Raw genomic sequence first — 72,089 nt, 5'->3', positions numbered from 1 at the left:
TAGCTTTGAAGAACATCCAAGAGGGAAATGATCCAAAAACCTTCAAATCTGAGAATGCGTGTCCTTACCCATTTGACAGAGCCATTACTATGACTCCATTCCCCAAGCATTTTGAGACACCCAAGTTTGACAAATTTAGAGGAAAAGGAGACACTGTCACACATATCAAAGAATTTTACATGCACTGCCAAGAAGTAGCATACGATGACATCTTCCTCTTGCATCTCTTTCCCAAAAGCTTGGCCGGACCAGCTCTTGAATGGTTTTATAGAATACCATATGGCACAATTAAAAACTTTGCTGAATTGTCTGAGGCATTTGTAGCCCAATATGCCCATCTTGTTGAAACAGAGCTATTAGTAGTGGATCTTGTCCACACTAAACAAAAAGGTGGAGAAAGCCTTCCCGAATATTTGCAAAGATGGCAAACCCTTACCACCTACATATCTTGCACCTTGCCAGAGCGCCATTTGGTGAAAATGTTTATTGATAATGCCCATCCCAGCTTGGCTCACCACATGACCATGAACTGTTTGTAGACCTACAAAGATATCAAAGAAAAGAGAATGATCCTTGAGAAAGGACTCATTAAAGATGGTGTGGTCAAGATTTACAAAGAGGCCAACCAAAATCAATCACATTCCAATGACAAGTTTAGATATTGGAACAAAAACAAGCACGTTGCAACAGATGGGGTCACTGACACGAGACATGTGAATATTGTTGGTCCTTCTCAAAACCAGTCCAACCCACCTTATCAACCAAACAATCGACAAGCTATCAACTACCAATAGCAGAATCACCAAAGCTATCAAAACCACAATCCAAGACCCAACTTTCAAGGGTCCAACAATCAAGCTAATGCCATCAATGTAGCTGTAGGGACAAAGCCCATATTCCAACCTGCACCTAGAAATTATACACCCCTTGGTGAGCCATTGGATGTCATTTTTGAGAAATTAGTCAAGGAAAACCTCATCAAATTTCCTCCTACCTAAAAAATTGACCCAAGCCAATCCAAAGCTGCATGGTACAAAGATAATGAGTACTGTAAATTTCATAGGGTAAAAGGTCACACCACCCTCAGATGCATGAAACTGAAAGATTATGTGCAGGACCTCATTGATCGAAAAGAAATCACCGTTGGTGCCCAAACCTCTCCCAATGCAGGCTTACAAATCTATCAAAATGCTTTTCCTCCTCACAACAACCAAAATCTTGGAAAAGCACCTATCCAAACCAACAAAAACAACACCAACAACCACCAGCCAAAGCAACAGCATGGGAAGAACAATGAGCACACTTCATCCTATATAGATTATAGTAGCCTCATAGGTTGGATATCCGAGAAAGAGCCTTCTGTCAATGTTATCAATATCCAAGGACCAAACAATGAGTGTACAGTCACCACTCAAAGAGTGCAATTTAACATCGCAGGCCCACCAGTTTCACCAGCACCATCAGCTCCATAAAAAAGTGAGTACAATATCTTGGAACACCTTGGGAACATACTAGCCCAAATCTCCATTTTAAACCTTCTCCACACTAGTCCTGTGTACAAGAACATCCTTGACAGTGCTCTCATAGAATCTTGTGTCCCTTCCGATATCAACGCTACTGATTTTTGTAATCTTGTTGGACACCTTTCATCCTCATGTGCTCTATCATTCAAACCCACCGACATACCCGTGGTCGAGCCAGATCACACCCTTCCGCTCCGCATAGCCATTATGGTATCCAATTTTTTCGTAAAAAGAGTAATGATAGATAATGGATCAACCTTGTATATTTGTACCCTAAAATTCATAAAGCAAGTTGGGTATACTGAGGCAGATATCATCAGTGAGGTTATCACCATCAAAACTTATGACAACTTGGAAAAAACCACAAAAGGAACTATTTTGCTGCCAATCAAGGTTGGGCCAGTCATCCAAGAAACACTCTGCCATGTTATTTATCTAAACCTACCATTCAACATCCTCCTTGGTCGCCCATGGATTCATTCCATGAGAGCCGTTCCATCCACTTACCATCAGTATGTCAAATTTTTGCATCAGGGCACTGAGGTAACCATCTATGCTGATCCAGAACCCTTTTCTTACTGCAATGCAATTGAAGCCTCATATACAAACCATTTCCCTAGAATTGATATTGACACAACCATTGCCAACTCATCCCACACTTGTAATGACCCAAAAACCATCCTCGCCTCCGCCCTATCTACCGTGAAGATCAATAACAAAGGTTGTGGAGAGTATAGTCTGTTAGATGCATTTTTTGTCGGGGCACTCCCACTTGATCCACATGCTCATGGGTGACTAACATATCACAAAGCTAAGGAGATTCCACCTCCTCGTTACAAACAATTTGGCCCAACAACCTTTGTATCCTCAAAAATCCCTCTTCATGAGGAGCTCACTCCAGATATCAACAATTGGTTACATAAGGATGCACCTCCAAGAAATCAAGCATGCCTTGATCACTTCAGCCAAAAGTATCCCCAAGAACATAAGCTCATCACTGAAAAATTTAACTATCAAGGTGGTGGTCTAGGACTTGAAGAAAGAGGCATGCAGTTCCCCATCGAAGCACACTAGTAGGAAACGAAGTCAGGTCTTGGCTTTGGCATACCCATAACTGGGGGTACCAATGAAAATGGTCATGCTTTTTCGAACATTCATTGTGACCTTGTCGAAATCAAAGACATTCCTGAGGAAGTTGAAAAGAGAGCCTATGATGATATCCTAGACCAAATCTCCCTCAGAGACTCTGTTCTCCAAGAAATATCCATCCATTTCATTGACCTACCACTCGCCCATCCACAACTCATAAATTGGGACCAACCAAGCGTCATACACTTTGATGAGTTCACATTAGAGGAAGTGCTTCTGAGATTCATGGGAGCTGAAACAACTCATAAGAAAACAAAGCTAGATTCTGCCTATATCTATAAGCTAGATCCCAAGGGGTATTTTTGAGAAAATCCCCAACCTAGTTTTGATACACCCAAAACTGGAACTAAGGTGAATCCAAGACTAGCTAAGGTGGCAAAGAGAACCCCTCAGCAAGAAAATCCAGAGTCACATGCAGAACACGAGGATTTAGCATTGCCTCCTCAAGATAATCGACCAGAGGTGTCTTCTATTCTAATTAAGGATACTAGAGAAGTCAACATTGGTTCTTCAGAGATCCCCAGACTTGTTCACATTGCTGCATCCCTATCACAAGACTAAGCTGATCTCCTCTTTGAGGTCTTACGAGATAACATTGGCCGATTTGCATGGTCATATCAGGACATGCCAGGGCTAGATCCAAAGCTTGTAGTTCATCATCTTGTAGTCGATCCAAAGATCAAACCTGTCAGACAAAAGCTTAGAAAAATGCACCCCAAGGTGGCATTAATGGTTAAAGTTGAATTAGAAAGAATGTTAGCTGCTAAGGTTATCCGACCTATCGACTACTCAGAGTGGATCTCCAACATGGTCCCCATCACTAAACCTTCTGGTGACATCAGAATCTGCACTGATTTCAGAGATCTTAACAAAGCTTGTCCAAAAGATGATTTTCCCTTGCCCAACATAGATATGATTGTAGATCTTACAACTGGACATGAAATTTTGTCCCTCATGGATGAATTTTTTGGGTACAATCAAATCAAGATTGTAGAAGAGGATCAACATAAGACAACATTCACTACCCCTTGGGGAACCTTTTGTTACAACATGATGCCTTTTGGCCTAAAGAATGCTGGGGCTACCTATCAAAGAGCTATGACAGCCATTTTTCATGATCTCATTCATAACATTTTGGAGAATTATGTGGATGATATCTTGGTTAAATCTTACACCTTCATGGATCATCTTGCTGACCTGGAGAAAGTCTTTGATAGGTTAGCCAAATATCATCTCATGCTGAATCCCAAGAAATGTATTTTTGGGGTCACATCTGGCAAGCTTCTAGGCTTTATAGTTTCTAAATGAGGTATAGAGATCGACCCCAAGAAGGTCAAGGCTATCTTAGACATGCCTCCTCCCCAGACACTGTGACAGCTTTGCTCTCTTTAGGAAAGCTTCAATCCATCTGGCACTTCATCTCCCAGCTTGTAGATAAGTGTACACCATTTTCACATTTACTAAAGAAGGACGAAAACTTCAAGTGGGATCCTTTATGTCAATGCAGCTTTGATCAGCTCAAGCAGTATCTCACCAATCCCGCTATCTTGGTTCCACCAATTCTTGGTCGTCCCTTGATCTTGTACATATCAACAATGCCTACTGCTCTAGGGGCACTTCTAGCATAGCTCGATGACTACGACAGAGAAAGAGCCATCTACTACATCAGTAGAACCCTAGTTGGTTATGAACTCAATTATACTCCTATGGAAAAAGCTTGTTTGGCAGTTGTTTTCTCAACTCAAAAGCTTCACCACTACATGCTAAGTCATACCATCCAACTAGTCTCCAAGATAGACCCTCTCAAGTATATGCTCTCTAGAACAACACTTATAGGCCGTTTGGCCAAATGGGTTATGCTCCTTAGCGGATTTGACATCCAGTATGTGGACAAAAAGGCAATCAAAGGGAAAGCTATAGCAGATCACCTAGTTGATGCACCTCTAATAGATGCATATCCTTTGATCATAGAATTTCTAGATGAGCATATCTGCCTAATTGAAGAACATCCCCCATGGAAACTTTATTTTGATGGCTCATACACATCTTATGGATCAGGGGTAGGAATATTGTTGGTCACACCTCAGGGAGATTATATTCAAAAAGCCTTCAAGCTAAAATTCCCTAGCACCAACAATATAGCAGAGTACGAGGCTCTCATAGTAGGATTAAAGATAGCTGTAGAATGGAACATCACTGAGTTACAAATTTTTGGTGATTCTCAGCTCATCATCAAGCAAGCCCTAAATGAATATCAAACCAAAGATGAAAAACTATTATCCTACAAAGAGCTAGTTGATTAGCTAACCCAACATTTTACAAAACTTCAGTTTACACAAGTGCCTCAAATGCAGAACAAAGTAGCGAATGCTATGGCTACTATTGGCTCGCTCTTGGAAATTCCCCAAGTAGCTACATAGTATGATTTTTTAGTCGAACATCTCCTCACACCCGCTTATGCGAATGAGGATTCAAATCATGTTTGTATCTTGGTTGGTCCCTAATCCCCTTGGTACCATGAGATTCATGCTTACCTTAAAGATGGTATCATCTCCCCTCACCTCACACGTACCCAATGCCAAAACCTCATCCAAAAATCATTTCACTATGTTATCATAGCCAATACCCTATATCATCGAGGTTATCATGATACTCTCTCTCGATGTTTAGATGAAAATGAGGCCGCGATGGCATTAAAAGAAGTACACTCTAGACTTTGCGGTGCCGACACGAGTGGTATTGTCCTCGTGCGACAAATCCTTAGAGCAGGCTACTATTGGCCTACCATTGAAGAAGAATCCTGTGACTTTGTTAGAAAGTGTCTCCCATGTCAACAGCACGCATATCTTGTTCATGCTCCACCACAGGATCTACAGCCTATTGTACCACCTTGGCCTTTTGCTTGTTGGGGCCTTGATCTAGTTGGAACTATCACACCTCTCTCATCTGATGGACATAAATGGATAATAACAGCTACAAACTATTTCACTAAGTGGGTGGAAGCAGTCCCCCTAGTCTCAGCTAGAAGAGTTCAGGTCTCCAAGTTCATCTTGTACAACATTGTTTGCCGCTTCGACATCCCATCCACCATCTTCACCGACCACGGAGGTAACTTTGAAAATCTCAACATGGAAGAATTGTGTACTTCCCTCCACATCCATCACTGCTTTTCTAGCCCATATTTCCCACAAGGTAATGGCCAGGCAGAGGCAACTAATAAAACCCTCCTCAAAATCCTAAAGAAAGTTGTCAATGATTCTAGTTGCGATTGGCACCTACAGATTAATCTTGCCCTATGGGCTTATCGAACTTCCTTTCCTACATCCACAGGCACAACTCCATACTCCCTAGTCTATGGTGCCGAAGCGGTACTACCTATAGAGGTTGAACTTCCCTCCTTGCGCATATCTTTGCAAGGGCAAATATCAGATGAAGAATATAGAGTAGCCAGACTCACCCAGCTAGATCTCTTAGACGAGAAGCGACAACAAGCCTATGATCATCTCATAGTCTACCAAACTCATCTCAAAAGGAATTTCAACAAGAAAATACTTCCATGACACTTTCAGCTGGGCGACGTGGTCCTCAAAGAAAACATGAATGTCCAAGCAGATCGAGAAAAGAAAGGTAAGTTTGAACCTACATGGCTTGGTCCTTATGTTGTCACTGCCTCCTTTGGCTCCAGAGCCTATTAGCTATCTACACAAAAAGGAGAACTCTTGAATGATCCTACTAACATCATTCATCTCAAGAAGTTCTATGCTTGAAGATCCTTGGTATACCCAGCTTTTGAAAATACAATAAAATAAAATAAATAATAATAATAGTAAAGAGAAATAAGCGTCCAATGATGAAAACTTGGCAATTCAAGCACCTTGGATAGGTACCTTGGTGAAAACTTGGTAATTCAGGCGCCTTGTGTACTGACTAATCCATTATATATCACTATCCTATCCCTCGTCCATCCACTCACCATCCCATAAAACACTTGCTTGTTCCCTTGGTGTTCCAACCAAATATCCAACATCTAATGAAGCTTGTAAATACCTCTTGTACAGCTTGTAAATCTTGTACCTCAGCTTGTAAATCTTGTACCCCAGCTTGTAAATCTTGTATCATCCCTTGTATCATAGCTTGTATATCCAAATCTTGTCCAAAGCTTGTACCATATTCCAGCTTGTATTATATGCCAAAGCTTGTATCCTAGTTTGTATCCTATCACATACACACAAAGAACCTTATTTTCACTTAAGCTTTTCGCAAACCATCTACCTATCTGGCTATCAACTATTACAGACATCCCACCCTTCACCAACATTTCCATCTCACAAAACCAAAACATGAACAACCTTGTACATTTGTAACATATCTTGGTCTGTCAGCTTGTACATCCTTTTTAGCTTAGTACCATTGTATCTATCCAGCTTTTGTGTTAGTTCATCCTTGATCAACATCTTGCACACATCGCACAAATCTTGGTTAGCTATTCCAATGCATCCTTTAGCTAGATCTCCTGTCATCAAAGTGTTATCCTTCTTAGTTTAGCTTGCTAGACACATCACTCATCCAAATCCACCAGCTTAGGTGCTCTCTGATAGATCCTTGCAGGATATAGCTTTCCTCATGTCTGATCTTGGTCCGTTAGTACCTCGTCCTACCCATCTCATTGGCAAACGGTTTTTTTTTGAATTTTTGCTTTCTTTTGATTTGGAATCTTCCCTTTTGGGTCTTGAAGTATCTTTTCCAAACAATCTTTTTGTTCCCTCCTCAAGGTTGCCACGATCTTCCATATCATGGTATACTGTGAATGGGGCAATCTGGGCGTAAGGTCTTGATCAAGTCTTTTATTTGTATTTATTTTTTTCTTGTGGGTTACCCAGTGTCAGTTCCACGCTGCTTCCTCTGGGATTCATGTGTGATGCTAGGGCAATCCTTGCGTGTTTGTTTTGAGTCAGTCCATCAGTCCTCTGGATAGTTGGTGAAAAGGCCTTGATGTTCTTGGTAACCTTGGCAATTAACCAACAGTCCTATAGCAAATCTAGTGCTCAACTACATGGTGGTACTTCTCTTTGAAGTATCCCCCTACTAAAAAAAAAAGCTTCAATGGTTTTCCTTCATCTCCATTATCCCCCATCCATATCCAACATCTGTCTCTCCTACCCCAGCTTATGCATTAGTATCTCTTTGAATCAATCTTCACTTTTAGCTTTAGGGATCCACAATCCTAGTCTTAGGGATCCACCAATCCAATCAATCCACCAAGCCTCATCTTTCGAGCTCCATAATCCTAGTCCTAGGGATCTTTGAAACCCATCTTCCGCCAATTTGACTCTTTGAAATCCTGTTGCATCAGCTTTATCATCCCATCATCCATCTCCCTATCCTGGATTCCTTTTTATACCACTCCACTCCTTCATCCTCTCCAATCCCTAAGATCTTAAGCTTGCTTCCTCTTGTGCCTCTAATTCTCCCTTTATCATTCTACCGTAGTGAGAGTTTGAGTGAACTAAACCTCTTCTCTTAAGCCAATTTGAGTCTCCTTGCTCATCTTAGATTCTTGTACTTTTTAAGAAGCCGTTGAGCCTCACTTTCTCTCCCCGTCGCCTTCTTGAGGGGACATCTCGCAGTCTATTCTCTCCTCTTCTGGTCTAGCCTTGGGCATCTTATTTTCTTATCTTTGATGCCATGCCACTTGCGGCATCACATCAAAGAGGGGCAAAATGTAGACACCTAAATCCTTTAGAAAATAAAGTATTTTTATTTTTTGAAAAAATTCCTGATGACATCATCATTAATTAATTAATTAATTTATTTATTTTTATGCCATTAAATCCCTTTATCTTAATTAAAAATATTTAATTAAGAAATCCCTCCCAAAAGTGTTTAAATCTTATTTAAACATTATTTCCTTATTTATTAATTATTTAATTAATAAATTGACCAAAAAACTCAAAATAAATAAAAAATTTATTTTTTGCCCAAAAATTGATCAATTTCTTTAAGACCACTAACCTCTTCCAAAATCTTCTAATCCTTTTTTAATTTTGATTAAAGGCTAATGCCATCATTTCTTACCCCTAATCCCAACTCAAAATATTTAATTAAGATTAAATATTAATCCTCATGTTTATTAAAAAAGTTTTAATAAATATCTCCTCAACCCAAACCTTTGAAATAAATAAAACTTTATTTATTTCCTAAAATCTAATTTATCCTCATCCTAAGAAGTTCTAGACTCTTCTAGAAAGTCTTCATCCTCATCCTAGGAAGTTCTAGACTATTCTAGAAAGTCTTTATCCTCATCCAAAGTCTAGACTCTTCTAGAAGATGTCTTTAAACCTAATCCTAATCCCCTCCTAACCTTGTCACATTCCCTAAACATGGGTTAAGACTTACTAACCCAAGCCAAAGTTAACAAATATCTCCTCCTTCACGCACCCTCATTAAATGCCATCCACTTGCCTATCCCTAAGCTAATCCTAAACCATCCTAATCCATCCTCTAATCATTTGCACAATCCTAAGCAAGCTTAAAACCTTCCTAATCAAGCACAAGTTAAAATTACTCTCATCTCCCTCAAAATATCCCAACCATAAAACTTTATGAAGCCCACTAAGCCATAAATGACTCTTCCAAGCCCTTTCATTGCTCTTACAAGCTATTATGAGGGTCTTTATGAAGATTTTATCCCTTGAGCATCCTTTGTTGACTCATCCTTCCCCTTTCCTCCATCCTCTCACCCTGTGACATGTGTCATTCCTTGATTGGCTGTAAGGAAGCTCAATCCATATGCTCTCCTCTCATGCAATCTGAGCCCTCCATGAGCTTTTCCCCATCCTTGCATTGTAGCCCTCAATCCCTCAAGCCTCTTGCCTATAAATTGGATCCTTCCCCTTTGCAAAACAACACAATCCATGAAGTAAAGTCATAATGCCATTTTAAGAAGCCATTTTACATCAAAACCATACACTCACACCCAAATTTCAACTCCATTTGAAGCCCTTTTTGAAGCATAAGCTTGAGCACACATCCTATCTATTTAGACAAAGCCACTCAACAAGAGAGCTTCTTATTGAGAGAGCCCATTAATGGCTCATATTCTCAATTAAGAGCTCATCTTAGTCTATCTTGAAGTTTATGAATTTTGTTTAGTTTGTAGAAGCTTTATTTAAATTTGGTTTCTATTAGCATACTAACATTGCTCATATACACATACAATGCAAAAAATACAAGGAAACAATGATGTTGAAAGCAAAAAAAAGGGTCTTGACAACATGGCTTGATGAGGTACCCAACACAACCAAATCTCTGAAAATTGGAGAAATAGGGAAAACCACGTGGGAAAAAACTTACTCCAAAAAGAAATAGAAGACACTAAAAAGAAAGAGAAGAAGGAAGGAAGGACTCATCATTAAGATCCCCCAAGGACAACATCCTTTACCCCAAGCATAGAATGCAATTGAAGATGCCACAAGGATGCAAAAGGTTTAGTGAAGATGTCTACAAACTTCTTAGAAGTGGGAATGCACTCAAAGCTAAGAGAGCCATTCTGAATGAGATGTCTGATAAAGTGCATGTGAAGTTCAATGTGCTTGGTCCTTTGATGCTCAATTGGGTTGCAAGAAATGTGTATAGCACTCTGATTATCATACCAAAGAAAGGTGGAACTATCAAGAGGAAATCCAAACTCTGTCATCAATTATTGAAGCCATAAAACCTCTTGACTAGCTAGCACAATTGCCTGTACTATGCCTCTATAGATGATAATGCATGAGCATGTTGCTTCTTGCAAGACCATGTGATAGGACCATAACTAAGACAAAAAAAATCCATAAGTAGACTTTTGATCATCAATATCACCAGTTCAATTTGAGTATGTATAATCAATAATGTGAGGATCCCCTGATGTGTAGTGAATCTCATAACATGTAGTGCCTTAGATGTACCTCAAGATACATCTGAAAGATTTCCATTGACTCTCATGTCGATCATGTGAGAATATAGAGACAAGTCCAACCAAAAAGGAAATATCAAGATGTGTGTGTGTGTGTGTTTGTGTCAAGTACAACAAACTACTCACAAGCTATCTATATAAAGTGGATTATAGGAGTAGTGCAAGTGATAGATAGAAAACACCCGCTTGAAAAGGTGTGGGTATAGCCTTGTAATCAATCATGTTAAATCTATGAAGCATATCAAGAGCATACTTTTTTTGGAGTATGACTATCCCATCTAAAGGCAAAACAACCTATAGGCCCAAAAAGTAGTGTAGAAGTCCAAGGTCTATCATCTCAAAGCTTGCTGAACACTTTGAATCATAGAGTATGAGTTACCTGTAATGATGAGATCATTTACATATAGCACAAGTATCAATAAGTCAACCCCATGATGCTAAATGTACATTGTAGGATTAGAATGACATTGACTGAACTATGAAGCATGCAACAAGGAATCCATCTTCTCATACTAAGCCCAAGGGGCTTGTTTGAGACCATATAAAGACCTCTAAAGCCTGCATACCATAGAAGAGCCTTGCACAAAACCATGAGGTTGATCCATATAGATCTCCTCATTGGTCTCCATGCAAAAATACACTCTTCATGTCCATTTGAAATACTGTCCATCCCTGAGAAGTTGCAAGAGAAAGTACAAGGTGAATAGAATTCATCTTGGCAATAGGAGCAAGGGTCTCAGAGTAATCAATAGCCTCAACCTATGAAAAACCCTTCGTAACGAGACACACCTTGTAGTCATCTGCAACATACTTGGTACAGTAACCCACTGAAACTAAACCAACTTTCTTCCTTTTAGAAGAGGACAAAGATCCCATGTGTGGTTCTTCACCAAAGAAGAGTACTACTCATCCATAGCCCTATCCCACTCTAAGTGTCTTGTCACGTATGAAAAAATCTGTAGATCATCTAAAATGGCATAAATCAATAGTCCAATACTAGATGTCTGAACATGACTGTGATAAGAATCTGAATGATCTCCTACCATAGGTCTTGTTGCATTAATAGTATCTCGAGCCCACTTGGGAAATCACTAAACATCTAGTGGAGGTGGTGAAGGGGGATCAACATCAAGATCTTCCTTAGAGGATACATAATCCTATAGAGGAGAAGAGGAAGTAATAGGTAGTGAGGGAGAAGCTGGTGATGGAGGTTCCATCTGAAGATAATGCTTATCAAATTGGACATCTCACTAAAACAAAACCTCTATGGAATCATAATCAAACAACCTATACACCTTCACATTTCAAAATAGCCAAAAAAGATGAGTGGTCGACTCTTCCTCTCCATGGCTTTCCTCTAAGCATCTAAAATAAATTCCCAATTCACACTACCAAAAATGCGAAATGTAGGAACATTGGGCTTGACACGAGTCCAAACTTCCTTAGTAGTCAAACATTGCAATGCCTTGTGAGGCATTTGATTTTGAATATAGTTGGAATAATTGATAGCCTTAGCCAAAAATGAAGAACTCATAGCTTGAGACTATATCATACAATTGGTTATCTCTCATCATGTTATGTTCTTTCTCTTCACAATCCCATTTTGCTGAGGGGTATGGGGAATTGTGAACTAATATTGTAAACTATGCTCAGTGCAAAAATCTTTGAAAGACTGATTCACATATTCCCACCCATTTTTAGTGTGTATATGCCTGACATAAAGACTAGACTACTTCTCCAAAAATATCGTAAAGATTCAAAATGAATCAAAGACATCAAACTTGTACTTCAAAAAGTACACCCATGTGCATCTAGAGAAGTCATGTATGAAAGTAAGCACATATCAAGCACATAAAAAGGATGGAGTGGGGAATGACATAAGATCACTGTGTATCAACTCCAATGGTGCCTTAACACATGTGGATCTACCTACTAGAAATGAATCTTTGTGATGTTTTCCAAGTGCACAACCTTGACAAAAACCTTCAATATAAGAGGTCTAAGGTAACCCAATCACTACCTCCTATGTACTCATCTTTTGTAGATATTTGTAGTTGACATGGAAAAAATGATCATGCCAAATGTTTCTCATTGCATTTGCATGAGAAATAAGAGAAATACATATAGAATCAAATCTCTAAAAGACATCAAACTGATATAAGTGAGACTGAAGATCAACACTCCCAATAGAAACAACCAAGTTACGATCATGGAGATCTCAAATAGCCACATCATATAGTGAGAACTCAACTATCTTACCAGAGCTAGGATGACAAATTTGAAAGATAGAGAGGAGATTTATAGAAATGGTAGGAACCAAGAGAACCTCCTATAGTGAACCATCCTCTAAAGAGATAGTGCTTTAACCTAAAATTGAAACTTGTGTAGGGTCACCAACTACAATTTGTGTAGTAACACTTTTAGCAAGTGAGGTAACCAAATCAAGTGAGTGTGTCATATAGTGGGAAGCACTTGAATCAAGAATCCAAGTAGCTAAAGAAGATAAAACATGTGCAGAAAGTGCATGTCCTTTCCCTAAAGTAGGAGGAAGTGTTTTTAGGGAAGAAATAGTATGCTTCTGCATGGCCTCTAAAGCCTCAAGACATTTCCAACACCTGGAAATTGGATGTCCTTCCTTGCCACAAAAATTGCAAGGATCACCCATAAACTTCTTAGTCTTGGAGGAAGACTCACCATACTTAGAAGGTTTATCCTTCAAAGTGGACTTTTGAGTGTTTGATTTAGGATAAGGCTTGGAGGAACTCTCACTACCTACTATAACTAATTTGGGTTTCAATTTCTACTTCGACTTCCTTGTAGATGTCTAAGCAACCAATGCCTGGGTCTTTGGTCCTATGAGAAAGTCCAACTATGAAAGCTTGGCTTTCTCTCTTGTCAACCAATCAATAATAACTTGAAAGTGGGCATGGTAAATATAGTACCCAAAACATCCATAGTGGAATGGAAGGTAGAAGAGAAAATATAAAAGTTTCCTAGAAGCTTTGACATTATCAGATAAATACACTCCTTATCAGTATTCACTTTCCTACAACTCTATAGTAAAGATCCCTGTTGTTTAAACCTCATCAGAAAGTCCTCAATAGAGGGAAACACATATCGTACAAGTGATGAAATCTCTTCCTCAATCTAAAGTGTTTTTGAACTCATTGATGGTACCAAACAAGTCCTTAAACTTGGCCCACTTTTGTCGAGGGAAATTCAACCTATTAAGATGAAATTGCAAGTTGTCTGAAACATTTGAAGAAATTAAACCCATGGCCTCATTGATCTTATTCTTGTACTGGATTACCTCAAAAGGCCTTTGTAAAACTAGTTGTACTTTAGCTAAACAAGACCACAAACCCTTTGATTGAGAAGCTGTGTCATAGAAGATGTCCATGTATGATAGTAATGTGGGTTTAGAGGAACTAGACAAGAAGAGGTCTTGGCCATTATTTTAGAAGGTGTTTGATTGTTTTTTGAAAAATTTCTAGTTTATTGATGTAAATAACAAAAATAATAATATAAAACACCCCTCACAATGCAAAAAACCAAACCCTAGATGTCAAAAGGAATGTGTATACAAGAAAAGAGAAAAAAAAAATTCATTTGAGTATCACATATACTTGGAAACAAATACTGGTTAAATAACAGAGAATCTAGAAAGTTCTTGAGAAGATATTTTTGACACTTTTTTCGATCAAAAAATGGAGCTAAAATGAGAAAGTTATGCCCCCCAGAAGGTAGAAAGAATCATCTAACTTTGAGAAAAAAAAAAGGTACAAAAATGGAAACATTTCCAAAAAAATACCTTACAAACATGTCCATCTCTGATGATATTTTGTTTGCCCAAAAACTCCTCTGTATGCTCAAGTTAGAGCAAAAAAACCAACACAACCTCTAGAAATGAAAAAGAAATGCAAAGAAGGAACTTAGTCCCCCAAAAAATAACCCTTGGTCATGATGTTACTGTAGGCTAGGGCAAAGTAGCACAGGTGGTAGTGTGGTGGCACGTGGGCGGTGAAGCCAGGTGTTAGTGATGTGAGCAGCAAAGATACTGATGGAAGTGGCTAGAGGGCAGCGGTGTGCGAGCACCAAAAAATTTGAAATGCAACACTGGAAATGGAGAGGTGGCCATCGTGAAGAGCATTGCCAGTGGCAGTATGTAGTGGCCACAGTGGTGTTTTGATAAAATGTCGTGTGGTTAGAGAAAATTGTGATGATTATGGTAATCACTTGTGCTAAATTTAGTGTTTATTTATTTATTTTTAATTTATTTTTTCTGATTTTCAGCATTTTGGTCTCATTTTGCATGCCAAGGGCCATACAACCCTAGTAGGAAAATATTTTCTCTCTACTCAGAATGCAAATATGGCCAAAATAGACATATTTTATATGAAAATAAGGGTTTTAACATCCTTTGAATCCAATCGAGAGGCATTTTTGGTCTCAAAGTGCTCCAAAATTTAGAGAACCCCCTATTTTCACAAAAAATACCCCAAAATAGCCAAATGTGTTCTGTCAAACCCCCCTTCCTCTATTTCTCCAAATAAAAACTAGCTACAACAGATCCAACTCTGATACCATGAAGGATTTGAGCAATACAAATCCAAAAAACTTGAAGAACACCTACATGCAGGAACTTGTCACAGAGAAGAAAAGTCAAAGAGAAGGCATGGGTTTGACTTTGAAAATATCGAAGAATGTATTAGCAAAATGAAAGAATGAATTGAAAATACAATATATCAATCTTAACAAAGGAGATTGTAAAACCCTATTAGGAAAACCCTAAAAGGTAAATGAAATTTAATAATTAATATTTAATTATTAAATGGAAATTTGTGTGCATAAAGTGAAGTCTTAAGAAGTGAGTAAAGGTAATTTAATAAATTAAATGAAATTAATCCTTTACTCTAATGACATATCATATAAAATCATTGCTATGGCCTTAACAAGAAGGATATGAGATTTTCTAAATAAATTTATATCAGTTACACAAACATGATTCATCTAAGGTTGGTACATTTTTGAGAGAATAATCACCAGTTGGGAGGCTATGCACTGGGCCAAATATGATGAGAAAAATGTTGCTATGATTCTTTTGGACTCTAAGAAGATCCATGATAGAATAAAGTAGCCTTGACTATTGGTATGTTGCAGGCATTTGGATTTCCAAAATATTCTATTATTGGGTTGAAATTCTTTTCAAAGATACATATACTGTTATAGATGTAAATGGGGAACTTACTAATCCTATACCCTTACAAAGATCTATAAGATAGGGTTGCCCAATTGGACCTTCACTATTTATGATTGATGCTGATGCTCTTTTTTACATTCTTATATCTATTGATTTGGGTCCTCCCTTAGAAGGATTGAATCTCTCTAATAGAGAGGAACTTATTAACTTGTGGTTTGCTGATGACACTACTTTATTCCTTGAGATCTCATAACATAATTTCACAAATTCTTTGGATGAATTTTAATTTTTCCATCTTGCATAAGGGGCTAAAGTTACCCCCCTTAAGTCCTATGTATTTGGATGGTCAATGTTGGCTACATATTGAATTTTGGGTAATGGTTGACAATATGGTCCTAAATCTATTTTTATATACCTTGGCATCTCCTTATCTATACTCAAAATTTGTCCTTGGCAGGAAGAATTTAGGTAGTACAAAAAGTTTTATTCTCTCACCACATTTACTTTTTTTTCTTTTTCTTTTTCAGATTGGTCATTTTCCAACTACCACTTTGACAAGATAGAAAAAATCTTAAGGGATTTCCTTTGGTTAGATGATATCGGCAATAAAAAAAGACACTCTGTCAATTTGCATTGATATTGTTGTTGATAACAATTATTCAATCATATATTGTCATTGATGTTACACAACTGTTATACTCTAATCGAGCATCGCTAGTTGGAATCAAATTCAAAAGACTTCGGTATTAGCCAGGCATAAGTTTAGAAGAAGAAAAGTTCAAAGATTCCTCTGTAAACTAAGTTAGTTTAGTTACCAAAGGAGTTCAGTGTAAACTGAGTTAGATCAGTTACCAAGGAACTTAGTGGTAATTGAGTGACCTAGGTTTAGCTAACCTACTGAAGATTAGTTTTGTTTATTAGTTGGTTTATGCAAGATGACTTAGTGGATTTTATTTATTTATTTGAAAGGGTTTTCAACCTAACTTGACATTGATTTTCCTATATATGAAAGGTCAAAATGTGGATTGAATATATGAGAAAGTGGACAAGAAGATAAGATGCAAATAAAGAAGGATATCTAATTTAGAGAAGAGTATCTAATGAGTTGCAAATAATATTTTGATCAGGGAGGATCCAGAGGATAAGTCAGAATAGTGATTTGAATATGCAATTCAGTTGCTTCATCAATCAGGTCAATCATTATTACTCTCTAACAATTATAGGAGTGAAGAAATCTCTTAATAGAGTCGACTTAACAGTCATTTGTAAATCCTCTAACCAGGTGGCATTTCTAGATTGAAGTGTTGTAAGATCTCTAATAAGGCCACTGCTAATAGATTGATTTAAATCCTTTAATAGGGTAACACCTAACAGTGTGTTTTGTAACCTTTAATAGGGTTGGATCCTAACAAGGCTCACTTCAAAAGAGAAAAAAGTTGTAACTAGTTGCATTGGTGGTTTTCCCAAATTGGGTTTCCACATTAAATCTTGGTGTCTCATGTATTCATGTTATTTTCTTATTGCTTTATCTTTCTGCAACTAAGGTTAATACACATCATTATCTTAAAATTTCTTCATTAACTAAGCTACAATGAATATCTAATTCTAACCGAGCCGTGAGTCAAAAGAAAGTTTGTATTGACATCTAAGGGATTCAAAATTTTTTTGTGGTAATTGATTCGTCCCTCTCCTCTTAGTTACTCTTATATTTCCAACAATTGTTTTTAGAGCTCTTGGTGCTTGTAGAAAAGGTTTCAAGGACCTAAGCTAAAGACCAAGATGTCTTACAAAAGAGAGATTCCTAAGTTGAACATAGATAACTTCAAAGCATGGCAGGATCTCATGAAGCTGCATTCAGGAACCATGGATATACATGCCTAAAATTTTGAGAGAACTAGTATGTGTCACCTCCTAATCCTTTGACTATAGATGAGATGGTAGATAAAAAGAATCACAATACATTGATGATTGACATTGCTTTTGCTCTCAATTATGCTGAATTTGATAAAGTTAAAATTTTTCCTACCGCTCATGAAATGTGGAACAAGTTGCAAAAGATCTATGGAGGAGATGAAAATATGAGGAGAGCCAAAGCAAAAAGTCTAAGAGGCCAATTTGATCAGATGAACATGAGAGAAGATGAAAACATTGTAAAATATAGTGAGAGAACCAAAGAAAGTGTGAGTGCAATCAAAGCCTTAGGAGGAAAAATTGAAGATGAAACAATAGGTAACAAGGTATTAAGAACTCTTCTTCCTATTTATGCAATTAGAGTAGATCCCATAAGTGATAACTTTGGATGCACTAGTGGAAAGGTTAACAATTTTTGAGTTGGATAACTTTGATAAATATCTTCCAAGATATTGCAACATAGAATCAACATTCAAAGCCAAACTGACTCTTGGTAGAAAGGGAGGAAACTCAAAAGGAAAAAATTTTGACAATGAAGAAGAAGAAGAATCTAATGATGACCTTGAAACCATTGAAGCACTACTTGGAAGAAGGTTACCAAAAGGCAAAGGTAAATATAAAGGCAAAATTCCATTGTTTTGTTTTTCTTGTGAAGAAGTTGGTCACATTGCTACAAGGTGTCCAAACAATGAAAGTAAAGATGATAGAAAATCCAACAAGTTCAAAGGTAAGAAAGGTTTCAAGATCTACAAAGACTACAATGACAAAGGTAATAAATCTTGTTATACTGCTAAAGATTCTAATAGTGATAATGAAGATGAAATGGTATATATTTCTATTAAAGATGAATCAGATGATGAGGATAATGAAAAGATGACACTTATTTGTTATCTTAGCAAGAATGACACATGGATAATAGATAGTGGGTGTTCTCATCACATGACTGGAACACTTGGAGCACTATGATGGTGGAAGTGTTAAATTTGGAAATAATGAACCATGTTATTTATGTGAAGAAAAATTGTTACATTGCATTGACTGATGGAATCAAATGTGATAATGCCTACTAGGTTGAAGGATTGAGACATAATATTCTAAGTGTAGCACAACTAAACAACATTAGATTCAAGGTAGAATTCATGAATGGGAAGGCCGTGCTTGTAGTTGGAACTAGTAATCAGACAAGAGGTAATCTATTCTATCTAGACCTAACTAATAGTTCATGCTTTTTGGCACATGTAAAGGAAAGTTGGTTATGGCATAAAAGGATGTGTCATGTAAACTTTGATAATCTGGTTACTATAAGAAAGAACATAAGAGTAAGAGGTATTCCAAATATGAAGAAACCTAAAATGGCCATATGCAAACAATGTCAAATTGGAAAGATGGGTAAATCTAGCTTTAAAAGTAAAAATTTTAATACTGCAGAAATCCTGGAACTAGTTCATATAGATCTTTGTTGACCAATAGGTATAGAGAGCTAAACTGAAGAAAAATTCTTCATTTTATTTGTTGATGATTATTCTAGGATGATGGCAGTAATGTACTTAAAGGATAAATCTGAAGCTTTTCAAAAATTCAAGTGGTATCTGGCTCTAGTTACAAAAGAAACATGTAATAAATTAAAATGCCCAATATCAAATAAAGGAGGATAATTCATCTCTAATAAATTTAATGAATTTTGCAATGAGAGAGGAATCAAAAGATAGGTATCAACACTTGGTACACCTTAACCAAATAAGATAGAAGAAAGAAGAAATAGATCCATCATGGATTGTGCAAGAACAATAATTAAAGAGAAAAATGTTGCAACCAAATACTGGAAGGAAGCAATCAACACATCAGTTCATACCTTGAATAGAGTTCAACTAAAGAAAGGTTTCATATCAAACACCTTATCAATTATGGTATGGCTATAAACCTAATGTTTATTATTTCAAAGTATGTGGAAGCAAATTTTATATCTTGAAAGAGTCAAGGAAAGGAAAGTTTGATGTCAAAAGTGATGAAGACATTTTCATAGGATACTCCAACAAGAGAAAAGCATATAAATTTTTGAATCTTACTACTCACAAGGCTATAGAAAGTGAACATTTAAAAATTGATGAGTTTGTAGAAAAGAATGAAGAACAAAGAAAAAAGGAACTCAAGGATTACATAAACTTTGTTTACTTTGAGCTTGATACTTTACCCAACATTCAATAGATTACCCCACCCGAGTCACCCAAGTTTGGAGTGTCAACTGAGTTGTAGCCAATGCAACCTGAGTTGGAGACAATTCAAACCGAGTCTTAGATAGGGATACCCACATCACATTCTATGGGAACCAAGTCTCAAACAATAGAAATAGAGAAAAATTTGGAAATTGTTAGAACATTTGAGAATGGTGAACCAAGTCAATCCAATCCAGAATCTAGAAGTAAGATACCTATATTTGCTAGATATGTTAGAAGGCATCATTCACTTGAAAAAATACTTGTAGATTAGACAAGAGGCATAATGAAAAGGAAAAACTAAAAGGCACATGTTTTCTTACTAAATTTGAACCTAAAATTGCTAAAGATGATAATGAAAGTTGGATAGAGGCAACAAATGAAGAGATTGAGCAAATTAAAAGGAGTTCAATACTTGGACTCTTGTTCCTAGACCCAAGGACAAAAATGTAATTAGTACAAAGTGGGTCTTAAGAAATAAATTGAATGAAAATGGCAAAGTATCAAGGAATAAGGCAAGGCTAGTGTGCAAAGGCTGCACTCAAGAAGAAGGCATCGATTATGAAGAAACACTTTCTCCTATTGCTAGACTTGAAGGAGTCTGAACACTACTTGCATATGCTACATTTAAAGGATTAAAAGTGTATCAAATGGATGTAAAATTATCTTTCTTGAATGGAATTCTAGAAGAGGAAGCCTAAATTGATCAACCTAAAGGTTTCATTTATCCAAATAAAAGAGACATGGTCTACAAGTTACACAAAGATTTATATGGTTTGAAGCAAGCTCCTAGAGCATGGTTTTAGATACTTCATGAATATCTAGTAAAGATTGGTTTTCAAAGAACTAATGATAACAATAGTCCATATATTAAAAATGGACCACATAATTAGATTTTGTTAGCAAAAATATTTGTGGATGATATCCTATTTATAGGTCATGATGACTAATGCAAGTCATTCTCTGAAGAAATAATGAAATAATTTGAAATGTCAATATTTGGAGAAATAAAATTCTGTGTTGATTTACAAGTTCATCAAATGAAGGATGACATTTACATTAGCCTATCTACAATAGAAGTAGAATATGTTGTTGTAGTAGTTAATTGCTCTAACATAATATGGATCAAGAAGTTGTTATTAGGAATAAAGGAAGAAATCAAGGATCCAATGGTTATCTATTATGATAATACAAGTGCAATCAATATATCTAAAAATCCAGTGATGCACACCAAGACATAACACATTGCAATTAAGTATCATTTTATGAGAGAATTAGATCAAGATAAAGAGGCCAAATTAGAATATGTTAACACAAAGGAGAAGGTTGCTAGCATATTTACCAAACCATTACCTAAGGATGAATTTTTGTATCTAAGAGAAAAGCTAGGGGTCATTCCCCTATCTGATGCTCACTAGAGTACATATTACTAATGCATCAACCAAACTACTTTGAAGATCTATCAAGTTGATGTAAAGAAGACAAAGCTCATTGCATATGAATCAATACATTAGGTACATTGTAAAATCATCATATCAAGTCTTTGGCATTTGATGTCAAAGAGGGAGATAATTATGTCATATATTCATTAAGTTTGAGATTAATGTAATCAAAGAAGAATTAGAGGTAGTAATCTGCAAGAGGGAGAACTTGATCTGATGGAGTCTGAATAGAAGATGGAAAAGGGAGAATATCAGAGGGAGTTCTCATGGATGGATGGAGATTTAGAATGAAACTAAGGATATTATAAAATCTTACAAATAATCCTAATTGATTTAAGTTTTCTTTGCTTAATGACATGTTTTTTTTCCATCAATGCCAAAGAGGGAGATTTTTGATAACAATAATTCAATTGTATATTGTCATATAAATGTTACACAAATGTTATACTCTAACTGAGCACCGATAGTTCAAACTGAGTTCAAAAGACTCCAGTATCAACCGAGCATAATTTTAGAAGATGTAAATTTTAGAGATTCTTGTGTAAACTAAGTTAGGTCAGTTACTAAAGGAGTTTAATGTAAATTGAGTTAGCTCAGTTACCAAGGAACTTAGTGGTAACTGAGTAATCCAATTTTAGTTGGCCTACTACAGATTAGTTTTATCTATTAGTTGGTTAATGCAAGCTAACTTAGTGAGTGTTATTTGTTTATTTGAAAGGGTATTCAAGCTAACTTGACATTGGGTTTCATATATATGAAAGTTCAAGACGTGGATTGAATATATGAGAAAGTGGAGAAGAAGATAAGATGCTAATAAAGAAAGATATTTGATTTAGAGAAGAGTATCCAAGGAGTTGCAAAGAATATTATGATGAGGCAGGATCTAGAGGATAAGTCTGAATAGTGATATGAATTTTCAATTCAGTTGCTTCATTAATCGGGTCAATCATTATTACTCTCTAACAATTGTAGCATTAAAGAAATCTCTTAATAGAGTTGACTTAACAATCATTTTGTAAATCCTCTAACTAGGTGGCATTTCTAGATTGAAGTATCTTAAGACCTCTATCAAGGCCACTCCTAATAGGGTAGTTTAAATCCTTTAATAGGGTCACACTTAATAGTTGCCAATAGGGCTCACTTCAGAAGAGTGAAAAATTGTAACTAGTTGCATTGGTGGTTTTCCCAAATTGGGTTTTCAAGTTAAATATTCATGTCTCATGTGTTCATGTTATTTTCTTATTGCTTTATCTTTCTAAAACTAAGTTACTAAAGGTTAATACACATCATATCTTAAGATTTCTATATTAACTTAGCTACAATGAATATCTAGTTCTAATCGAGTTTTAAGTTAAAAGGAAGTTTGTATTGACATCTAAGGGATTTGGAATTGCTTTTGTGGTAACTGATTCACCCCTGCCCTCTTAGTTACTCCTCTTATATTTCCAAAAATTGTAAGGAAAAATATCTTGGTTGTTTAGGACTTAAAGATATTGAGCTGCATGGAATTTCTCATGCCTCTAAATGGATATTAAAAGATATATATGGTAATGGTCCATGGAAGGTACTAGTTAGAAAAAATATAGTATGATCTTCCATTTCTAGAGGAAAATAATGGAATGACATTTTAGTACATGATATTTTGTTGGGAGATTTTAAACTTAAAATCTTCGGATTTGAGGTTTTTTCTTCATTATGGAGGGCATAGTCTCATGGAAGGAAATTTATTTTAGTCAAAGGGGCTAGAGAACCCTACTTCTTTTATTAAATTATCAATAGTTCTATTTGGTGGGGACTTTACCTTAATGACAAGCCTTTGGCCTTGACTCAAATTTGGTCTAGAAAATACTAGAACATGTTTGGTATCTCAAAAAATAAAGGTTTGTTGAATAACAATGAATTAAGGTCTTGGGAGGAGATTAGAAATACATTTGGCATAATAGACTCCCAAAAGAAGATATACACTTTGACTACTAAAGAAATTAGTCATTCAAATATTAAGCAGTTACTTGACTTAGCATCTTATACTGAGAAAGTTAAGTGGGATGATGGCACTTGTTTATAGGATGTCACAAAAAAAGAATTTACAATGGGTTTTTTTGCATATCCCTCCATTACTCAACAAGTTGTCCAAGGTTGGGGCTTTAATTGTCCATTTTCTAATTGGTCCTTTTTTTTTTTTTTTGGAGGTCACATGTTGAACCTGAGAAATTATACTTTAAATTTTTGTTGTTGCTTCAAAATATTACCTTAGGATAAAATCTTGAGTCACTAGGTGTAAACAATATTTAAGTGTGGATTTTGGTCTAAGACTGAGGCTTTTGAACTTGTATTATTTGATTGTGAATTTTCCCTTAAACCTTGGTCAATCTTTATTGGTTATCCCATTTCATGAAAGAGGCTTCTTGGCCTTATTTGGAGTGATATTCTTGCTAGATATGTGAAGTCCTCAGGGTCTAATCTTAATGAATTTTCATTTTTTTAAACTATTGAAATTTTGTGGTTTCTATAGAAGGCTAGAAACGAGGAAGTGTTTCAAAAGAAGGCTAGGAGGCTTACTGAGTTTGATTTAAACATACATTTTCATATCATGTCTTACGTTGTTGATCCCTATAGTTTATTGTAAATTAGTGTCAAACTCATTTATTTGGCAGCATTGGTTGGTCATCATTGTGACCAAGGAATCCTAGTAAGGTTGGGCAATATATTTAGAATTTTTCATATTTCAGATAAGGCTGAGCAATTGTTATTGCCAAACAATTATATGGTCATTGAGTACTCCTATACATGCCAAATAAGATAGAAGTTAGTTTGTGTTGAGTAAGACAAAGTTAGTTCATGTCAAGCTATCCAGTGAATGCAAAGCATTTAGAAGTTGAGGGATAACATGAAGATCTAGTCATGACCAAGTGTTAGAGTGCTCATGTGCCGAGTGAACCAGTTTTTAACATATTTGTTTGGAATTGCACAAACACTAAGGTAAACAATATTTGGATGACTTATTGCATGTTTTAATGATCAAGGAGTAAATCAAGGAGTTGATTACCTCTTATGAGATGGATCATTAATCCCTATCCAAGGTGTTTAACCAATAAAAAAATGGAAGGATTAAGTGAAAAAAGGGAGAAATATAGATTGTTGATCTTGATCTAGAACCTTATATAGTTGGTAATATAAGGAGGATCTAAACCCTAATTCTAGAGTGAAGAGTGTAATGGTTAGAGTGTCTGCACAAAAAGAAAAGTTTGGATGCCCAAGAAAACTTTTAAGGTGAAGAAAGAGAGAGTGACTAAGCATAGAAGTGAAGTGCAGAACAAAGTTATATCAAATCAGAGAAGGATCGGATAGTGGAAAGAAGAGATCCATAATCAAGAATTATAGTGTTAACCAAATGATCAGGTACTGATACATGTTAGTAGAGTGAATCAGGGAAAATCTCTTAATAGAGTGGTCCTAACAAGCCTATGTAAATCTCCTAATAGATTGCTTACTTTTTTTGTAAGTTTTAAATCCTTGAATCAAGGTAGACTAAATTGTTGATCTCTAAGCCTTGTTGCCTATTAGTATCGAATAATTTGTCATTTTCTAGGCAACCTTGGTCGGTCATCACTATGATTGAGCCACCTAAAGTAGGTCAAGTTTCATGGACTTGTATATATTTAATTACAAGCTAAGCATGTCTAAGGTTACCAAATACTCTAGTATCAACCGAGTTACAATATATGCCAAGTAAAGATAAGGAAGTTGAGAAAAGAAGAGATAGTATATGCCAAATGAGTTAGTAACTACCCGGAATATAGAAGCCAAGGGACAACATGAATATTAGTTATGACTAAGAGTCAGAATATTCAATTTCCAAGAAAACCAGTTTTGACATATGTGTTTTTGATGGCAAAAACACTTATGTAGATAATTTGGATGAATCTATGTGAGATTTATGGATTGTAGGGACATCTAAGGAGATAATTACACTTTTTCTAGAATACATAAATCCCTAGGAAGCCATAGTAACCAATCAAGAAATTAGAATGACTAAGAAGAAAAAGGGAGAACTCTAGATTGTTGATCATGATCTATAACCTTCTATAGTTATCTATTTAAGAAGGAACCAAGCCCTAAATCATAAGGATGATTGTATATGAGAGAGAAGATCAAGGATCAAGTGAATAAAGGCTAAGTTTTATGATTAGAGACAAATATTAGACAGAGCAACCTAGCAATGAAGGGTAGAACAAAGTCTATCAGATAAGGAGATCAATTTAGACAAGGAAAGAGAATATCTATAATCTGGCATAAAGTGCTAACCAAGGGATCAGGTACTGAGACATTCTAACAAGTGGTTCAAGGTAAATCTCTTAATAAAGTGGTTCTAATAGACCTAGTCAAATCTCCTAATAGAGTGCTTACTTAGTTGTAAGTTTAAATCATTTAATCAAGGTAGATGTAATAGTCTTGTAAGATCCTAATATAGTAGACCCCTCACATGGTAGATCACCAAAAGTGATCAAATATTATAGCCTTAACAGGCACAATTTATTACCGTAGTAGTCATTATTTGTGGGTGTCATCTCCACCTAGATTTTACCTTCACCTTGAAGGGTTTCTGGGTAACCAAATCTTTGTGTTATGTATTTAAATTTATTTTTCATGTTGATGGATGTGATGCATTGTTAGATCTATTTTAGTTTCATAGTTTATGATGACATGATATATGATCTAAGATATGTGATGAATTAGGAGTGAATGCAATTAATCTATTATTTTGTTTCAAGGAGTTAAAAGTTTTATATATCCTAATTCACCTCCCCTCTCAATATATTACTTCCTAATTAGACTTCTAAAAATTGGTAACACATATTTTTTCTCTTAGAATAAGTCTAACAACTTGAGAGTTGAGATCTTGGAGATGGAGGTTTACAAATTGGGTAAGATCATTGATAATTAGATGCTTGAAATCCAAAATATACTACAATAGCTGGAAGTAGCAAGAGAGGAGTTAAGGAAATTATTAAAGAAAAGAAAAGACATGACCATTCAAAAATATGATACAATCTATAAAGAGGTGGATACCAAAGGAATTCTTGAAGATGTTAACTCTAGCGGAAGTGATGCAACAATAGCATACCTATTAGAAAAGAACAAATTTTTGAATGAACAATTCAAAGGATTGAAGAGAGAACATGAAATCTAATAAGTGAGGCTATGTGAAGTGACTGAACATAAAAAGAAAGTTGAAGAAGAGAAAGCCATGGAAAAAGAAGACAAAAGACAAATGGTTACCAAAGTTGATGAAAGATCATCTGATGTGCATAGGCTTACAAATAATCAACTAGACATGATGAACCAATTTCTACTTGTAAATTAAGAGCTGAACAAAAAGGACATAAAGATTACAAATATGAGATCACAAAGTGACCTACTAAGAAATGAGTTAAGATGTATGAAGGAACTATTGGAAAGGATAAAAAAACCTAGTGAAGCTATAAGATACTTTGAAGAATTGATGAGATTACCAAGTTCATCCAGTGACACTTTTGGTTTAGGATATATTAAGCACTCTTCATCTATTGAAGAAGGATAATCATCCAAGAGTGGAGAGAAAATAAATGCAAAACATAAAGGAAAACCTACATGCTATCATTGTGACAAATTGGGACACACAACAAGCATTTACAGAAGCAATATTGGTAAGAAAAATCCTAAACCTAAGTTTAATGGTAACTATTTTAATTGCAATAAACAAGGGCACCAAGAACATGAATTCAAGTCAAAGCTAAGAATACACCCATTTCAAGTAGCCTTGAATAAAATTGCTACAATTGTGAAAAATTTGGACATAGATCTCAAGATATTTAAAGGAAAATCCAACTAGACATTCGAAAAGAAAGAACATGCACCTAAGTAAGGAAATTCTTATAACTAAGACTACAACACATGATATTTTTGTCATTATTGTGAAGAATATTGTCACATCCCAAAAAATTGCATTAGAAAACATTTTAGAGGCAATTACAAGAAATGGTTAAATAGAAGCTTAGTTTCCTTTAATTGTCACAAGGTTGGACATGTCAATAATAAATGTAGGATCCAACCACCACCACAAAGAAATGAACAAATCAAGGGAAAACATAAAGTTAATGTAGATCAAAAAAGGAATGAGTTGAATCAAACCTAGAGAAAGAAGGTAGAAGATGGAAATATTGGATCGAGTAAAGCTGAGATCACACAATCTAATGTATCAGGTGATCACACCACTTCTAACTAAGAAAAGAAGGTATGTAAGGAATTGTACACTTGAATGATAAATTATATATCAGTTACTAACAAGATATATGATTAAAAATCCATGTCTACATGAATTAAGATGTACTTGGGCAGATATAAAAAAAGAATTGCACAAAATGATTCATAAGAATATAAATACATGCTGAGTATCAGTATTGTTGTCTAAAGTGATTGAGTATTGGTGTATGAGCCAAGCTTTCATATAGGAAAAAGTTGATATGTTGACCAATCTAAGCATGAAATGAAAATGAAGATAGAGAAATGAAAGGAAAGTAGTGTGAACAAAATTGTTTGTGAAGGTTGAGACAACTATAATGCCTAACACATCACAAAGCATTTATTGTAGACCTAATTCGACATATTGAAGGTTTATATAAATTTTTTAAAATTATTTTCATTTACTAGGAGATTTAGAGCATCTAGAGAGATTAAAGGAAATCAGAGAGTGATTTGAGAAAGAGTTTGAGTAGATCTATAGTCTGCCGCTGATAAACAAAAAAGTAAAGTAAGTAATACTTGAAGTATTAAGTTTAGTTGTTTTGGAAAGTTGTTGAAGTTAAATTAAAAAACCCTATTTTCAAAATGGAATTTTCCAAATTTTCATTTGGAAAGGAAATGTTGAAGGAGAGAAATGTGCAAATTGTGAGGAATGAGCAATGTCCTCCACCTAAATTTAAGGCATATCTTGACATTGCAATGATTGGAGACACATTAGGTACCCTATCATCTATTCCACCCAAAGTTTTGATGGTTCATGATGTTTGATCATGTTACATGTGTAAAGATGATAATAAGATTGTTGCTGAGAAAGGGCTTACTCATGCATTAGTCTTTCCAAAAGTTTTTAAAGTGGAATGTCAATTGATGGAATTGGGGATCCTATTGTTGAATTTGTAATGTGTGTAATTATACACAAGCTATATCAATCAAGCCATTTGAACAATTTTCTATGCATCAGAGTCAACTAGGTTACAAAATTGTAAAGAAAGACCATAGCTACAATTGGCTAAGCTACAATTGCAATAACTATGTAAAAATCTTGGAGAAATTAGAAAAGATGAGAATACATCTTGTAAGTTTGGATCTTTGTTAGTTTGTATATTTTTTTTATGTAGAAAATTTATTTCCTACTATTGGCACTATATGGGATAAAAATAGAGCCATAAGTAATAAAATCAATGATTTCATTGAAAAATTGGGTGAAAATTTTGAGACCATAATGCATGGTTAATTTGAGCAGTTTAAGGGTAAGATGAATAACATAATGAGAATCCCACAATTAGTGGTAGATAACTACTATGAAGATATTTATTTCATGGTGTACACAAATTTTACTTATGAATAAGAAACATTACCAAGGGTTGCTAGGGTAAGGCTAGTGCAATATAAAGTGAATGTGGATGAAGTCAGTGCAACAATTACTCCCCTATTATTTGAAGAAATTGATAAGAATGTCAAACCTTTTGGGAATTATGAGTTGACCAAGACCAAAATGATGATGTAGACTAAAGTGCCTAAGATGAACAAAAAGAAAAAAAAGATGATATTTGATCTTGAGGGAAAACTTGGAAAAGGACCTCTACAGATAAAAACAGGCAAGGGAGAAATGAGGAATCAAAAGAAGAAGAAGAGGAAGAGTCTAAGGGAAAACAACTAGTGGTTATCAAGCCCAAGGAAACAAAGAAAAAAGAAGATTGTTATAGTGGATCCCAAGGTGAAGAGGGAATTGAAGAGGAATGAATGTAAAGAAAATTGTTACCCTTCTTGCCCCTGAGCCTAAAATAAGAATAGTCACAAGGTAAGGATCCAAAGAAGCACCACCTCCAGCTACTAAACTAGATAAAAGTCTAGTGAAGAAAAGTTCACGAAAGAGAAAGAAAACCACAAAAGGGACTGAGTAGAGTTCAAAAAAGAGGCCAAGAAGGAAGAAATTCATCATGCCTGATGATGAGGAGGATGAGGGAGAGAGAACTGAGTTTGATGATTTGAGAAAACTTTAGATTATTCTTAGGAAATTTCCCATGGACATTGATTAGGTATGTGAAAACATAAAAAAATCAACTCGACTAGCAGGCTTTAAACATATTAAGTATGATTCTTTGAATAAGGAAGACTAGGATAAAATTGAAAAGGTCATGAAATATATGATGACAAATTTTAAATATATGCCTATAGAACTAGGTAAAGGCATTCCAAAAGACTTGTATAATAAATTGGATGCAAAGTAGAAATAGGAATTATCCACAGAAAGGCAAATAAGAGAGGATACATTAGCCTAGATAATGCCTAACTTAGGGAAGATACATATGTCTATTTCCCTAAGATATTTTTCTAAGAGGTTTGTACAAAAGACAAGAGATTACAAAATTTTGAGGAATAAAGAATATGAGGTTGTACAAGAAAGTATTTTGATATGAAAGAAAGATTTTGGAATGTTACTTCCATTAGTAGAAGAAGAGAAAGAAGAAGAATACAAAGATGAAATTGAGTTAGATAATCAAGAAGACTATGATGAGCCTGAGAGATTGGAAGAAAAAATAAGTAAAAGGAAGAAGAAAGTGAACAATACGATGTTCTCACTATAGAAGATATCCCTAAAGAGAAATATTAGAATCTAAATGCATTGACCGAGGAAGAACTAAAAAGTGTTGCACTTCAAGCCTCAAACATTCTTCTTCCTTGTACCCATCTAGTACTAATACAAATCCAAGATTACCCATGGGTTGACAATGCATCAACTATGAAAAACCTAACTGATAATTTTTAAATTACATCTGTCATAATTGGTGATAAGGGACAACAAGATGTAAGTGTTGAGGAGTAGGGAAAATAATTAATAGTGATTAAACATCTCCCTTCTATGGCTAATCTTGTTATCCACAATGATGGAGGAGACAAGAAAATTCAAGAAGATCAATTCACTCAAGATGCCTCAGGACCTCATGTTGAGGGAGCAAAGGAGGCTAATCAACCTAAGCATTTAGAGACCGAGAAGCCAAAGGAGCAAGATGCTATCTAGGCACTCATAAAGTTATTGAGTGTTGTTCATGTTAATAACAATACATAAAATGTTACACCTTTTCAATAGGTTAAACCTACTCAACAAGAGAGTACTTCCATAGGGAAACAAACACTTGGACTGGGTGCTAAAGGGAAAAAATTGCAAATTACACTGTTGAGTGTTAGCAACCCAAGGAAATAATTAGTTGAGTCACCTAAGACTCTAGTGAGCTTAGATGAGGTCATTATACTTGCTAAGTATGACTCTGACATAATTACACTTTAACAAATGCAAATCTTACAAGCATTGCTGAGCGAAAAGACAAAGCAAGAGTAACTCAAAAGGGAATTTAAGAAAAAATAGGTACTACATGATATAAAAGACATTCTTGTAAATGCACTTGAGATTCAAAATGTAAATGAGTAGGCACTAATTTTGGAACAATTGGTTTATATAGTTGAAAAGGTTAATAATGAGGATATAGAGACCAATGAGAAATTGATGAGATGGTTTGAGAAAAATTTTGAGCACAAAGTTTTGGAGAAAGTCTCAATACAAATTGCAATAAAATAGGTTGAGCTTTCAAACCTTATAAATCTATTAGAAGGCATTCTATAGAATATTCATTCTTTGTATATAAATCTTTGTGATGTTAAGTTCTTCACCATGGAGAACCAACACTTCATTGATAAGTTGCAATCAAATGTAAAGGCAAGTGCACATTCTTTGAGCAAGGACACAAGTTCAAGTTCTCATCTATTCAATAAATTGACTTTTTCTTAAGGTAGGTTAGCTCAGTTGATGGCTAAAGATAGAAACATAATTTTTTTTTTGATTTTTATTCAAACCATGTTGCTACGCCCATTTGGAGACTATGAAGACAATATTGTCAGCTAAAAAGGACTTAGTCAAGAGAGATCCATATCTCTCTATTGCAAATAGTTTAGTAGATGATCTAGCAACATAATTCAGGTTATGGAATTAGTTATATCTAGTTGGAATCATGTATTAGAGGTGATTCTATAGAATCACAAATAATTTTTGGATAAATAAAAATTGACCTCTATAAACCCTAAGCCATAAGTGACAAAATCAAGGGTGAGATAAGATATCATGACACAAAATACAAGGGGGAAATATGAGATATGAAAAGAAATATTAGATATCAAAGATCATATGTATGAATATTCTTATTCAATCATTTTGGAGAGACATGTACATATACTGTATATAGTGAAAGTTTTTCTTTTGGAGATTGAATTACAATCTAAGGGGACTGATATATTTTGTAATTTTGAATGCATTACTAAGTCATGACAAAGCATTTTTTCCACTAATGTCAAAGGGGGAGATTTTTGATCTCTAAGCCTTTTTTCCTATTAGTTTCTAACACTTCATCATTTTCAAGCCAATGTTGGTTGGTCATCACTACGACCAAGCCACCTAAAGTAGGCCTAGTTTCATGGACTTGTATATATTTCATTACAAGCCAAACAAGTCTATGGTTATCAAGCACTACAATATCAAATAAGTTACAATATATGTGAAGTAAAGATAATGAAGCTGAGAAAATCAAATATAGTATATGCCAAGTGATCCAGTTACTATCAAGCATATAAAAGTTGAGGGAGAACATGAATATTAGTTATGTTTGAGCATCAAGATATTAAATTGCAAAGTAAATTAGTTTTGAAATATGTGTTTGTGATGGTAGAAACACTTATGTAAATCATTTTATCCAACTTCTATGTGAGATTAATGGATTGTAGAAAAAACTAAGGAGATAATTACACATTTTGTTAGAGGATATCAATCCCTAAGAAGGCAGAGTAACCAATCAAAAAGTTAGAAAGACTAAGCAAAAAAGGTAGAAATTTGGATCATTGACAATGATATTTAACCTTCTACATTTTTATTTTTAAGAAGGCACCAAGCCATAAATCATAATGATGATTGTATATGTGAGAGAAGGTCAAGGATAGAGTGAAGGAAGGCTAAGTTTGATGATCAAAGACATAGATCAAATAGAGTAATTTAGTAGTGAAGGGAAGAACATAGTATATCAGATAAGGAAATCCATTTAGACAAGGAAAGAGAAGATCTATAATCTAGCATAAGTGCTAACCGAAGGATCATGTACTGAGACATTCTAACAAGTGGATCAAGGTAAATCTATTAAGAGAGTGGTTTTAATAGACCTAGTCAAATCTCCTAACATAGTGCTTACTTAGTTATAAGTTTAAATCCTTTAATTAAGGTAGACCTTACAATCTTGTAAGCTCCTAACAAGGTAGACCCCTCACAATGTAGATCACCATAAGCGATCAAAAATTGTAGCCTTAATAGGTACACTTTATTGCTACAATAGTGAAGATTTTTGGCCCCAACCTAGTTTTACCTTCACCTTGGAGGGTTTCTAGGTAACCAAATCTTTGTGTTATGTGTTTACATTTATTTTTCATTTTGATGGATGTGATGCATAGTTAGATCTATTTTAGTTTCATAGTTTATGATTACATTGTATATGATTTAAGATATGAGATGGATTAGGAGTGAATGTAGCTAATCGATTATTTTGTTTCAAGGAGTTAAATTTTCTATAGATCCTGATTCACCCCCACTCTTAGTATCTTTCATCCTAATTTTTAACATGAATAAGTCTTGTAAACTCTTAGTAGGGAAGACCTCTCATAGGGTAGACCATTATAAATGATGAAAATTATATCCATAATAAGAAAACTTTATTATTATTAAAGATTTGTGGGTCTCATCCCTAACCTAGTTTTACCTTCACCTTGGAGGGTTTCTGGGAAACAAATATTTTTGTTATGTGTTGATCATTCACTTTTATGTTTATGGTTGTGATTAGTAGATTAGATTTTTTATATCATTGCAATATATGTTTATGTGTTTTGTGATATTGACGAGATAAGGGTTATTGGTGAAAGATATCAGATTGATAATTGTTTAGAAGGTTAAAGTTTTATAGATCCTGATTCACCCCCCTCTTAGTATCCGACTTTCCCAATAGAATTCCAAAAATTGGTATAAAATATTTGTTCTCTTAGCAAAATTCTAACCAAAAGCTAAGATACAACTTATACTACAATACCTTGAATTAATAAGAAAAGAACTAAGGGAATTCCTCAAGAAAAGAAAAGATTTGACAATTATGTAGAGTGATACACAATATTAGCAAGACATTGAAGGTTTACTTGATGATGGAAACTCCAGTGAGAGTGACACAACAATAATAGATCTATTGGAAAAGATAAACACATTGAATTAATAATTAACAGAACTAAAGAGAGAACATGAAATCTAGTCAGTAAGATTGTGTGAAACAACTAAATAGAAAAAGAAAGTCAAAGAGGAAAAAATTCACATATCTATAAGACTTGATGATAAGAACAATGCAGTGCAAAGGATTACTCAAAATTAGTTTGATATGGCTCATAGGATGCTCCGTACAACTCAACAGTTCAATAGAAAGGATGTGGAGCTTGCTAATCTAAAATCTAAAAAAATGAATATGAAGAATGAACTAAAACATGAAAATAAATTCATTGAAAGGTTGAACAAACCTAAAAATTTGTAAGATATTATGAGGATCCAATGAGATCACAAAGAAGAACCCATGACACGTTTGGACTAGGATATACCAAGTACCTATCATCCTTTGAGGAAGGAGAATCATCAAAGAGTGGAGATCAAAGAAATGCAAAGCCAAAGATCAAACCTACATGGTATTATTATGGAAAGCTAGGACATAAAAAATCATAAGCAGAAGCAAGATTGGTAAGCAAAACCCTAATCCTATATTTATTGGTAATTCCTTTAATTACAAGAAGCAAGGATATCAAGAACATGAGTGTAGATCCAAAGCTAGAAATACACTAGTTACACTTAGATTTGAAGGACATTTCTACAATTGTGAGAAGTATGGACATAGAGATCAAGAATGTAGATCAAAGGCTAAACCTAACTAGACACCTAAGAAGAAAGAAAATGTACCTAAGCAAGGAAAAAAAAACCAATTGGGATTACAAAACATGGTACAATTTTCAGCTATGTGTTGAGTATGGTCATGTTGCACTAAATTTCATTAGAACATATTTCAAAGGTAAATCCAAGAGATGTATGAATGGATGTTTAGGTTGTTATAGTTGTAACAAGATTGGAAATTTGAGAAATAAATGAAGGACCTAAGCACTAGTACCTAGAAATGAAAAAACAAAGGAAAAGGAAAACTTGATATAGAATAGACAAGAAATGAGTTGAATCAAACATGGAGAAAGAAGGAAGAAGGAAACAACATTAGAAATAGTGATATTGAGATCAACCAATCGAATGGATCAAGTGATCACACTAACTTAAACTAAACAAAGAAGGTATGTGAGGGACTATATTTTAAATGATTTATCATACATTATCTCCTAACATGTGATGAGGTAAGTCCATATTTGTATGAGATAAGATGCATTAGGATAGTTATAAAGTGTGAATCAAGCAAATGTACATATATCAAGCTGAAGCACAATTGATGCCAAGCATCAATATTGATGTCTATAGTGATCAAGTCACAATGTTTACTGAGCTATGATTAAGAACTGAAATGAAGTTGAAACCAAGTTGGTATATCAATCGAGCTAGTGAATGAAGAATGAACATCAAGTTGTCTTTGGATGCCGAGATAATTGTCAAACTCTATGTGTATACCCACCATATGTACATAACAATAAATGTAAGGGTATTTTGACCATTTGAGGGTATATAATGAATTTTGTGTTCATTTATTCACTCACCTAGTGATTTAGAGTTTTCATAGTGATTCTAAGGTGATTCAGGGAAATTTTTGAGAAGTTTGCAAAGATCTTGTGCATATCATCAACAATAGTGAGAAGTAAGTAAAGTTTGCGAAGCATATTTAAATCGAGTTTGATTTCTTTGTGAAATTGTTTTTAAGTTTCAAAACCCTAGTTCAAAATGGAATTTTCTATGTTTGTAAGTTGAAAGAAGGCATTGAAGGATAGTAATGCCCAAATTGTGAGAAATGACACATCTCCCTTTCCTAAGTTCAAGGCTTATCCTGAGATTGCGATGGCTCGAGACACATCTAGTGCGTTGTCATCTATCCCTTTGTCTGCCATAATGGTACATGACATATGATCCTATTACATGTAAAAGATAGGAGAAATTAGAGATTTCAAATTGAGGAATGCTTATGACAAGATTTGTGAAAATAGACTTCTAAAGGAAGAGAACAAGGTAGTTGCCAAGAAATGACTTACCCATGCCCTAGCATTCCCAAAAGTTTTCAAGGTTGAATGGATAAAAATAGTTTTGAGAATAATTCATGAAATGAAGTTATGGCTGGAAAATAGGCTAGTGAAGATAAATAAATCAATTATTCAACAAGTCATTGGTTACCCTACTCTAGACCAAGTAAAGACCATGTGATTCCTAGCTAGGAATGTGATAGAGGAGCTTGCAAAGGATAAATGGAATGGATAAGGGATGTAAATTAATGGTATTGATGACTCTATGATAGAATTTTTAGTTAAATTTATTTCTCATAAATTCTATCAGTCAAGCTGACTAAACAATGTACCTAGCATAGTTGTTGATTTGGGTTACAAAATTGTCAAAAAGGACCACATCTATGATTTGGACAAGTTGTAGTTGATTCAAATGGAAGAGAATTTGGGAGCCATAAGGAAAGTTAAGAATAATTTATGTAAGTTTGGCTCACTTTTTTTGTGCATTTATTATTATGTACAAAATTTATTTCCCACTATTGGTGAAGTAGTATGAGATAAGACTAGGCATGTAATAGAGAATATTAATGGTTATTTTGATGAGTTTAAGATAAATATGAAGAACAATATGAGAATTTTTAAGTCAGTTGTGGATCAATATTATAATCACATTTGTTTCATGGTGGACACTAACTACACCTATGCTCAGAAAGTTATGCCGAGGTTTACATGGTTGAGGCCTATGCAATATGTTAATGTTGATAAATTTTTTACAACAATGAGAGAATTTTAGTAAGAAGAAATAGATAAGAATTCAAAGCCATTTGGTACCTATGAAACTACTAAAATAAAGATGATGATGTAGAAAAAGTTCCCCAAGTTGGACCGAAAGAAAAGGAAAAAGATTGAAGATTTAGAGGGAAAACTTGGTGAGGTACCCTTGCAAATCACATAAGGTAAAGGGGAAGAAAAAGAGAGTGAAGAAGGTAATGAATAAAATGAGTCTAACCGCAAAGAGTTGGTGGTTGGTGAGCCTTAGGAACGAAATGGAAAGAAGATAGTAATTATTGATCAAAAGGTCAAGAGAAGTTTGAACAAAGTGGTTATTCCACCTATTTCTCAAGGAGGAGTCACTAGAAAATGATCAAAGGAAACATCTCCTATAGCTTCCAAGCCCAAGAAAGGAACTATACATATTACCAAGCCAACAAAGGGAAATACTCCTAAGAAAAGGATACTAGAGGCAAAAGAGATCGAGCAAGGTCAAAGGAAGAGATTGGGGAGGATGTTGATTATAAAGCCTGATGATGAAGAGGAGGATGATGAAGGAGAAAGAATTTTTTTTGATGATTTGAGAAAGTTTTAGATTGTACCCAGGAAGACTCTTCAAGATATAGAAAAGGTATGTGAAAACATTCAAAGTGTAGCAGGCCTTTCTACATTTAAACATGTAAAATATGATTCTTTAGATAAAGGCAATAAGGAGAAAGTAGAACAAGTAGTTTTGGACATGATGATAAATTTTCAGTATACTTCCATAGAGTTAGGAAAAGCACTACTATAGGAGTTGTATGATAAAATGGATTCCAAATGGAAATGGGCATTTTCTACTAAGAGACAAATAAGAGAAACAATTCTAGCCCAAACAATGCTAGATTTAGGGAAGGCACATATGTCTATAACCTTAAGGGATTATGCAAATAAGTTTGTGCCCAAGATAAGGGATTAAAAAATTTTGAGAAATAATATTGAGGAAGTGGTTCAAGAGATTAAGTTGGTATGGAAGAAATTATTTGTTGCTGATATCAACTAAGAGGAAGATGAGAAAACAAAACTAGCTAATAAAAAAGATCTGTATAGTGATGCTGAACACTGAATAATTTGTAGAGACTTTAGAAAAGATGGCTCAAGACAAGGTACATTTGTTAGAACTAGTCACGATTGAAGATAAAACTTCTGAAGTGACTCTAGTGTCAGCTGAGCTAGAAAAGATAGTATCTGCTGAGTCAGAACAAGGAGACCAAGATCCAAAATCTATCAAAGACATTTTGATTCACACATCCAATCAGGTATTAGTATAAATTAAATAATATCCTAAGATTAGAGAGCAAGGAATGGAGCAACATGTAAATATAATAATTACTAAAACACCTATTGTTACTATTGACTTCAATAACCAATTAAGATGAATGGAAGAAAAGAATTTGGTCATAGATGTCGAGGAAAAAAATAGATCAACAATTGAAGAGAAGATGATGAGCCTACTAAGTGTTGGTGCTCAAAATTGCATTCCCATTTTAAGCGTCTATTTCAAATTTTGAATCACTTCGAGCTCCCTATAAATGCTTTTCATGCATATGTACCTGGTTGTACTTTTGAGGCCTAAGAGGTGTTCAATGTTTCTAACACCTTTTATTCAGTGTGTCTATGTGTTCCATGAAGTTAAATTGAGATTTTGAGTCATTTCATGAAGTCCTGTTTTGAGTATTTGTCAAATCTGCATTTTCACCTAAATGTCAAACATTGACATGAGTCTGTGTTTGCAATTGAATATCTCACACCCAGTGATGTTTCATGACTTTCCACTTTGGGAGTGTTTAGTGTCCATACCTGAGAGCCTATGTTTTATATTTTGATTCGTTTTGAATCCATTTGACTGGGTTTTGAATCCCTCAAAGTTGGTTGTTTATCAATGTTTTGCTGATGCAGTTTGTTCATAATTCTAGGAAGCCTGGTTTGACTTGTTATAACTTTGACCTAGTTGACCCAAATGATGAAATTCCTTTTGTGTTCCATTTTAGAGGTTAGATACATGTTATGTTTCAAGTTTGAGCTTATGAAGAATCCATTTGATATGTTTTTGAACACGATTCCAAATGCAATTTCTAGCTTTTTACTGGTGTCAGCATTTGCAAATTTGTCAGTACCCCTATTCATGATGTTATATCTTGAAATATGTGATAGTTGAGATTGAATGGATTGTACTAATATGTTGTACTCTTAAAATACTTTGAGTGTGCCAATTTTGAGGTTTTGACGAATCCGTCTACCCACTTTTCTAGGTCAATTCTATTTGCGAAAAACATTTTTCTACCATTGTTTCAATCTACAAATTCTGAGTAGCCTACTTTGACCACTCGCCATATGCACCCCGTGATTTTTCATGAGCCCAAATCACAGACTTATACTCTTTTTTTGACAGTGAATCAACACCCCAGTTTTCATCCTCCCAACTGTCAGTTTACCTAGTTTTTGAAGCCAAATCTGAATGCAATTTAGTGTTTTTTGACATGTTTGTCTGCAAGTGATTTTAAGAAGCAACTTCATTAGTCAATATCTTTTGACTGGATATTTTTCATGAGACAAGATTTGATAGGATACAAGAGTGCAGAATAGAGAATCGGTATGCCTACTTTCAGAGCCTGATCAGGTGTTTTGGTCAGTTTTCAAAGCTAGTCAAAGGACCTTTTGGCACCAATTTGACAGTTTGTAGAAAATGATAAAATGAAATTTTAATGATAAATTAATGCTCAAAATAAATTCTAGTGAATATTAAAAGGTTAATGGGCCAGTTTGAGGATCCAATTGTCCGAAAATGATTTTTTTTTAGTCGAACCCACTTTGGGGCCTGACTAATTCCACTAGACTGATAAGTTATTGGGAAATAAAGATGAACATAATTATTAAAAAGTTAGGTGAAATATTTTATGTGTCATCAACATTTGGAATTGGGAAAGTGTCAACTTTAATGAGGATAGTCAATGGCCAGATTCATAAGATAATGGCTATTACATCAACCTTTTTGTTTGTGCGATTAGCAAAGCATGGAAGTTGTTTTTTATAAACTGAGCACAAACTATATATGTTTCTCATAATAGTGGCTTGGATTATTATAACAAATGAAAGGAGTGACACAAATGATTATGAAGTAATCATCAAATCCTAAGTCCAGGCAGTTGTATGATAAACAAAATGTGGAAAAGCCACACATTCTCTCGAGACTTTCCTAAACTTTTGTTGGTGTCCTCAACATTTATTGTTTTCTTTTGCATGGAATATTAGCAATGATGCTACTCGCTAATCTTTCCAAGTTTTGGCTGTTACAATATCAGCTTGAGTAGGTCATGAGGGAACTATCCAAGTTTAAGATGCCATCAGTAGTAGGGTGTCCATATGTAAAGAGGAAACCTGCGAGTTAAAGATAAAGACCAGGCGACAGTAGAATGGAACAAGGTATGGCTCATGTGAGGAGCATTCATAGCACAAGGGACCACAATAGGGATGAGTTACATCCACCCACATTGAAAGCCGTAGTCTATACCAAGGACAACATATAAAATAGAGGAGGAAGTAGGGTGTGTAAAGAATGAGGGGGCGGCATGAAAACTAAAGGAGCTCATCACCACTAAGCTACAGAACATGCCAAGCCTTGGAATGGATAAGGAACAACCACCAGTCATAAAAAAGACCCCAAGCAAGATGTTATGCAAAATGACAAAGCAGAGCATGAATAAGAGCACACAACCAATTAAGGCCAAAGCTCACACATTAAAAAGAAGCCACAAGAACAGACAAAATAAGAAATCCATGCCATTCCAAGGTAGTCTATCATCATGATCTTAGGCTTAGGATGGAGAATATGCTAAGATGGAAGCTCTACACCCTGACTTAAGATCTCCTTCAGTCACAACTCAAGTCAATAGTAGGGACACTTGCTTACATTGCCCTAGAGGTTTTGTCAAGGAAAGAGTACAATGGGGAGACATTGCAGCAAGGGAGTTTCACAACTAAAGAGAGGCTACTAAAAACAAGGGAAGCTGCCAATTTTCAAGCTATAGGGGAGTTAGAAAAAGTGCACGTAAAGGGAGAGACAAAGTTGCCCACATTAAAGGGGGATTCCAACTGCCACAAGTGTGGGCATATTTGCAAAAGGTAGAGTTTGTAGAAGAAGTTGTAGCATATGAGAGGGTAGTCCACACAAAGAGGAGAGATCACTTGCAGCATCAGGTCAAAATAAATCATAGACAAAGAAGAAAAGTACAGTTAAAGGAAAATAGGTGCAAATCCATACAAGAGGAGTAAATCACTTCCCCACATAGAGTGAAGATAGCCACAATCCATGTTTGAAGGCAAGGAGTTCCACTCTATTGAAAGAGGGAGTAGTGATCTACGTGCAGTGATCTACATGCCTTTAGTTTCTTTTGACTTCCTCTAGATGCTATGCTTTGCAAAATGGAAGCATGGATTTAGGTTCTTAATCCCACATTTACGAAATTGGGGAGTTTTTCAAATGATTAAATATGTGAGCACACACATTGTCTACCAAGAAGCCATCCTCTGATGTTGGAACTAGAAGACAAGGTGTACCCTATTGTGCTGGATCTATCAGTATGGAAATATATGCATGTGGAATATGTTGATGTCATGACCTCTTACTGAAATTTTTGATAAAACCCCACATATTTGAATTTGTTGAAGCACTATCACTGGTGTCACTATTAGTTTTCACAATGTATGAAGTGCGGAGAGGATTAGAGGATAAGCTTGGTGACATTTTCTCAAAGTGTACATCCTTCTCCACAAAGATCTAACGTGTCTCAGGATCTATAAGTTTGTATGCCTTCACATCATCTTCATATCTAATGAAAGTACAAAGCCTAGGTGGTGGTACCTTGCATCCCTTGGAAGATATGTTTGTGCATGCTGGACAACTAAAGACTTTGAAGTGTGTCACAACTAGTTTTTGTTAGAAATGCTTTAGAACAATTGAGAGGGGGGATGAATTAGTTATTCAAGGTCCATCTTGTCTAATTCAAACTTTTTCACTAAGTGTAGTGAGACCATTCAACCATTTATTCATCCAAGCACTAACTTTCCTAATCAACAAGTTACTGTAAATCAACATGCAAGCATAACACATAAAAGATCAACACATAACACAGTGATTTACATGGAAACCCAATTTGGGGAAAACTACTAGTAACATGCTACTCAATTCTCATTCTTCTAAAGTGATGCCCTATGAAAGGCTTACAACACACTATTAAATGTGACCTTGTTAGAGGATTTAACCACCCTGTTAGAAGTGGGCCTAGTTAGAGGACTGTAGAACATTCACTTGGAATGCCACCCTATTAAAGGATTTACAAATGGTTGTTAAACCAACCTAAGTACATAGGATTTTCCTTCTATCCTAACTAATATAATTGCTAGAGAGTAACAATTAGGAGTTTTGACTTGATTGTAGAATAAAACTTAACTTGCAAATCTCAGATCACTTCTCAGCTCATACCATTACCTAGCCTTCAATCTCTGCAACTCTTGACAACTTGCCTTCTTTTCAAGCTTAGTCTCCTTGAGTCCTCATGCTCAATGTACCAGTGCAATCATATCTTCTTGACCACTTATAGAAGTAGAGCCTCTGTGCTCTTCCTTCTCCTAGATGTCTTCTCCTTGACATGCTTCTAACCACTTCACAATTTGGCTCTTTTATAGTAGCAACATCAGCAACATTTGCTTCTTGGTCTGTGACTCCTTAAATAGAAGTCTTGGAGTTCCTTTCCTACTTGATTCTTCCATTCTTTAATTTCAATTTGTATAGATTAGGTAGGATTCATTGTATCCAACCTATATTTTGTTTCCTCTAGAAACTTCTTGAATAATCCTTTTAAATTTGCCCAAAAATGGTTTACATAGAATTCTATGCCACCAACTCATCATCCTTATCCTCCAACTACTTCACTAAATTCAAGACAACAACTTTTTCAAATCAGATTTGGAAAATCTTCATCATTTAAAATAATGCAAAAGCTCGACACTATTGAGATACTGGTGCTTAGCACATATTGTGTTACTTGGCATCAACTATGTTTTTCTTGATGCTCAGCACCTGAAGTTCACTTAGCACCAACTAAGATTTTCTGATGCTCAACACTTGAACTTCACTCAACATATGAAGATCACTCAACCCACACTAGAATTTCCTATTGTTTAGCTCTGATTGAGAATTTTCTCGACTTCAACTAGCTTGCTCGGCACCCACTAATGAACTTAGTTTAAGCTTTGTAGTCAACCTTGTTACAACTTCTTCCTCCAATGTTTCTAAGTGTGACCAACCTCTGTATCTTTGAGTATGCTATCGATACATCATTTAACCATTGTCTTAACTAATCCTTGCACTTCATTATAACATCATAACTCAACCTTTCCCTTAGATGTTCTTGTTACATCTTGTTGATCAAATCCTCTTCATCAATCAACTAAGTGATAGTACTTGGATCTTATAAGAAAATGTCATTCCTACAAATAGTAGGTTTGACATAAATGACAAAAAAATGATTGAAAACATTCTTTTGACAACAAACTTCCTTCTTCGCAATAATCTCCCTCTTTGATCTTCAACAATAAGCTTTTCAATTAGATTTCCAACAATCTCCCTCTTTGGCATTGATGGAAAACCAAACTGATCAACCATCAGACTGAACTATTCAACCACAAGCTAAGTAGGTTAGAACAGTAAGTCAAATTCCAAAAAGAAATTTGTGTTAGCATTAGTTCTCATATCTTCCTCTACTATTTTGATTGCTTCATTTTTGCTTCTCCCTCTTAGCTGCTGTATCCTTGTTCTTTGTTTCTCTCCCTCTATATTGCTCATCTTTAGCTATTCTAATCAACTTCTTCATCTTCTCCTATCAAATTTTGATTATTTCTGTCTACTTCTCCCTCTATCTTCATTTGATCAGATTCTACATTTTCTTGACATTTCATTGTTGACATTTCTCCCTCATACTTTTGATTAACAACATTTGATCAATTTTTTGATATTTCTCCCTCTTTATTTATTCTTGATCTACTCAACAATTATTGATTAGTTTCCTTGACATTTCTCCCTCTTTCACAACAATGCCAAAGACATATTAGCATCTTACCATGTAAGTGTAGCATTTGCAGGCTCTTTCAATTTCTCCCTCTGTCACCTTGCTTGTGACTGATTTGGAACTTCAACACTTCAATTACTTCAGGCATGAATCCTAAAGTAGATATCTTTTGCATCAATGTGTAAAATCTTCAACAATCAGCTCATTTGATGTAGGACAGTCTCACTTTTTCTCAAGTAGCCTTGGCTAGGGGTATCACCCCTAACTTACCTCTAAGATACTCAAAAGCATCTTTAGGTAGTGATTTTGTGAAGATGTCAGCAATCTGTTCCTTTGAGCTAACATATTCTATCTTCACTTGTTTATCTTCCACCAATTCTCTTACATAATGATACTTGATTGCAATATGCTTGGTTTTACCATGTATTACAAGATTCTTTGATATGTTGATAGCACTTGTATTATCACAATAAAGTATCACAAACTCATTTACCTCTTCCTTCATACCTTGCAACAAATGTTTGATCCATACAATATTGGTGCAATTTATAATAGCTACAACATATTCAGCTTCTGCAGTGGACTGTGAGGTACGACTTTGTTTTTTGCTGGTCCATGTAATCAACCTTTTTCCCAAGAAGAGTGACCCTCCACTGGTGCTTTTTCTGTCATCAATATTACTTCCCCAATCTACATTAGTGTAGGCTCTTAGCTCAAAATTTTCACTCCTCTTGTAGTACAGACCAAAGTCATCAGTTCCTTTTAGGTACCTCAGTATTCTCTTTACTTCCATCAGGTGATTTTCTCTTGGATTTGCAAAAAATCTTGCCACTATTCCAATAGCTAATGCAATGTCTGGCCTACTATGTACAACATATTGCAACTTTCCAATCATTGATCTATACAATGTTTGATTTACTTCAGTTGATTCATCATTCTTGGATAGCTTATGTCTTATTGCCATTGGTGTCCTAACTAGTTTTGAGTCTTCTAACCCAAATTTCTTGAGTATCTCCTTGATATATTTGGATTGGGTCACAAATATGCCATGCTTCAATTGATGTACTTGCAAACCAACAAAGAACTTGATTTCTCCAAACATTGACATCTCAATCTCATGTATCATTTGATTAGAAAAATCTTTGCATAGAGCATCTTTTCCTCCAAATATTATATCAACAAAGATTTCAGATATCAAAATGTCTTTACCCTTTTTTAGCTTTGATATCCAGGTGGCTATTGTCATCTGTTCTCTCAAATCCTAGCTTCACAAGATATTTGTGCAATCTCTCAAACCACGCTCTAAGTGCTTGCTTCAAACCATAAAGTTCCTTATGTAGTTTACAGACCATGTCTTTGTTTTTATCATCAACAAATCCCTCTAGTTGTTCAATCTAGACTTCCTCTTCTAGTATACCATTTAGAAAAGTAGACTTCACATCCATTTGGTAGACTTTGAAACCTTTGTATGCAACATATTTAAATAATGTTCTTACTCCTTCCATTCTTGCAATAGAGGAAAATGTTTCCCCATAATCTAGTCCTTCTTCTTGTGCATTACCTTTGCAAACTAATCTAGCTTTGTTTATGTTTATCTCACCATTCTCATCAAGTTTATTTCTAAACACCCATTTGGTACCAATCAAATTCTTATCAACTAGTCTAGGAATTGGGGTTCAAGTTTTGTTCTTCTCAATCTGATCTATCTCCTCTGAAATAGCTTTATACTAGTCATCATCTTGTAGTGTATCTTTCACTATTTTGGGCTCAACCTTGCTCAACAAACATGATTCATTCCTGAGCCTATTCCTTGTCATTGGTTTGGCATCATTGTCACCAATGATTTGATCAATAGGGTGATGTCTTCTTACATATTTGGCTAACCTTGTCCTTCTTCCCATGTTTGATCCTTTAGCTTTAGAGTCATCTTGATCTTCTCCATCTGATCTCTTTCATGTGTACTAATTTTAGAGTTAGAATGTGCATTTTCTACATTTTGCAACTTGGCTTTTGAATGTAGCTTGATATTCACTGCTGTGACTCGGCTGATACTGAAATTTGTTGCTAATTTCCAACTTGATTTGCAAAATTGTCTTCAATAGTCATTCCTTCATAGAAGTATATGAATGATCTATAATCCTCTAATTTCTTAGTTCCATCAACCTAAACTTCTGCATGCTCATCAAAATATACATTTGCACTTTCTACTATCTTGTTAGTGTTAGTATTCAAACACTTATATGCTTTGCTTCTAGTCGAGTATCCAAGGAATATGCCTTCATCACTTTTTGCATCAAACTTACCATTTCTAGTGTCTTTAAGAATATAAAATTTACAACCAAAGACTTTGAAGTGTTTTACATTAGGTGAGTGACCATACCATAGTTCAAAAGGTGTTGCATTTGTATCTTTCTTGACTTGGACTCTATTCAGGGTGTAAACAATAGTGCTTACAGCTTCTCTCTATTACTTTAGTGCAACATTTTTCTCCATCATCAAGGTTCTAACACAACCTATCACTGATATATTCCTTCTTTCAGCAATACCATTCTGTGGTGGAGTTCTTGGTGCTAATGTCTACCTTTTGATACATTTGTCATTGCAGAATATTTCAAATTGTTTTGATGTAAACTCACCTCCTCTGTCTGACCTTAGGCACTTTAGACTCCTTCGTATTTGATTCTCAACTCTAGCCAAATACCACTTGAACATTTGAAATGCATCAGATTTTTGTTTCAAAAACATAGTAGTCATCATCTTGGAATAGTCATCTACAAATAGCATTATGTGTCTATCTCCTAGATGGCTTTGCACTTGTATTGGACCACATAAGTCTGTATGGACTAACTCTAGTACTTCTTTGGAAGTGTATGTTTTGATTTTGAAACTAGATTTAGTCATCTGTCCTAGTTGACATTGTTTGCACATTGTGTTTTTAGGTTTCTTCAATTTAAGCAACCCTCTGACCTTATTCTTTTTGCTGATACTAACTAGATGATCAAAGTTGACATGACACAATATTTTATGCCACAACCACACATAATCAAATCTAACAACAGGACAAGTTGCATCTTACATATCTAGATAAAATAAGTTACTTCTAGTTTGTTCACCTTTTTTGATTAGATTTCAATCAGTGTCCTAGATCTTGGCAGTTTTGTTATCAAACTTATCTTTGCAACCTACATTGCCTAACTATGATACACTCAACAAGTCGTAGTTCATTCCTTCAACATAGTATGCATTATCACATGAAATTTTCTCTATGAATTTAATGGAACCTTTTCCTTTGATTTAACATGGAGCATCATTACCAAATCTAACATTATTTCCATCATATTGAGTAAAGATAATGAACTTACTTTTATCTCCTATCATGTGATGTGAGCATCTACTGTCTATGATCCACTTGCCATTCTTGTTCACATAGGTTACCAATGTTGTTGCTTCATCTTCATCTTTATCTGATTCATCCTACATGGCCACATAGACTACTTCATCATCGTTCTCATTAGAGTCTTCTTCAACAATGTAGCATCTTTTTCCTTTTTCCTTGTAATCTTTGCTATCATCTTCTCTCTTATTCTTGTACTTGTTTCCTTCTTTGTAGTTCTTCTTTTGTGTACACCTTGTAGCAATATGAACTACTTCATTACAATTAAAACATATGATAGGGATCTTACCTTTGAATTTACCTTTGCCTCTATGGAATGTCCTAGCTAGTAATGCTTCTAACTATTCCACATCTTCCTCATCTATGCTACCATCACTAGATGCATGCTTTCCTTTTCTTCTCTTCTTTCTTGGTGTCTACTCTTCAGTATCTTTTATTGTCATCTTGGCCTTGAAATTAGATTCAAGGTTCTCAGGTCTGTAGTTATCAAAATTGGACAATTCAAATGCAGTAAGTCTTCCCACTATACCTTCAAAGGTTAGTGTGTTTCCTTGTACACACCTTAGCTCTTGGATGGATGAGAAAGTCTTCCCACTATACCTTCAAAGGTTAGTGTGTTTCCTTGTACACACCTTAGCTCTTGGATGGATGAAACTCTAATAGCATAAATAGGGAACAAAGTTCTTAAATATTTGCTGATGATAGTTTCTTCTTCTGATTGACCACCTAGACTTCTTATTGCACTTACCACTTCTTTTATTCTAGCAGCATAGTGAGGAACATTTTCTCCTTCCTCCATTTTCATGTCATCAAACTTCCCTTTAAGGATTTTTTTCTTTTCTATCTAGACATTCTAATCTCCTCCATAGATATCTGTTAGGGCTTTCCACATCTTGAATGCAGTATCACAATCTTTGATATCATCATATTCTACATAGCTGAGTGCATAGGCAATCTCCAACATTGCTTGAGTGTGCTCCTTCCTTTTGCTCAAATCATCTGCAATAAGAGGTCTAGCTAAATTTACATGTTTTATTCCAATTGAGGTTTGTGCATAGTAATCTATTGATCCAAGGTGCAATTTCATCAGACTCTAACATGCAACAAAGTTATCTTTGTTGAGCTTGGGAACTTCTCTCTTGGACATCTTGATCTTCCTACTTCTAGTACCTTGAAACTAAATTAGCAAATGGATTTGATACCAATTTTTAGAAAAGCTTTAGAATAGCTAAGGGAGGGGCGGGGGGGGGGGGGGGGGGGGGTGTGAATTAGTTATTCATGGTCCAACTTGTCCAATTCAAACTTTTTCACTAAGTGTAGTGAGACCATTCAACTATTCATTCATCCAAGCATTAACTTTCCTAATCAACAAGTTACTGTATATCAACATGCAAGAATAACACACAAAATATCAACACATAACATAGTGATTTATGTGGAAACCTAATTTGGAAAACACCACCAGTAACATGCTGCTCAATTCTCACTCTTTTAAAGTGATGCCCTATGAAAGGCCTGCGCTATTAAAGGCTTACAACACACTGTTAAATGTGACCTTGTTAGAGGATTTAACCACCTTGTTAGAAGTGGGCCTGGTTAGAGGACTTTAGAACATTCACTTGGAATGCCACCTTGTTAATGAATTTACAAATGACTGTTAAACCAACCTAAGTCCATAAGATTTTTCCTCTATCCTAACTGATACAATTGCTAGAGAGTAACAATTAGGGATTTTGTTTATCGCTGTCTTTTGGCTTTTTGTTATGGCTTTAGGCTATGGCTTTGCTTGTTTCCTTTTCTTGGTATTTTCTCATAACTCTTTCCTTTGGCTGGGCTTAATGCTTATTATCAACCTTTGAACTTATACTTTTTTGGCTGGGCTATCATGCTTACTATCAGCCTTCTTTTGTACTAACTATCGGGTTTCAGGTTCCCTGTAAAACCTGTTTATCTAATAAAAAATAATTAGGGATTTTGACCTAATTACAAATACAACTTGTAGATCTCAAATCACTTCTCATCTCATGCCATTTCCTGGCCTTCAATCTTTGCAACTCTTGACAAATTTCCCTCCTTTCAAGCTTAGTCTCCTTGAGCCTCCATGCTCAATGTACCAGTGCAATCATCTCTTCTTGACCACTTGTAGAAGTAGAGCTTCTGTGCTCTTCCTTCTCCTAGATGTCTTCTCCTTAACACCTTCTAACCACTTCGCAATTTGGCTCTTTCGTAGTAGCATCATCAACAACATTTGCTTCTTGGTCTATGACTCCTTGAATAGAAGTCTTGGAGTTCCTTTGCCACTTGATTCTTCCATTCTTTAATTTCAATTTGTATGGATTAGGTAGGATTCATTGTATCTAACCTATATTTTTTTCCCTCTAGAAACTTCTTGAATAATCCTTTTGAATTCTCCCAAAAATAATTTACATAGAATTTTGTGCCACCAACTCATCATCCTTATCGTTCAACTAGTTCACAAAATTCAAGACAACAACTTGTTGGCTTAGATTTGGTGAATCTTCATCATTTAAAATAATCCAACAACTTGACACTATTGAGATATTGATGCTCAACACATATTTAGTTACTCAGCATCAACTATGTTTTCCTCACGCTCAACACTTGAAGTTCACTTGGCACCAACTAAGATTTTTTGATGCTCGACACTTGAACTTGACTCAGCATATGAAGACACTAGAATTTCCTATTGCTTGGCTCCAACTAACAATTTTCTTGGCTTCAACTAGCTTGCTCGACACCCACTAATGAACTTAGTTTAAGCTTTGTAGTCAACCTTGTTACAACTTCTTCCTCCAATGTTTCTAAGTGTGACCAACCTCTGTATCTTTGAGTATGTTATCAATACATCATGTAACCATTGTCTTAACTGATCCTTGCATTTCATTACAACATCATAACTCAACCTTTCTGTTAGGTGTTCTTGTTACATCTTGCTGATCAAATCCTCTTCATCAATCAACTAGTGATAGTACTTGGATCTTATAAGAAAATGTCATTCCTACAAATAGCTGGTTTGACATCAATGACAAAACAATGATTGAAAACATTCTTTTAACAACAAACTTCCTTCTTTGCAACAATCTCCCTCTTTGATCTTCAACAATGAACTTTTCAATTAGATTTCCAACAGTTTTTTGCCACAACATGCCTCAAAAGGAGTCTTTCCATCTAAGGAAAGATGAGGAGACCTATTAAGTATGTGAATGGCACTTGTGATTTCTTTGACTTTAGGTGATGGATCAAGAGACTTGGCGTGTATCATGCAACTTGCCATGGACTTAAGAGTTCATATCCTCAGTGTTGCAACATCTACCTTGTGTGGGCTGAATGCTAGTGGATTCTAAAGATCAATTTCCTCAAGTTTGCAAAAGTCTTTAATTCATTTGTTCACATATCTGCTTTCATTATCCATCCTTACAACTTTGATGGCTTTCCTTGATTTCTATTCAACATGAGCCTTGAAGGATAGAAACTTGTCCAACACTTCATTCTTGTGATGAAGAAAGTAGACCCAAGTGTAGCATGAAAAGTTATTAATGAAAGTAAGTATGTAGCTACCCTGGCTGACTAATGTCATTGCAAAAGGACCTGCTAGTACCATGTGAACCAACTGAAGAACAACTGTTGCTCTTGAAAATTTCCCTTTATGTAACTTCTCCTCAAGATGCATATCCACTGAACCTGTTTAACATTCAGCATGGGAAAATTTGATTGGAGGTAGACCTTTGACCATTTTGTTTGAGCAAGTTGCTGAAGATAGTAAAAGGCAATATTTTCATACTACCGATGCCATAATTTGGTTTGCGAATTGGATTGAGTCAACAAGTCTTATGAAGGAGACTTGGGCACAAAGTGGGAGACATAATACAACCTTTTGTCATAATTAAATTTCCCCACTACAACCACTGAATCATCTTTTAGACTGCCTACCTTTATTGAGTTAGGAAAGAACTCAACTTTGTGGCCATCTCCAAGGTGAGTGATTTGGTAAATTGAGAGGAGATTAGAACTTAGATTTGGAACATAGATAACATCTTTGAACTCTCCATTTTCCATCTCCACATTTCCTTTCCCTTCAACTTCTATTTTTGTATCATCTCCCACAAAGATGTGTGGTACCTTTGACTGCTTCGATGAAGAAAAATCTCCGTTTGAAGAGCCCATATGAAATGAGGCACCTGAGTCAAGAATCCATTCCTTGGAAGAACTTGAATTTTACATGAGTGCTTTCCCTTTTCCCTTTGAATATAAAGAATATCCTTTCTCTTTGTAAGCATTAGGTAGTGGAACATTATGTTTCTTCATGATGTTCATCAATTCATCAATCTTTTTATGATAACACTTATGTTCTTCATGACCCAATTTCTTGAAATAGGCACACTTTTTCTTATCCTTATTATTATCTCACTTCTTATTTGAATTTGAGGAAGACTTTCCTTGTTGATTTGATTGTGGTGTTATCTTTTTTGCATCCTCTAATTTTTTATTCTTCCACTTCTTATTCTTTCCCTTTCCTTTATTTGAAGATTGACTAGCTAAATTTTGAGAACCATCATTATTTGCAACCAATGCCTTAGACTTAGGTGAATTGAGAATCCCCATTGATTTCAACTTCTTTTCTTCTTTATCCAACAATTCAACATAGTGATCAAAAGAGAATTTTTGATAGGCAGACCTTAATGTAGTCTTTGAGGTGTTATATGTAGAAACAAATGTGGAGTACTCAGATGGTAGCTTATTATGAATGAGATAGATTAACCTATCATATTTAATAGGAATCCCACAATCATCAAGCTTCATTCTTAATTCATTCACCTTTATTATAAAATTTTGTATGGAATTAAATGCCTTTGGATATAAGGAGACAAGCTCATCTTCAATTTTGAAAACATCTTCCTCAGACACTTTACCATATAGGTTTTGGAGGGTATCCCAAGCTTCCTTAGATGTGTGAGACTTCTGAATCTAATATATGATCTTGTCTTGAACCCCCAAACAAATATCACCTAGGGCTTTCTTATCCATTGTTTGCCAATCAATGATTTCAATAGCAGATACTTGATCACCTATTGGTTTAGGAAGGGTACCATCTACATATTGAGAAACTCCTTTATGCCCTTTTACAACCTCCTTTTGGAGTTCAAAAATGAAACATTAAAATGTATCTTAGATATACAACAATTTTTGAAGATATATCAAAGTATTACAATGCAGAAAAGGACCTAATTTTAAAAGTGACAGTTTTGTCCATACAACCCTATAATCTGATTGCAGATCTGGAAATTAGACAAAAAATATGCACTTAAAAAAAAATAGAACTTGATTATGTGTCCAGATGAGAATGTATGGAGCATTTGCAGTGACAAGAATTAGGATTTATGAATTGCAACAAAATTCAGGAACAAAGATCTCAAACCACCTGTAGATAGATTAGCCAAGCTAGTGGCTAATGATGGAATAATAAGGGCTAATATTGTCTCTATTTAGATAATATTGTTACCTCATTTAAAGGTTAGTTAGAGAGAGCTTATAACAACCAAGGAAGTAGCACAAAGATATCCAAATCTCTTAATGATTGAAATTTTAATTGATCTAGATGCTACACTAGAGATCAAGATTCAATTTATTGAATCAATTAGAAATGGTTGGGAATATGCACTCTCCATCATAATCAAACTTCACAAACCATTTGTGGACAAGTATGGTTTGACCCCTGCACCCTAGCAACCATAAGTGACAAAAAAGGGGAAAATATGTCATGAAGGGGACATGAACATAGAATAATACATGTATTATTATTTTGGGGGAAATATATGTATGGGAATATGAGAACATGTATTAATCCTTGAATTTTTTTGTAGATAGAGTATGTAAAAGTCATGTATATATGTTTTACATAGTAAAGTCTTTATGGAGACAGAGTCATAGTCAAAGGGGGAGTACTATTTTTGAGTTTTGGGATGTAATGTTGAATAATGATAGTGTTTTTGCCACTAATGTCAAAGGGGGAGATTGTTGATCCCTATAGTTTTTTTTCTATTAGTGTCAAACACTTAGTCATTTATTTGGTAATGTTGGTTGGTCATCACTGCAACTGAGCCATCCTACTAAGACCAAGAAATGTATTTAGAATTGTTCATATTGTAGAAAAGGTCGAGAAATTATTATTTTTGAATAATTTTATGGTTAGCAAGTCCTCCCATACATGTAAAGTAACACAAAAGTCATTTTGTGCTAAGTAAGACAAAGTTCATGCAGAGTTATCTAGTGAATGCTGAGCATTCAAAAGCTAAGGGACAACATGAAGAACTGGTTATGGCTAAGTTATAGAGTGTTCATGTGCTAAGTGAACCAATTTTCAGCATACTTGTTTGGAATTGCACAAACACTAAGGTAAATAGTTTTTGGCCAAGTTATTGTATGTTTTAATGACTGAGGAGTAATTTAAGGAGTTGATAACATGTTATGAGATGGATCATTAATCCATATGCAAGGTGTTTAACCAATTAGAAAAATGGAAGGTTTAAGTGACAAAAGGGAAAAATTTGGATCATTGATCTTAATTTAGAACCTTTTCTACTTGGTTATATAAGGAGGATATAAACCCTAATTTTAGAATGAAGAGTTTAATTGTCAGAGTGTATGCACACAAAGTGATGTTTTTTTAGATGCCTAAGAAAAGTTTGAAGGTGAAGCAAGGGAGAGTGACCAAGTAGAGCATTAAAAGTGAAGAAAAAAGTTATATCAAATCAAATAGTGGAAAGAGGAGATCCTTAATCAAGCATTACACTACTAACCAAAGGATTAGGTACTTATACATTTAGTAGAGTGAATCAAGGTAAATATTTTAATAGAGTGGTCCTAACATGCCTATGTAAAGCTCATATTAGAGTTCTTACTTTGTTGTAAGTTTTGAATCCTTTAATCAAGATAGAACAAATAGGTCTTGTAAGCTCTTAGCAGGGAAAACCCCTCATAGGGTAGATCATAATAAGTGAACAAAATTGTAGCCCTAATAGACAAAGTTTGTTATTACAATAGTGAATATTTTTGGGTGTCATCCCCACCCCATTTTTACCTTCACCTTGGAGGGTTTTTGGGTAACCAAATCTTTGTGTTATGTGTTGATCATTATGGTTGTGATTAGTAGATTAGATTTGTTAAATCATTGAAATATATGTTTATGTGTTTTGTGATATTGATGAGATAAGGGTTAGTGGTGAAAGATATTAGATTGATAATTGTTGAGAAGGTTAAAGCTTTCTAGATCCCGATTCACCCCCCTCTTAGTATCTCACTTTCCCAATGGACTTCCAACATCTTTTTCCTTATAGATCCCAATAAGCCACTTCATGAAGCTTGTTAAAGAAGGTTTAGTTCTTATTTACAAAGACAATGTCAAAGATGTTATGTGTTGATCATTTACTTTTATATTTATGGTTGTGATTATTAGATTAGATCTGTTACATCATTAAAATATATGTTTATGTGTTTTTTGATATTGATGAGATAAGGGTTAGTGGTGAAAGATATGAAATCGATAATTGTTGAGAAGGTTGATGAGACATATTAATGTCTTAATTTTTATATAGTTTTTATAGTTTGGACTTACTCTTTGTGCTTTGTCAAAAACACTTCCAAAACATTTGTGTAAATATCTTGTGAACTTATGCCAAAGATAACTAGAACTTACTAAACCTGTGGGTAGTGTGTATGACATACTTTTCTTAATATTATACATAGAATGAAATATTTCATATAAATATTTTAAGCTATGTTCTAATATTTGAATAAGACTAGGAATGTTATCTTGCATATGTGTTCTGGATGTTTCTAACTTTTAAGAAATGAAGAGCGATGCAAAGGGTGGTGATTACTGCATTAAAAGAAGAGGAATGATGGAGACTAATCATGGAAAGGAAAGCATAGTTTAGTTCCTATGGATAAGCTATGCCTACAAAGGAGTTACTATTCCAAAAAATCTAGGAAGACCCGACTTGCTATATTTCCTGCAAGTTGTTATTTTGTTTCTTAGTAATAAATGTACTATGTGATGGTTGATCTTCTGCCTTCTTTTTTGGCGATGTTTTTTCAAGAATTTTATGTCATGTTTTTAATAAGTATAAAATACTCTATATAATGGATTTGGGATTGTTTTAGTAAGTTATTAATGAGAAACTAGACAATGCTGGTTTAAGATTCAGAAGTTACTCTTTTCTATTCTTCATGAATTATTCAATCGATGTAATCAAAGAAGGATTTTAATGAAAGAGTGATTTTAGAATACTTGTTGTGCTCTTAGTTGGTTGAAACCAACCAAGGGGACCCACTTGGGAGGTGGAATAGATTTAGGTAGAGTAGATTCATTCCTTGAAATTTCCTATTTTCAAGATAGATTTACTGTATTAGTCCTGTAACACTGTTATTATGAAAGTTCTTAGAACACTTGCAAAAAATGATCATGGTGGATGTTTTGAGTTGTTAACTAGTTTAGATTTGTTTTCCAAAGCTTTCTATAGTTATCCATTATTAGTCCAAGTGTTTTTACTATTTTTTTATAGTAGCATAGATTCCTTTCATGCATTTTACTTTCCTACAACATAGATGTTAAGACTCCTAAAGGAACTTAGTGCACATACTGTGCTGACCCATTTCAAGTCCTACATCCCTGGGTTGACAATTAAAGTGCATTTCATGATGGAATAGGTAGTTGTTATAACATATATAGTATCCTTGAGAAAGAAAATGGTGTGATTATCTTCATCTATTATGAAATCATACATTTTTGGCATTGTTGCCGAGGAATGGTGTCAAACTAGGAACCTTCATGAGTCCTTTATTTTCAGATTAGTTTGTTAACTAAAAACCAAAAAATTGTGGGCTTGATTAAGAAGTCACTAATTCAATTGCATGCATTGAAGAGGAAGACAAAAAGATGAATATGGTAAATTTCTTCCATGGGAGTTTGTTAATTTGAACAAAGAAATTGAAGAAGAAGTTGAGTTGCCTTTTGAGGATGCAAGCCCTGATTTTCCTGTAGGATCTTCCTCTAGAGTAGAACCCTTGGACACAAGTGGTCTTTAGCCTTTTGTTGAAATTTTGGCTAGCTTTCTTGATAGTTCTAGTCCAAATCCACCTATTGTTAACAATCCCATAGCCAACACTCCTTTTCAATAGAAACCCCATAATCAAATACCTTCCAGTAATGGCACAACCTACTTTTCTCCCAAGCATCATAAACAATGCTAATATCAAAAATATACCTATTGCTACTCTTCCAAAGTTTTATGGCCTTGAAATTGAGGATCCTAATACTTTCTTGCTTGAGTTTGACATACTCTATCATTTCTTTGACTATAAAATTGATTCTCATAAGCTCAAGTTGTTTCCAGCAACACTAAAAGAATCAACCTTATGATGGTTCATGGGCTTAGGAGCCAATGCAACAGGTACTTGGGATGAAATGCAAACTCTACTTCTAGATAAATACAAAGAGTATTGCAAGGGGAATGATCCAAAATGAGACAATATCTTTAGAATATCACAAAAGAAGTATGAAACATTGGAATACTATGTTTCACGTTTCTTGTATACACTGTAGAAGAATCCTTGGCATGTACTAGCTGAGGACTCATAGAAACTAGTATTCTTGAGAGGGGTAAATGATAATTGTCTGGAAGCACTAGACCTAATGGTTGGTGGTGATGTATATCAATCTTCTTGGGATGACCTCAAGAAAATCTGTCTTAACTACTCAAGGTCCACTATGAAGAAAGGTAGAGGACACCAATCCACAATCACTAAAGGGATTAGTCAACGTATTTCAAAGCTTGAGATATCTAATCTGCTCTCTGATTTCAAGTAGGATGTCATAAATGATTTCGCTACACATCTTGACACAATGAATGCAAAGGATGAGGTGTAGTTAGTTGAGTATTTTGCACACTGCTGGAAGCAGAAGAGAGTTTGTCAATGCAAATTGGTTGCTAGCATGGAGAACCAACATCTTCCAACTGAGTACAACAAGATAGAAGGAGAGGATGAGCAAGTATTCTTCATTGCTCAATGTTGGCCATGGACCACACATCAAGGTATGCCTCAAGACCTTTTACAAAATTCAAATCCATATGGTAATCAATGGAAAAACTATATTGCCCAAGGTCCTCCACAATATAGTTAACCTAATTGGAATAGTGCTTGGAAAAATAATCCACAATAACCTCAATGGCCTTAGTACTCCCAACCTTCCCTACCAAACCATAAAAATAATCAGTGGTCTAACCAACAAAATAACTAGTGGCCTAACTAGCAAAATTAGTAGAACTAATGGCAACCACCCCAAGGGAATTGGTCATCTAGAAACCAATGGACAGGACCTCAACAATGGCCTAACCAAAATCCTAGTATCCAAAACTACCACCTCCAGTCTAAAAATCTATACTAATGCCACCACCTACAAGTTCTAGGCCCCAAAAGTAGACTCAGTTGCTTGCACAACCTTAGCCAAATCCAAATAACCAACAACCACAACAACCAATGTATTCTATTGATGCTCAAAAATACCCTGCTTATGCTCTAAATGTTGTAGATATACATTTGGGATCTATTACAACCCTACCAGTGCCTAAAGCACCTCTCATAACTGAAATACCAAATACTCCTATAGCATTAGAACCAACTTCTCTGCCACAAATGGTTGATCCAACCAATGTAACCAACTCAACTCAAACCCAAGCAATAGTTGTACCTCCTTTTCCATAAAAGCTCACAGAAAATAAAACTACACAAATAGAGGAATAATCTTTTGACATTATTGATTAGCTAAAGAACATGCATATCCAAATTCCTTTATTCCAAGCTATTAAAGATGTTCCTATTTATGGAAAAGCCATCAGAGAAGCTTGTCTAAAAAAGCCTGGGAGAAAGAAAAAGGACCTAACCACAATCCATGTTATAGGATAATTGGCTGATATTATGTTAGGAAAGTTGGTTATTCCTAAATATTCTGATCTAGGAAGTCCAATTGTGAATGTGATTATAAATGGTCAGTCTATTAAAAATGCTTTGATTGATCTTGGTGCTGCTATAAATATTATAACTAACGATACTATGAAAAAGATGAATATAGAAGGACTAAGGGCTACACCAACAATTTTGCAACTTGCAAATAGTTCTACTATCACTTCTAATGGGATGATAGAAGACATAGTAGTAACCCTAGATTCTCTAGAGTAATCAATAGATTTCATGATTCTATCCCCAAAAGTCAACTTATCTTGTTACCCTATCATTTTAGGATGACCATGGTTAGCTACAATTGATGTAAATATAAGTTATAGGTTAGGAAGTATGACCATATTAGATGGATAGGAAACAAAGAAATTTGATCTATATCCTCTAGCACAACCCCAACCAGATTTAAACACATCCGTATGGCCAGATTTAGGGGATGGAGATGAAGAGTTAAACTCTATAGCACAACTTATGATTTTACATAGACAATTTTTTCTAAAGCCACAAGAGGAGGATTGAATAATCCAGAGTATTCTTAATAATATTTGTGTGGTAGCAAAAGATGTATCTGATAGTTCTGTGTTGGAACTAACTACATATGAGGAATTTAATGAGAATTGTTTTTTGTCCAAGGAGCCAGACATTATCCATCAGATTTTACCATTTGAACTAGATACAAGTCCAATATCTGAAGTTACTATGGTTGATCTCACAACTATTATTGAGTTGTCCAAAGGTCATAATCTCCATCTTAATCATAAATTGCCTCCCAAATAGATGAAATAGTTAACAAAGCTTCTTCAAAAACATGAAAATACTTTTGCATGGGACTATGGTGATATGAAAGGATTAAGTCCTACATTATGCAATCATATAATATATATCAATGAAGGGTCTTGCTACTCTGTCAACCCTAGAGAAGGATTAATCTAGTACTAAGAGAAATAGTTAAAATTGAATTGCAAAAGTTGCTTGATGCTGGTTTTATATACCCTATAGTTGATAGTAGATGGGTCTCACCTATGGTTGTAGTACCTAAAAAGGGAGGGAAATGGTGGATTTTTGTAGATTACAAAGAATTGAATAAGGCAACCAAGAAGGCATTTTCCTTTATCCTTTATTGATCAAGTTCTAGACACTTTGGCTGACAAGAAATATTTTTCTTTTCTCGATGGGTACAGTGGTTATAATTAGATAAGTATAGCTCCAAAATATTTGGATAAAACCACATTTACATGCCCATGGTGTACTTTTGTATATCCTATCTTTCCATTTGGTCTGTGTAATGCTCCCGTGACATTTCAAAGAGTTGTAATCAATATTTTTGCTGATATATCGCATGACTACATGGAAATATACATGGATGATTTCATAGTGTTTTGAGTCATCTTTGAGGAAGCCTTGAAGAATCTTGAAAAGGTTCTTGTCTGATGCAAAGAACATAATCCATCACTCAATAGTGAGAAATATTTCACGCTCATGTAGGAAGGAGTTGTGCTTGGTCATTTTATATTAGCTACAGGGATACAAGTGGACCCAGCTAAAATAGAGGTAATTCTAACATTTCCCATACCTACAAAGCCAAAGGATGTAAGATTTTTTTTAGGTCATGCTAGCTATTATAGTCATTTCATAATAGATTTTAGTAAAATAGCCAGTCCTTTACATAAATTGTTGACTAAAGAAGCTGAATTCATTTGGACACTTGAATGTAATGAAGCCTTCCTGCAACTTAAGAAACTCTTCACCATAACACCAGTTCTAAAGGGACTAGATTAGTCAATTCCATTTCATATCCATATTGATGCATCCGACTATGTTGTAGGTGCTGTATTAGGACAAAAGCCCGCTGACCTTGAAAATGCAATCTACTATATTAGTAAAAGCTTCCATGGTCCTGAAATAAACTATATAGTAACTAAGAAAGAAATTTTAGCTGTAGTTTATGCACTAAACAAATTCAGACATTATGTAACTAGATATCCTATTTTTGTTCATACTAACAACTCAGCTATAAAGTACTTAATGAACAAACTTGCTGTAACTAGTAGATTAGCAAGATGGCTCTTATTGTTGTAGGAGTTTGATATTACCATTATTGATAAGCTAGGCAAGTCCAACATAGTTTCTAATTATTTATCTAGATTGCACATTGCTGATGAAGATCCAACCCTAATTGAAGATACCTTTCTAGATGAGCACTTGTTCCACATAGCAACTCATACACCATGGTATGCAGAAATAGAAAACTATCTTGCTACAAATAGAATGCCTCGATATCTTTCTCACAAAGACAAGAGGAAGCTAGTAGAGAAAAGTTTTCATTATTCATGGATAGATAAAAATCTCTTCTATATTGGACTAGATCAGGTCATGAGGAGATGTGTTAGGGAGGATTAGATATATGATATACTATATGCCTATCATGAAAAACCATGTGGAGGCCATTTTTTAGGAAAAAGAACAACACTAAAGGTACTTATAATTAGATATTATTGGCCAACATTACATAAGGATGTAGCAAATTATACAACCAAGTGTGATAAATGCCAGAAGATGGGCTGACCAACCAAGTCAGATGAGATACCACTCAATCCATAGATTATTGTAACACCCTTTGATAGGTTGGGTATGGACTTCATAGGTCCAATTGAATCACCATCAAATGGAAAATCCTACATCTTAGTATGCATGGATTATTTAACTAAACGGGTGGAAGTTTGGGCAATGAAAAATGCAAGAGATGAGAAAGTAGCTAAATTATTATATGAGGAAATATTCACACACTACAGAGTTCCCAGAGAACTTGTCATAGATAAAGGCACCCAATTCACATCAAACTTGATCATTGAAGTTATGAAAGAATACAACATAAGACATTGGAAATCCAATCCTTATCACCCTTAGGAAAATGGGCAAGCAGAAGTCACCAAAAGAGAAATTGAGGCCATTCTAACCAAGATAGTGCAAATACACAGGAAGGATTAGAGCATTAGGTTAACTAAGGCTGATTAGGCATACTAAACTACATGGAAGACAACAAATGAATTCACTCCATTTGAAATTGTGTATGGAAAAGAAATAATTTTGCCCATTGAATTTGAACATAAAACTCTGTGCACTACTTTGGAATTGAACATTAGTCTTCTTGTAGCATAAGAAGAGAGACTTCTCCACTTGAGCTCACTTGATTAAATGACAAAGAAAACTTGGAAAGAATAGAGATCATTCAACAGAAGCAAAAGAAGTGGCATGACACACATATCAATAATAAACAATTCCAAGTGGGAGATTAGGCTTTCCTATATGATTCTCATTTCAAAATGAAACGAGGAAAGTTTCAAACTTGGTGGCTAGGGCCTTATGAAATTCAATATGTATTTAACAATGGAGCAGTCTAGCTAACAACCATTAATCCTGTCTAGTTCAAATTACTTGTAAATGGACATAGGCTGCACCTCTATTAGAAACCATAGACCAAAGATGCGTTCCTATAACAGTTCCAACTAAAGAGTTTACCAGCTCCTATGAACATAGTTCCTACAACAGAGGGTGCAAACCTTCTTCTTGAAGCTGTACTATGAAAAACCCTCAACAAGCACTCATAATGAAACATCATGTAATCTAAGGTCCATTCTTTTATTCAATTTTCTTTTTCTTCATATCAACTAATATCATTTCTTTACCTATCGTCCACTCACACTCCACATCACCCACAAATTTTATTTTTACTACTTTCAATAAATCATACCATCAACACATTTTTTGTGATCATCAGACTTTGCCACCTCATCAATTTTCATGCTAAAGTACACACTAAAATTTTTAGGTACAACATTTTTTACTCATTCATTTTTAGTGCATAGGTTTTGATATTTATATATAATACTGCATTAGATGTATTGTATAAGCCTTAAGCCAGTTTCTCATTCCTATGCCAAAATTTTAAGTGTGGAAACTTGTCAAAATTTAGTGGGGGCTAAGAAAGTGTATTAATTTTCAAATATCCACATCACCTTAGTCATGTCCACATTATAGTTTGTACTTTGGCGGCAATTTGATTTTAATTTTAAAATCTTTTTGTATCTGCCATACCTTTTTTTGGGAAAGATCTCCTTTGTTTGACATAATTAAAAAGGGCTATGATTTATTACAAGAACACTTCTAGTTAAACTTTGATGTCCTTCATAATTAATTGCATCATTATTTTGCATGCTAAACATAATATAGTCTTGTTAAGAGAATGCGGTATCAACATTTCTTAGAAAAATCAATTTGAAATTCTGAGAAGAGAGTATTTGTAGAAGTGTTAAAGGGGTAAAATTTATCAGGGTGGTGAGAGTAAAATAATTTGAGGATAGGCATTTTGAAGATGAGAGGATAGTTGCAGAGACATGAGCTAATTGTTCATAGTAATCTACTTGCAGATGTGAAAGTAGTTTGACGATTTCATGCTTGTGGATGGCTTGGCTACTTCTTGTAGTTAACTGAGCTCAATGATGAAGTAGCATTGGATAGTGTATTAGAGCTAAAGAAACTTAGAAAGGAAATGAAAATTCTATTTCTCATCATGCCCTTATCAAAATTTTAGTTCAAGGTCTCTTAGGGATTCCTCCCCTGTATCGTGGGTAGAATTTGTTGAATTTAAAACCTTGCAGCCTCAAGCCAACCTTATTTTGTAAAATTTAGGGAATGAGGAAGAAATTGTAGAGCCTAGTCAGAATCTAGCTAAAATAGAAAAAGAAGTAGCATTACCCTCTCCTAATAAGCTTGTTGAGCCTATTTCAAGGGCTGATATACCTAGCTCTTCTAGAGACAAAGTCAAGCATAAAGTTGGTAAAGAGAGCCCCTAATTTTTCAAAAGGAAGCCCAAAACCCTTCTGTTAAAGTGAAAAAGAAAAAAAGGTCTGTTCTTACAACAACCACTCCTACAATATCTACCCTAGTCACACCTAAACCAAAGTGGACTTGCAAAACAGTAGAAGTTAAAGTGTTTCTTGCACATTGAAGCCCTCACATGCGAGGTTGAGTATTCCCAATTTCCAATGAAAACCTAAATGCTTCAATTTTAAAATCTCATATAGAATCAGTGGTTAAGAATATTCTAGATGAATCTCCTGTACAATTGGAACCCAAAAATGTGGAAACAAATAAAAATGAGCTTGTTAATGAAATGCCATAGGGAAATAAGGAAATGTGTGAGTTGAATCCTATTGTTGTCTCAAAAAAAGCCCTTGAAAATGGTCAACCTACTTCACCACCAGTCCTCATGTATTCTAATGTTTTTATCATGCCTTATAGATCCTCCTAGTATACCCATTACTTCCAACAAGTTTCTAAGGAACAAAAGAAGAAATCTATGGCTCAAGAATTCCCTTAATATACAATTATATCTATATTATTTGGTCTGTACAATCACTTCATTTTTCAAAAGGCCTTGTTGACAAAAGAAAGAGACCAAATAAAGAAAGTAATATTTGACAAAGATGAGGAATTTGAGTCACTAAAAGAGCAAGTTGAGAAATAGAAACAACGAATGAATAAAGCTTTAAAGTTAGCTGACCGGGTAATGGCCTATAGGCCACCACCTAGGGTGTATTCCCTTTGTCTAAAGGAGTAGTTTCTACTATTTCAACTAATGATGACAATAAGGGATGTTGATTGTGAATTTAAAAATGATAAATATTTTTACATTGTGTATTAGACTTTGCCTTCATGGCAGAATAATTTTTTGTGTGAACTTTATTTACATAATTTCATAATTCTACATGAGATAGAGTGGAATCCTGTACTTTACATAGGGGATGTTCACCTTAGAGCTTTAATGTCCTAGATGCACAACAAGACAAATTATTACAGGTAGTTAGATACCTATAGAGATCTTTAGAAATCTAAACCATTACCACTAAGGGTTGAATCATGCAAGCCTGATGACCTTCTAAGAGACTGGTTCAAATTAACTTGTGGAAGAATGAAACTAGAGATCAAGGAGAAAGTGTTTGCAGAAAGAGAAAAGGTTTATTGAGATTACTAGATACTTTAAACTTTACACAGCAAAGAGCTATTGCAGGGCTTTGGAACTGATGGAACTGATTGCCTGAAGCTTTCAAAAAGGTAGAACCACACAGCCCTATCAATTATGAGGCAACTATTAATAGGGTGGTCAACTATATACAACTAGGAAGATAAATCAGAAAGGAACTATGGATGCCATTGAATTTTCAGCCTCCTACCCTTCTTTGGCCTATTTATGGTAATGATGCTACTAAACTAGATCCATTGGTTGAGGAACACTTGGGTAAAAATTGGATGTGCACCAAAGGATTGTTCTACACTTTTAGAAGTGGGAAGCAAGGAAAAAATATAGTGGAAGACTTCAAAGCTATGGCAAGGAAGTATAATTCTTGAGGACAAGAATTTGAATAGTGGGGGACATATGATGAGGCATATTAATGTCATAATTTTGATATAGTTTTTATAGTTTGGACTTAATATTTGTGCTTTGTCAAATTTTTTTTTGAAACATTTGTGTAAATATCTTGTGAACATATGCCAGAGACAGCTAGAACTTACTAAACCTATGGGTAGTGTGTATGACATACTTTGCTTAATATTATACATAGAATGCAACATTTCATATAAACATTTTAAGTTATGTTCTAATATTTGAATAAGAGTAAGAATGTTATCTTGCATATGTGTTCCAAATGTTTCTAACTTTTAGGAAATGAAGGGAGATGCAAAGTGTGGTGATTACTACATTAAAGGAAAATGATTGATGGAGACCGATCATGGCAAGGAAAGTGCAGTTTAGTTCCTATGTATAAGCTGTGCTTACAGAGGAGTTACTATTCTAGAAAATCTAGGAAAACCTAGCTTGTTATATTTCCTGCAAGTTGTTATTCTGTTGCTTAGTAATAAATGTACTATGTCATGGTTGATCTTCCACCTTCTTTTCTGGTGATGTTTATTCAAGACTTTTATGTCATGTTTTTAATAAGTATCCAATCCTCTATATAATGGATTTGGGATCATCTTAGTCACTTATTAATGGGAAAATAGACAATTTTGGTTTAAGATTCAGAAGTTACTCTTTTTTGTTCTTCACGAATTATTAAGTCAATGTAATCAAAGAAAGATTTTAATGAAAGAGTGATTTTGGAATACTTGTTGTGCTCTTAGTTAGTAGAAACCAACCAAGGGGGACCACTTGTGAGGTGGAATAGATTTAGGTAGAGTATATTCATTCCTTGGAATTTCCTATTTTCAATATAGATTTACTATATCAGTCCTACAATATTGTTATTGTGAAAGTTCCTGCAACACTCGCAGAAAATGATCATGGTGGATGTTTTGAGTTGCTAACTAGTTTAGATTTGTTTTCCAAAGCTTTCTATAGTTATCTATTTTTAGTCCAACTATGTTTACCATTTTTTCATAGTAGTATAGGTTCCTTTCATGCATTTTACCTTCCTGTAGCATAGGTGTTAAGACTCCTAAAGGAACTTAGTGCACATACTGTGCTGACCCATTTCAAGTCCTACATCCTTGGGTTGACAATTCAAGTGTATTTCATGATGGAATAGGTAGTCTTCAAAATAGATATAGTATCCTTGAGAAAGAAAATGGTGTGATTATCTTCATCTATTATGAAACCGTACAAAGGTTAAAGTTTTCAAGATCCTGATTCACCCCCCTCTTAGTATCTCACTTTCCCAATAGACTTCCAACATCATTTTACTTAGATATCCCAATGCTCCACTTCATGAAACTTATTAAAGAAGGTTTAGTTCTTATTTAAAAAGACAATGTCAAATATGTGCAATATTTGGAACAATATAAGTCCCTGTTGAATGTTGAAGACCTTAAACAAGTAGAAAATATGCTTCAATAATTATCTATTTTAGACTATGGTAATGAACTTGTTTATGTCCATAGAGAAGATCATCAAGTTGTACTAGTTTTTGATACCATTTGTAATTCCAATAAACATGATGTAGTAGGATGGAATGGAGAGAACTATACTCTACTAAGATGTTAAAGGAACTGGAGGCGATAATGGTTGGGGAGTTCAACACTTATTATTTATGTTTGATGTCCTTGTTATATTATTAACATGAATGTTGATGGTATTCATTTGATGGAGTATCCTATGAATTCTTAGAACAATTGAAGATATTGTTATCATGATTGACATGTTACATTCATGACTATGTTTGTCATTGATGTCAACATAGTAATGTTTCTATGAAATTGGTAGAGATGAAGGCAGAGAATGGGGTCATATAGATTGTGTATTGATGATTAGGTCAAGCATAGTTAAGGATGTGTCAATAGATAGACTAATGATGATGTTAGCAAGTGCACAAGGTTTGAGGTCATAAGTGTGATAATTTGTAAAGACCGTGAGCTAATAGTGTTGTGTAATTGTAAAATAATTAATTATCTTAAAGAGGTCCTATTATAATTAAGTGGAAAATCTTGAAGGCTGATTTAATGAATTATTTTAAGAACATTGTATAAAGGCAAGTTATTTTCCTTTTGATGAAGTATAAATTTGAGAAGTATTCAAGTGTGATATGTGAAGTATTTGGTAAATGCGAGTAAGCAATCCAAGGGATTATTGGATGCAAAGTTGGTGATTTGGTATCAATATTAGAAGAGGATTTTTCTAGTTAGAGGATAGAGAAGGAGCTATACATTTCTATTATTCTATAAGGAATAATACATAAATTAGTTGGATAGTGAGTTTAGTGGTCTTGCCCGTGAAGCTGTTTGGATAGCGGGTCCATCTTCCTTCTACAACTCCTAATAGGGATTCAAAGGATCCTAATAGGGACTAATATGTAATGAATGTATTTCATAGGATCCTAAAAAATTCCATCCTCTAAAACATAAATTATATATTAGTACATCATTTTTTGGGTACCATACCCACTGGGGTTTTCCCTCTACTCAAGGGTTTCCCTCGTTAACATATCTAGTGTTAGTGTGTATGAGTATCTTCTTATGGTTTCTGATTATATTGTTCACATGCTTAAAGGTTAATAAGGTTGATAAGTGTTTTAATATTTGGATAACTAATTTATCCCAATTCTAAGTTATCATGATGGGATTTAATTTCTAAAAATTGGTATTAGTGCATCATGTCCTTGAAGAGAAAGCTTAACTACTTTGGGAGATCAATGATCAGCCACTTTAGAAAAGAAAGTCATAAATTTGATGGAGATAACTATGATAGTTGGAAGGAGAAGACGAAGATTCATTTTCTATGTATGGGTCTAGGATATTGGATTTTGAAAAAGAATGATAAAAAGGTTGTGGAAGAAAGAAAGCTTGAGGAATGCAGTGAAGATAAAAGAGATATGTTTATGTATAATATGTGAATCAGAGAAGCATTATTGTCAGCTCTTCCTAGACTTTTAATGAATTTGGTTATTATGCTTCTAAGTATCCTAAAAGAGAGAAACAGTATAGAAGGAATTTCAAGCCTAGAAGACCTAGAGACTATTTGTATGCAAATGAGGATGATGAATTTGAGAAAAGATTTCAAAGTGAAAGTGATGATGAGTTAGGATTTGTGGCTATAAAATAAGAGAATCCTAAAAAGGAATTTAGAGAAAAAAAATCTCTATTTTCACAAGTTGAAAAGTAATTTAATTAGATTATATATAGTGGCTATTCACATCACATGACTAGAGATATGAATAAGTTTTTCAAATTTAGAAATCATGATGGAGGAATTGTTAGAGTTGTTAACAATGAAATCTATCATATCATAGGGATATGATCTATTACTCTTGATGAAAAGACTAATACTAATTGATTTTTTTTTTGTTGTTGATGGGTTAAAACATAACTTGTTGAGTGTTGGATAGTTTGTTGATAAAGGGTATAAATTAAAATTCACAAAGAAGACTTTGATTATCAAAGATAAGGATGGTAAGTTGATTGGAATAGGTACAAGATCTAGAGGTAATGTGTTTCAATTGAACCCTACTAAGATGACTTGTTTGGTTGTGAAAGTGGATAATAGTTGGCTATGGAATAGAAGGTTTTTTATATGAAATTTGATAATATTTTAAAGGCTAGAAGTACATTTGTAGTAAGAGACTTACCTATAATCATGAAGCCTACTAATGTTGTTTGCAAAGAATGTATCATGGCTAAGTAGAAGAAGGTTTCTTTTTCCAACGAAAGTTCACTACCATAGAGAAATTGAAATTTTTTCATAGCGATTGAGCAGTCCTATTAGAACAAGAAGATTCTATGGAGAAAGGTACTTTATGATTTTTGTTGATGATTTCACTAGAATGATGTCAGTAGCATTTCTTAAAGAAAAATTTGAGGCATTTGAAAATTTTAAGGTATTTAAGAATAGAGTTGAGAATGAATCTAGTGTAAAGATTAAATGTTTGAGATCAAATAGAGGTTGCGAGTTTACTTCGTCAAGAAAATGAAATCAAGAGACAACTATAATCACCCAAGACTCTAGAGAAAAATGGGATTGCAGAAAGAAGAAATAGATTTGTATCAGAAGCAACAAGAGCAATGATGTTTGAGAATTATGTATCCAATACATTTTGGAGGGAAGCAATCAACATAGCAATATACACCATGAACAAAGTACATAACATAAAAGGTACAAACAAGGGTCCCTATTAATTATGGTTTTGTCATGCACCTTCAATAAAGTATTTTAGAATATTTAGAAGTAAGTGTTACATAAAGAGAGATGATGATATTGGTAAGTTTGATCCAAGTGTTAGATTGTGGTGACTGATCAGGAAAGTACTGTACATACTTCATAACCTGTAGTACTCCGCCTGGTATCAATATCCCCAGCCAAATCTGAGTCAACATAGCCCTGTAAATCAGTAGTAGAGCCCCCAAAGTGTAAACACTTATTGGATGTTCCTCTCAAATATCTGAGAATCCACTTGACAGCATTCCAATGCTCAAAACCTGGATGACTCATATACCTGCTAACGACTCCCACTGCATGTGCAATATCTGGCCTAGTGCATACCATAGCATACATCAAACTTCCTACAGCTGAAGCATAGGGTACCTTGGACATCTTATCCTCCTCTTCCTGTGTCTTGGGACACATCTCCTTAGTCAATTTCAAATGACCAGGTAAAGGTGTGCTGACAGCTTTAGCATTCTCCATAGAGAAACGTTGCAACACCTTCTCAACATAATCAGCTTGAGATAGCGTCAATGTTCTGTTCTTCCTATCTCTGCAAATCTTCATACCAAGGATTTGTTTTGCTGCCCCCAAATCCTTCATAGCAAATGCATGTGCTAATTGGCGTTTCAGCCCCTTAATATGATCCATGTTAGACCCAGCTATAAGCATATCATCAACATATAAACATAAAATAATGTAACTATCATCATCCAACCTCTTAAAATAAACACAGTAATCTGAATGACACCTATTATATCCATGCTCATGCATAAAACTATCAAATTTCAGATACCATTGCCGAGGTGCTTGCTTCAGGCCATATAAACTTTTCTTCAATTTGCACACTAAGTTCTCCTTACCTTTGACCTCAAAACCCTGTGGCTGAGCCATATATATTTCTTCATCCAAATCACCATGAAGAAAGGCTGTTTTAACATCCATCTGCTCTAAATGCAAATCTTCAGTAGCCACAAGACTTAAAACAGTACGAATAGAAGTCATTTTAACAACAGGAGAAAATATTTCATCAAAATCAATTCCTTTTTTCTCTGCAAATCCTTTTACAACTAACCTAGCCTTAAATCTTTTCTTACCTCCTTCCTCTTCTTTCAACCTGTAAACCCATTTATTCTGTAAAACCTTTTTACCTGCAGGCAACTTGCACAAATCCCATGTCTTATTTTTCAGAAAAGAGTCCATTTCATCTTTCATTGCAGACTCCCACTGAATCTTAGCATCCACCTGCACAGCTTCATCATAACTTTCAGGTTCACCAGCATCAGTAAGTAAAATAGAATACAAAGAGGGAGAAAACCTTTGTGGAGGTCTAATTGGCCTTGTTGACCGTCTAACATTCACTGGTGTATGTGGTATTTGTTGTTGCAGTTGTTGCACATCATGAGGAATGGCTGGAACATCAGCTTTTGGAGTATCATCCAGCACTACATAATCATCTTCTTTCTTCTCATGTTGCTGCAACAGATCTTTGTACAACACTTTTTCATTGAATATGACATCCCGACTTCTTATAATTTTATGATTTTCAAAATCCCAAAGCCTATAACCAAATTCATTAATGCCATATCCAACAAAGACACATTTCTTTGATTTAGCTTCTAGCTTGGTTCTATTTTCAGAGTCTATATGAGCAAAAGCTTCACAACCGAAGGTCTTGAGAAAAGAATAACTCACCTTCTTACCAGTCCATGCTTCCTCTGGAATACCACAGCCCAAAGGAGTAGAGGGACCTCTATTAATCAAATATACTGCAGTATTGATAGCCTCCACCCACATGTGTAAGGGCAACCCAGCATGCAACCTCATGCTCCTTGCGCGCTCCATTATAGTCCTGTTCATGCGTTTAGCCACTCCATTTTCCTGTGGAGTCCTTGGAACAGTTTTTTGTCTACGAATACCATTAGTGGAGCAATAATCTTCAAATTCATGACTGCAATACTCACCACCATTATCAGATCTGAGACATTTTAATTTCTTACCAGTCTCATTTTCAACCAAGCATTTCCATTTCTTAAAAGTTTGAAATACATCAGATTTCTGTTTAAGGAAATAAACCCATACTTTTCTAGTTGCGTCATCAATAAATGTAACATAATAATGAGAGCCACCAAGGGAAGATACCTGAGCTGGTCCCCATACATCTGTATGCACAAGTTCTAATTTCTCCTTTTTGTTTTCCTTCCCTGTCTTTACAAAACTCACTCTCTTTTGTTTTCCATACACACAACTTTCACAGAAATCCATATTCACACATTTTAGACCTGGTAAAACTTTCCTTGAATGAAGCACTTTCATACCTTTCTCACTCATGTGCCCAAGTCTATTGTGCCACAGCGCTGTATCAGAATCCACAGCAGCTATTTGTTCTCCCTGCTCATCTGCAGTAATTGTTCCTGAATATTCATTTTTCTCTGAAACAATCAAAGTAGTAGGAACAATATGACCTGTACAAAGATATAAGGTGCCTACTTTCACACCTTTTGCTACTACAAGGGAACCTTTTGAAACCTTCCAATTTTTATCATTAAAAGTAACTACACAACCCTCATCACCGAGTTGCGCTACTGAAATTAAATTTCTACTTAGTTTTGGAACATGTCTTACCTCATGTAGTAGCCAATGATTCCCATTCTACAACTTAATCTTAATTTTTCCCTTTCCAACAATCTGACAGGGTTCATTATCCCCCAAATAAACAAGCCCAAAATCCCCTTGGACATAATCAATGAAATAACCTCTATGAGGTGTAGCATGAAAAGAAGCACCAGAATCTAAAACCCATGAATCATCAACACTCTCTAAATATAGAAGCAAAGCATCCTCTTCGGATTTGTTACTTACCACATTTGCCTCTTTGTCTCCATCTGATTTATCTCCTTCATTTTTCTTTCGAGTCCAGCAATCTTTCTTTTTGTGCCCTGGTTTCCCACAGTACCAGCAATCATTTGGTCCTCTCAATTGAGACCTCCTCCCCTTTGACTTTCCTCTTGATTTCCCACAATTTCCAGAGTTACTTCCTCTTTCAGTCGTTCTGCCCCTGCTTTGTGCATTTAAAGCACTTCCTGATGTAGATCCACCTGAGGATTTTCTACGAGTTTCCTCACTTAAAATAACACCGATCACATCATCATATTTTA

This window comes from Cupressus sempervirens, chromosome 9 (genome assembly GCF_028749045.1).
Source record: "Cupressus sempervirens isolate cs-2001-9-10 chromosome 9, ASM2874904v1, whole genome shotgun sequence".
NCBI classification, from domain to species: Eukaryota; Viridiplantae; Streptophyta; class Pinopsida; order Cupressales; family Cupressaceae; genus Cupressus; species Cupressus sempervirens.
The sequence above is the reverse complement of the archived record's forward strand: the minus strand, read 5'-3'. Positions refer to the sequence as shown.